This window comes from Heptranchias perlo, chromosome 3, assembly GCF_035084215.1.
Source record: "Heptranchias perlo isolate sHepPer1 chromosome 3, sHepPer1.hap1, whole genome shotgun sequence".
NCBI lineage: Eukaryota > Metazoa > Chordata > Chondrichthyes > Hexanchiformes > Hexanchidae > Heptranchias > Heptranchias perlo.
Genome location: NC_090327.1, coordinates 129,048,852 through 129,120,940, shown reverse-complemented (window position 1 = coordinate 129,120,940; position 72,089 = coordinate 129,048,852). Strand labels below are relative to the sequence as shown.

The 72,089-nt window shown below is 43.3% G+C and overlaps 1 protein-coding gene across 1 annotated transcript; it reads right to left on the bottom strand.

The window, feature by feature from the left end:
- Positions 1–31,227: 31,227 nt before the first annotated feature.
- eef1e1 (eukaryotic translation elongation factor 1 epsilon 1) lies at positions 31,228–56,476 on the bottom strand. The gene is made up of 4 exons (XM_067981963.1): positions 56,338–56,476; positions 46,631–46,831; positions 43,744–43,839; positions 31,228–32,458 (listed from the first exon to the last, which is right to left on the bottom strand). Exons 1-4 carry the CDS (start codon positions 56,428–56,430, stop codon positions 32,318–32,320), a joined length of 531 nt encoding a protein of 176 aa, XP_067838064.1. The 5' UTR covers positions 56,431–56,476; the 3' UTR covers positions 31,228–32,317.
- Between the last annotated feature and the right edge of the window lie 15,613 nt (positions 56,477–72,089).

The window sequence follows — 72,089 nt, the reverse complement described above, 5'->3', positions numbered from 1 at the left end:
GGAGGGAAGCAAGGAAAATCTGTCTAGGAGGAGAACGCTCCTGTGTGGCGGAGAAAGATGGGTCGACCCTAGTGATGTAGACCACCCCGCTGGCAGTGCATCAATAGGGGGATCTCCACCCGAAGCACAACCCCCTCCCCGTCCCCCGGCCGTGTACTGATAGGGGATCTCCACCCGAAGCACAACCCCCTCCCCGTCCCCCGGCCGTGTACTGATAGGGGATCTCCACCCGAAGCACAACCCCCTCCCCCCTCCCCCGGCCGTGTACTGATAGGGGATCTCCACCCGAAGCACAACCCCCTCCCCGTCCCCCGGCCGTGTACTGATAGGGGATCTCCACCCGAAGCACAACCCCCTCCCCCGTCCCCCGGCCGTGTACTGATAGGGGATCTCCACCCGAAGCACAACCCCCTCCCCGTCCCCCGGCCGTGTACTGATAGGGGATCTACACCCGAAGCACAACCCCCTCCCCCGTCCCCCGGCCGTGTACTGATAGGGGATCTCCACCCAAAGCACAACCCCCTCCCCGTCCCCCGGCCGTGTACTGATAGGGGATCTCCACCCGAAGCACAACCCCCTCCCCCGTCCCCCGGCCGTGTACTGATAGGGGATCTCCACCCAAAGCACAACCCCCTCCCGTCCCCCGGCCGTGTACTGATAGGGGATCTCCACCCGAAGCACCAATTCTAATAATTCTAATAGCTGGTGGTTGCACAATCACAATAGTGTCAATTTTCATCACTAGCTTCCCTAAGAAAAACGAGCCCATCGCTTTCTATATATTGTTCTGCTTCCCAGGACCAGATGGTTTCCATCCCAGGGTTTTAAAGGAAGTAGGTGAGCACATTGCAGATGCCCTAACTATAATCTTTCAAAGTTCTCTAGATTCAGGAACTGTCCCTCTAGATTGGAAAATTGCACATGTCACTCAGCTTTTTAAGAAAGGAGAGAGAGGGAAACCGGGGAATTATAGACCAGTTAGCCTAACATCTGTTGTGGGGAAAATGCTGGACTCTATAATTAAGGATAGGGTGACTGAACACCTCGAGAATTTTCAGTTAATCAGAGAGAGCCAGCATGGATTTGTGAAAGGTGGGTCATGCCTGACAAACCTGATTGAATTTTTTGAAGAGGTGACTAAAGTAGTGGACAGGGGAATGTCAATGGATGTTATTTATATGGACTTCCAGAAGGCATTTGATAAGGTCCCACATAAGAGACTGTCAGCAAAGATAGAAGCCCATGGAAGCGAGGGAAAAGTACGGACTTGGTTAGGAAGTTGGCTGAGCGAAAGGCAACAGAGAGTAGGGATAATGGGTAGGTGCTCACATTGGCAGGATGTGGCTAGTGGAGTCCCGCAGGGATCTGTCTTGGGGCCTCAATTATTCGCAATATTTATTAACGACTTAGATGAAGGCATAGAAAGTCTCATATCTAAGTTTGCCGATGACACAAAGATCGGTGGCATTGTAAGCAGTGTAGATGAAAACATAAAATTACAAAGCGATATTGATAGATTAGGTGGATGGGTAAAACTGTGGCAAATGGAATTCAATGTAGACAAATGTGAGGTCATCCACTTTGGATCAAAAAAGGATAGAACAGGGTACTTTCTAAATGGTAAAAAGTTAAAAACAGTGGATGTCCAAAGGGACTTAGGGGTTCAGGTACATAGATCATTGAAGTGTCATGAACAAGTGCAGAAAATAATCAAGAAGGCAAATGGAATGCTGGCCTTTATATCTAGAGGACTAGAGTACAAGGGGGCAGAAGTTATGCTGCAGCTATACAAAACCCTGGTTAGACCGCACCTGGAGTACTGTGAGCAGTTCTGGGCACCGCACCTTCGGAAGGACATATTGGCCTTGGAGGGAGTGCAGCGTAGGTTTACTAGAATGATACCAGGACTTCAAGGGTTAAGTTACGAGGAGAGATTACACAAATTGGGGTTGTATTCTCTCGAGTTTGGAAGGTTAAGGGGTGATCTGATCGAAGTTTATAAGATATTAAGGGGAACAGATAGGGTGGATAGAGAGAAACTATTTCCGCTGGTTGGGGATTCTAGGAGTAGGGGGCACAGTCTAAAAATTAGAGCCAGACCTTTCAGGAGCGAGATTAGAAAACATTTCTACACACAAAGGGTTGTAGAAGTTTGGAACTCTCTTCCGCAAACGGCAATTGATAGTAGCTCAATTGCTAAATTTAAATCTGAGATGGATAGCTTTTTGGCAACCAAAGGTATTAAGGGATATGGACCAAAGGCAGGTCTATGGAGTTAGATCACAGATCAGCCATGATCTTATCAAATGGCGGAGCAGGCATGAGGGGCTGAATGGCCTACTCCTGTTCCTCTGTTCCTATGATATGTATTTAACTGGAAGTGTGTATTTGAAAAAATAAACCCAACAAACACCAATCACAAAGTCAATGGCAGCTGAGGTTTAATTATTACTGAATAAGTGTTAGACCTAAAACCAGCCTGGATATGACACAGAACATTAATGGTTCAGTGGTTTAAAAAATCAGCCAGCTCACACATATTTTATCAGACTCGGTGTTTTTGCAGTCGCTGAAGGTGACACTTCACACCAGTGATAATAATCCTGAAAGGATACAGTCTGTCCCCCATGCAGCAGGCATCACTGGCAACATTGGTAATGAATCTTTACTGATCAGTTGGAACACAGCACATATGCTTCAACTGTGATGCCCATAAACTCATGGGCATTTAAACCACTGCAACATCATTGACATATTGGGCACAACAGACACTAAGGGCTCGATGTTACCAGGACTGCGGGTTCTCGGCGGGGGGGCTATCAGGCACGTGGGTAACGCGCCCGGCGAAATCAGTCTGCCACATCACCGCCCCCACCCCACATCTCCTTCTGCACTGCCAACATTACTCTGTCACATCGCCCCTCATACCCACTCAAACCTCATCCTCATCGTACCTGCACTTACTCACCTCGCCAGTACTCATCCCACCACTACCACTCAACCCAATCCTCATTCAATCTCATGGCTCTATCTCATACTCACCCTCTCATGCATCTCTTTCACGGTCAGCCTCACTCAACCTGCCACTACCTGTGCTGCAGCCACAGGGCATGCATCACATATGTGCAGTAGGAAGCGTAAGGCAAAAGTGTCGTGAGCATGAAGGGGATGCACAAGGGTGTTTGAGGGTTTGTCATGGTTGTTACTTATATTGAATTTCTGACCAACTCACATTACATATTATATTGGCACCACTACTGCCACGTCTTTGCGAATCCTGTCTGGTTAGTGCAATAATGCCCTTTCCTGAGGATCACTATGAAGACCCACAACTGATGCCACCCATTGTGTCACTGCAGAGTGGGTGTCGGTGTATTTGCAGGGCTCTTTTGTGCAGACGACTGAGAGACGTCGGCGATGTCCCCGGTTGCACCCTGGAAGGATGCGGAGGAGAAGTTGTTGAGGGCAGTGGTGACTTTGATAGCGACAGGTAAGAAGATGGTGCTCGGGCCAACCGGGAGCAGCTCGGCATCAAGGAGGCTGCAGATGTCCACGACTACATATCGAGTGACTCTGAGCCTCCGTGTGCACTGCTGCTCAGAGAGGTCCAGGAAGCTGAGCCTCGGTCTATGGACCCTATGGCGAGGGTAGTGCCCTCTGCGACGCGTCTCTCTCTGCGGTAGCCCTCCCTCCTGCTGTACAGGTGGATGTGTCACAGCACTCTGTTGTGGAGCTCCACGTGTCAGAGGTGGACGGCGTGGACGGCGAGGCTGGTGAGGCTGGTGATGCTGTTCGCCCTCCAAGGAGGTCATGACTGCAGCTACGGCGGCCCCCATCCGCAAGATGTACATCTGAGGGGGTCCGCAAGGTAGGTACATGTCTCTGGACCCCGGGGTAAGTGTGCAAGTTGGTGACTTTGATTGTCAGGAGGAGGGTGGTGGAGGCCCAACTTTGTCCAAAGTGACAGAGTGGCCTCCTGCAATGGGTGAGGGTCTCCCCCCACCCCACCTGTCAAATGGACCTTTGCAGCTGCCACAGGCTGACAGCTGCAACAGGTCCATTTGACCTGGGAGTGTTTCCCCCAGTGTGGGAAACGGTCCCAGTTTGCTTTAAAATCCCACCCCTCCGCACATAATCCCTTAATCAGGTCAGTTAATGACCTGAACAAGCCAAATAAATACCTTCAAGTGGCATCCCGCTGGCTTTAATTGCCTGCGGGATTCCCACCAGCGGGGGCTGCGCGCGCACGTCGGCGCGTCAGCGGGGAACCCGGAAGTGCGCGGGTTCAAGGCGGGCTCCGTTCCCGCTCCGGGATTTCCCGCCAGGAACGCACCCGATAGCGGGTGCTAAAATGCTGCCCTAAGGAAAAGTAACAGTAGAGGTACATTTTTAAATGTAATCAAATTAATTCTTGGTAAGTGGCGCACATATTGCTATGGTGAGATTACAGTGGAATGCGGACCAATGTCTGGACGGCAACATTTGTAAGGTAGCAGGTAAGTCAACTCTTGAATAAGTTCACTCACTCATTCTCTGTGGGGGTCATTTTGACTGTGGGCGTTATACATCGCACATTGAAGTCAGTGAAAATCGGGAGAGATGTATAACAGGCGGCAGATCCGCTATCACCCATTTTACACTATCGCCCAAAGTCAAATTGACTCCCCCTTCCCCATCTCTCTCACTTCCAGTCTCTCAGTTACTCATTCTCTCTAACAGCAAGCTGTCCACTACACGACAGCAAAAAAAGAAGTGAGAAAGAAAAAGTTTTCTTGTTAAAAAGAAAGCTCTTACCAAATTGATCAGATTGATTTTTTCACTGTGCACTTTACACATGCTTTTGTTTGTTGATCTACATTGTCTCCCGGTCCGACAATGCGTTGATTTTAAAATTTTCATCCTTGTTTTCAAATCCCTCCATGGCCTCGCCCCTCCCTATCTCTGTAACCTCCTCCAGCCCTCCAGCCCCCCCCCGAGATCTCTGTGCTTCTCCAATTCTGGCCTCTTGCACATCCCCGATTTTAATTGTTCCACCGTTGGCGGCCGTGCCTTCAGCTGCCTAGGCCCTAAGCTCTGGAATTCCCCCACTAAACCTCTCTGCCTCTTTGACTCTCCTTCTTTTACCTACCTCTGACCAAACTTTTGGTCACCTGTCCTAATATCTCCTTATGTGGCTCCCATGAAGCTCCTTGGGATGTTTTACTACATTAAAGGCACTATATGAATTCAAGTTGTTGCTGTTTAGTTCACTGAGTTAAGAGACGTGCAATGTTTCTTGGGGCTATTTCTAAATACACTTGGGAAAGAACTGCCTGCTGATGGGAAGTTTTGTACGCCACCGAGTGCAATCTTCCAATTGTCACTGCATTTGCATTAAGAAATATCTCGATTTCTTTTTTTCGCTTTCATTTGTCTTTTTTGTGCATAGATCCTGAGTGTACAATGGGGTCTGAACTGAAGGTGTCAGCCTAACCCCACAGAAGGGTCAAGAGGAGGAAATTCCTTGAACAACACATACTAGTCGACTCAGGCGGGCGTCTTGTAATCCTGAAAAATCAGGCATTTTAAAATCGCAACAGAGCCAGTTGAAATTCTGCCCGCAACCCTCCCAGTGTGTTTGAACTTTTGTTTTACTGGAGCATCGACACACTCTGTCAACTGAAAATAGAACTGAGTTTTTAAAAAAACATCGTGAGATGCAGTAATCCCCGGTTGACTATGATGGGAGAGGGGAAGAGAAATTCAATATTTTGTCCCAGTATTTAAAGAAAGACTTGCATTTATATAGCGCCTTTCATGAACTCAGGACGACCCAAAGCACTTTATAGCCAATGAGGTACTTTTTGAAGTGTAGCCACTATTGTAATCTCGGAAACACGGCAGCTAATTTGCGCACAGCAAGACCCCACAAACAGCAATGTGATAATGACCTGATAATCTGTTTTCTAGTGATGTTGGTTGAGGGGTAAATATTGGCCAGGACACTGAGGAGAACTCCCCTGATCTTCTTCAAAATAGTGCCATGGGATCTTTTACGTTCACCTGCGAGGGCAGACAGGGCTTTGGTTTAACGTCTCATCCGAAAGATGGCACCTCCAGCAGTGCAGCACTCCCTCAGTACTGCAGTGGGAGTGTCAGCCTAGATCATTTAGGATATTTGAACCCGCAACCATTACCTGTTATTCCCTCTCCTCACTCCTTCCCATAAAGGGGCTTGCTCGAATTCCCTTTACAGTTCTGACGAAGGGTCTCTCGCTGAAACATTAACCTGTCGTTTCTCTTTCCGGATTGATGGCTGTGCTGCTGTAAATACAATGCATTCGGCTCTTATTGCTGCATCAACTAGATCATTGCAGACATCTGTATTGTGTGAAATAAAACACTACTTTTCACCAGAAAGGTAGCGTGAAAGGTTAGTTGTTAGCAAACAATCTTAACTAGTTGCGTCCCTTGGGAAAAATGCCTGAAGCCACTGCCTGTGAACTCTGCAGGAACTCAAAATGCATCATCTCCCTATGCAGCTCTGCGCTGGAAACTACTGTTTTCATAATTAGAACAACGGAATTTGCAAAGATTATCTCCAAAGAAAAGGCCATTAACTAATTGCTTACTGTCTTTCAAAGCAGCGTACAAGAACGCTGTTACAGTGAAGGTGCTATCTTTTATCCAGCTGTCTTGTTACATGACAGGGTGTTTATGTCATGAGCTTTCAGGTTCTCTGACTTCCCTTCATTCGATAAGAATATGAAAGGAGAGTGGGAGCAGTTACAACACTCCGATTTCTCACCCGATGAAGGGACCTCAGTCATCCTGAAAGCTCGTGGAATATGAAAAAAATCCCTTGTCATCTAACTGGCAGCTGAATAAAAGGTGTCACGTACACTGTCACAAAGCTCCCGGACAGAAAACACCCTCACTTCAGAACAGTACGCGGAATATACAGATGTTCTGCGGAGGATTTGAATTAATCTCTTAAAAAGATCAGGCGTGTTCAAAGTTCAAAGATTGTAGTTGTTCTCATTTTATAAAAAAAATCGTTGATATATAAAACTACATATTTTTAACGGCGGATTACACTCAGATCAACTGGTCCCACTGATATCTGTGGCAAGTCTTCCTCTACTGTGCCACAACGCGGCCTCCTAATACAGCAGTGTAACATTTCCATTGCCCACACGACCTTTCTTTACCACTTGTGCTGAGTGACACCACCAATTTAACGCCATTGTACCGTTGTTTAAAAAGCGAGAAAGAGATAGACCGAGTAATTACAGGCCGGTCAGCCTAACCTCGGTGGTGGGCAAATTATTGGAAACAATTCTGAGGGACAGTATTAATTGTCATTTAGAAAGGCATGGAGTAATCAAGGACAGTCAGCATGGATTTGTTAAGGGAAGGTCGTGTCTGTCTAGCTTGATTAAATTTTTTGAGGAGGTAACAAGGAGGGTCAATGAGGGTAGCGTGTTTGATGTAGTCTACATGGATTTAGTCAACAGTTTCTACCTCGCAGGATTCCAGTGGGGTTCCGCAAGGCTCAGTACTCGGTCCCTTGCTTTTTATGGTATATATCAATGATTTAGACTTAAATGTAGGGGGCATGATTAAGAAGTTTGCAGATGATACAAAAATTGGCCATGTGGTTGATAGTGAGGAGGAAAGCTGTAGACCACAGGAAGATATCAATGGACTGGTCAGGTGGGCAGAAAAGTGGCAAATGGAATTCAATCCGGAGAAGTGTGAGGTAATGCATTTGGGGAGGGCAAACAAGGCAAGGGAATACACAATAAATGGGAGGATACTGAGAGGTGTAGAGGAACAAAGGGACCTTGGAGTACATGTCCACGGATCCCTGAAGGTAGTAGGACAGGAAGACAAGATGGTTAAGAAGGCATACGGGATACTTTCCTTTATTAGCTGAGGCATAGAATATAAGAACAGGGAGGTTATGCTAGAACTGTATAAAACACTAGTTAGGCCACAGCTTGAGCACTGCGTACAGTTCTGGTCACCACATTATAGGAAAGATGTAATTGCACCAGAGGGTACAGAGGAGATTTACAAGGATGTTGCCAGGACTGGAGAATTTTAGTTATGAGGAAAGATTGGATAGGCTGGGGTTGTTTTCTTTGGAACAGAGAAGGCTGAGGGGAGATTTAATTGAGGTGTATAAAATTATGAGGGGACTAGATAGAGTGGTTAGGAAGGACCTATTTCCCTTAGCAGAGGGGTCAGTGACCAGGGGGGCATAGATTTAAAGTAATTGGTAGAAGGATTAGAGGGAGGTTGAGGAGAAATTTTTTCACCTAAAGGGGTCTGGAACTCACTGCTTGAAAGAAGAAGGTAGAGGCTCATTGAAAGAGCTATCCAATTAGTCCCACTCCTCTGCTGTTTAGGATGTTGACAGGACTGGAGAATTATAGCTATGAGGAAAGATTGGATAGACTGGGATTGTTTTCTTTGGAACAGAGGAGCTGAAGGGAGATTTAATTGAGGTGTATAAAATTATGAGGGGCCTAGAAAGAGTGGATAGGAAGGACCTATTTCCCTTAGCAGAGAGGTCAATAACTAAGGGGTTTTCCCATGGCCCTGCAAATTTTTCAACTTTAAGTATTTACCAATTCCCTTTTGAAAGTTACTATTGAATCTGCTTCCACCACCCTTTCAGACAGTGCATTCCAGATCATTACAACTCACTGCGTAAATTTTTTTTTCCTCAGGTCGCCTCTGGTTCTTTTGCCAATCACCTTAAATCTGTGTCCTTTGGTTACCAAACCTTCTGCCACTGGAAACAGTTTCTCCTTATTTACTCTATCAAAACCCTTCATGATTTTGAACACCTCTATCAAATCTCCCCTTAACCTTTTCTGCTCCAAGGAAAACAATCCCAGTTTCTCTAGTCTCCCCACATAACTGAAGTCTTTCATCCCTGGTACCATTCTGGTAAATCTCTTCCGTGCCCTCTCTAAGGCCTTGACATCCTTCCTAAAGTGTGGTGCCCAGAATTGGCCACAATACTCCAGCTGGGGCTTAACCAATGTTTTATAAAGGTTTAGCATAACTTCCTTGCTTTTGTACTCTATGCCTCCATTAATAAAGCCATGGATCCTGTATGCCTTCTTAATACCTTCTCAACTTGTCCTACCACCTTCAAAGACTTGTGTACATACACCCCCCAGGTCTCTCTGTTCCTGCATCCCCTTTAAAATTGCACCATTGTCTCTCCTCATTCTTCCTACCAAAATGAATCATTTCACACTTCTCTGCATTAAATTTCATCTGCCATGTGTCTGCCCATTTCAACAGTCTGTCCATGTCCTCCTGAAGTCTGTTACTATCCTCCATGTTGTTTACAACATTTCCGAGTTTTGTGTCATCTGCAAATTTTGAAATTATGCCCTGTATAACCAAGTCCAGGTCATTAATATACATCAAAAAGAGCAGTGGTTCCAATATCGACTCCCGGGGGACACCACTGTATACTTCCCACCAGTCTGAAAAACAACCATTCACCACTACTCTCTGCTTTCTGTCCTTTGGCCACTGACCCTTTTATTTCGTGGGCTTTACTTTTGCTAACAAGTCTATTATGTGCTACTTTATGAAACGCCTTTTGAAAGTCCATATACACATCAACCACACCACCTTCATCAACCTTCTCTCTTACTTCATCACTGCCTGATACGATGGTGGGAGCAGATTCAATAGTAACTTTTAAAAAGGAATTGGATAAATATTTGAAAACAAAAAATTTGCAGGGCTATGGTGAATGAGCAGAGGAATGGGACTAATTGGATAGCTCTTTCAAAGAGCCAGCACAGGCATGATGGGCCGCATGGCCACCTCCTGTGCTGTATAATTCTATACTTCTATGATTCTATGATTTTAATTTAGTTCTCAAATATCTCAGCAACAATCACTTAGCACGGCAGCCCAGGTGAGAAGCAGAAACATCGGACAGGGGAAAGAGGAGGCGCAGCTAAATAAACTATCCAGCTGTTTTTAGATGGGCCGTCGACTGGAGGGGAGTGAGCACAATTAAAATGTGAGTGCCGGATCGCGTGAGGAACCAGAGAAGGGAACACCTAATTTTCTTCGAAGATAGAGAAAATTTGTCTTTCTTTTTCTCCAGGGGCAACAGCATAGATCAAATTTATTATATGATATAATAATAAATTTCGCTTACATGATAAAACATGCCTGTCATTATAAAATAGCATTGCTGCTGACTGTGAGGAAAAGCATGGGATATACTTGTATCTATCTATCTATATATGTGCATGTGTGTTTAAATATATATATATATATATATGTTTAAAACATTACTATAACCATTACTGGAACACTTTAAAACATTTCTTTTTTCATTTTCTGTAATGTAGAGGCCCCATTATTCACAATCTCAATCCTGAATATCCCTCCAGGATTTTTGAAGGGCAATATCTTACATGAGACCTCATTTTGTTGCACAGCCTCTCATTGGTTTTTCATCTCATTTTCTCGATGGTTATAACCACAATTTTTTTCTTTGGTTAATTATACTGTACGTGTCTTCATTCCTGTGCATGGAGTATTGCTGTGTATGATCTAAATTTAGGGATTCTCAACTATCGACCAATTTCCATTATCAGCGGGGGAGTCCCCTCCTTTGTGGTGGATAATGGAGGTTCTACTATCAGCTGTTTAATCTATTTTCTTAGAAGCAATAAGTGGTATTTTCTACTAAACAACAACAACAACAACAACACCACCACCACCACACATTTATATAGCCACAGGAGCATTATCAGAAAAAAGTCCTTTTGAAGTGTAGTCACTGTTGTAATGTAGGAAATGCGACAGCCAGTTTGCACACAGCAAGGTCCCACAACATCCTGGGGGTCACCATTGACCAGAAACTTAACTGGACCAGCCATATAAATACTGTGGCTACGAGAGCAGGTCAGAGGCTGGGTATTCTGCGGCGAGTGACTCGCCTCCTGACTCCCCAAAGCCTTTCCACCATCTACAAGGCACAAGTCAGGAGTGTGATGGAATACTCTCCACTTGCTTGGATGAGTGCAGCTCCAACAACACTCAAGAAGCTCGACACCATCCAAGATAAAGCAGCCCGCTTGATTGGCACCCCATCCACCACCCTAAACATTCACTCCCTTCACCACCGGCGCACAGTGGCTGCAGTGTGTACCATCCACAGGATGCACTGCAGCAACTCGCCAAGGCTTCTTCGACAGCACCTCCCAAACCCTCGACCTGTACCACCTAGAAGGACAAGAGCAGCAGACACATGGGAACAACACCACCTGCACGTTCCCCTCCAAGTCACACACCATCCCGACTTGGAAATATATCACCGTTCCTTCATCGTCGCTGGTTCAAAATCCTGGAACTCCCTTCCTAACATTACTGTGGGAGAACCTTCAGCATACGGACTGCAGTGGTTCAAGAAGGCGGCTCACCACCACCTTCTCGAGGGCAATTAGGGATGGGCAATAAATGCCGGCCTTGCCAGCAACGCCCACATCCCATGAACGAATAAAAAAAAACACATAGCAAATGTGATAATCACCAGATCATCTGTATTTTTAGACGATGTTGGTGAAAGATTAACATTATGAGTAGGACTCTCCATCGGCACTTCTTGTAAGGAAGGTTTAACCTTTCTTTCTCTTTCAGGTGCTGGTTGGGTTGTTGTGAATTTCCAGTGTTTTGTGGTCTAATCTGAGGAGGTTTTGATCACTGCCGTTTGTCGGGAGCAGTGTGGATTTACACCTGTCAAATGCAACATGAATATGTAATAAAGTGCTCGGCGTGTATGAAAATGTAACGTGACAAAGTTACAAAAGGTATGAAACTGAGAATTAAAAGGAACATTGATGCGTCCCTCTGACATCTGGCTGAGGTCATGACTAGTAGCCACAAACCCTACACTGGTGCCCTTTTTACTCATGTAAGAAGGATTGTTATCAAATGGTTTCAAACAGCTGTGAGACATGTGCTCAAGGACACTTGTCTGTTATACATTGAAATAGCAAAAGGCCATTTTGGAAAATCACCCCCCCCCCTTGCCTTGGTTTGTCAATTAATCTGAATTCTCTTCAACTGTGAGAGTGTCAGATGGTGTTGGGTATCAGAATAGAATAACTCGGCATTTTACTTCATAAAGCAAAACAATTCCAAACTTCAGCCTTACTCTTTATAGCAGTCTGTCTATTCTTATCTGTTGAGATTAATTTGCTGCACTTTAATAGAATACAGCCTGTTCTAGTTTACAGGATCAAGATAGCAGATTCTTTGCGACTAAGATTTATAAGAAAGCCTTTTCCCCCTAAAGACTGTTTTTTTTAGAATATAGATACCCCGTAGCACTGTGCATACAGTGATTGGGTCTGAGGACTTGCTGATTTGTCAGATCCACCCGACTTGTGCTGTTGAGTGCTTCAGGTAAAGCTGGATTGTCTCACATTTTAGAGTTTACAATATCAGCTCACCACAATATGGTGAAAATAAAAAGCACAAATCACACCTGTGCTGTTTTGAAGTCGTAGTAGATTCAAGCCATAGTATCTTGCTATTTTTTCCCCCTCTTTATTTTAATTTTTCTTCCTGCTTCTCCTGAAGGCATTGACTCTCCCACTGGGGTACATGTTACAAGTACCTCACCTAAGTGGCCATTCTTCATGTGTGAGTGTGGATTGTGACTATTGGCAGGCTGGTTGTAACTTTCTACTTTTACAGTCCGGTCTTTAATTTTCAAAGACTCGCAGGTAGTTTGTTCAAAGTATAAAGGTTTATTTAAGAGTTACCATACAAGATACAATTGTACAATTATAACACATTAATTAAGGTGTTAATCAACACAACCTGGCAAATGGGTTCACACGAGAAGGCTTCGAGTGATCAAACTCGAATGGCCCTGCACCATCGAGCTGTCCAGCCTCTCGGAGAATATTCTATATGGTACGCGGTTACCTACATACCCATAATCACACAGTAAAATCAGCTGTATCCCAAACAACCTCGGTGTTCATAAGGCAATCAATTACCTTGTAGGTCAAACACCATCTGCTGATGTTTCACATTTCCTAACAAGATAGAAACACTTCCCAATCTACCATTTTTATAAACATCGAAAGTATTTGGAGACATGGCGTCTCATATCATCAACCAAGGTCATTTGAGTCAACAAGTTTGAAACAAGTCTCAAATACATTCAAAACAAGTCCTCACCAAAGACAATTCATAGGAAAAATACTAACCCTGGTCAACCAGAGAAAGTATCACTGCCAAGCCTGGTCCTGTTTTCATCCAACATTCATGTGTGTTTAGTTTTCAGCAGTGATCATTGGATAACAATCAGTAACGGGAATCTTGTCTGATTTTCTTTTCCCTAGCCCAGAGACATTGAGGTCATTTGCAGTGTCCCAACACCTGCCCTTACTGACATCAACTCAGCACAGACTGGGAATCGGACCTGGGGCTTTCATGGTCTGTGCAGCTTCCTGCTACAATACTGGGTCGTGCCTTTAACTAAAGCCCTGTACAGTTGAAGCGAGACTTCCTTGCTCTTATACTCCAACCCCCTTGCAATAAAGGCCAACATACCATTTGCTTTCCTAACTGCTTGCTGTACCTGCATGTTAACTTCCTGTGCTTCTTGTACGAGGACACACAAATGCCTCTGAACACCAACATTTAATAATTTCTCGCCATTTAAAAACTATTCTGTTTTTCTATTCTTCCTACCAAAGTGAATGACCTCACATTATACTTCATCTGCCACCTTCTTGTCCACTCACTTAACCTGTCTACATCTCTTTGCAGACTCTGGGGGTGATTTTAAACTCCAAGAATGGGTGAGTTAGGGGCGGGTGGGAGTTGAAAATAGTTGTTTTTTGGGTCGGGACTGCAACCCGGCTTTATTTCCGGGTTTAACTTGGGTGCGTAAAATACAGGCTTCCCGCTGGGAATGCAAAGTCCGAAAATTTTGCGGTTGCGACCCAAAAAAACAACTATTTTCAACTCCCACCCGTCCCCAACCCACCCGTTCTTGGGGTTTAAAATCACCCCCTTTGTGTCCTCCTCACAGCTTACTTTCCCACCTAGCTTTGTATCATCAGCAAACTTGGATACATTACACTCAGTCCCTTCATCTAAGTCATTAATATAGATTGTAAATAGCTGAATCCCAAGCTCTGATCCTTGCGGCACCCCACTAGTTACAACCTGCCAAGTAGTCTGGAAGGTTGGCTGCCTATCTTACAGCACTTTTACTTTACAGTTTGAGGCTGGGGAGAACAGTGTTCAAGTGGAGACTTGCGATCTGCTTGCCTATTCCGACCTGTTCTTAATCAAGGCTTGTTGGAGACCTAAACTGCAGCTCAGCTGAGATCAGCCAGACACAGATTGGGAATCGAACTTGCCACCGTCTTGGTCTGTACAGTTTACTACTACACCATTTGGTATTACTTGGGAATTGCACATAATGACGCAATGTTGTGGGCCTAGGAATTAAGTTGGAGTCAGTTAACTGCTTACTGATAGTGCATTGAACTAAATACACTGTCTCTAAAGACTTTTGTACATGGTTTACCAAGAGTTGATTGGGATGTTGTGTTCTGGAGCATAACTAGATCTCTTTAACTCTGGTTTAATAAAGGAACTCATGGGGAACTCTGTGGTCATTCAGGGGTGATGTCAGGAAACACTTCTTCACACAAAGGTTAGTGGAAATTTGGAACTCTCTCCCTCAAAAAGCTCTTGAGGCTGGGGGTCAATTGAAAATTTCAAAACTGAGATTGATAGATTTTTGTTGGGCCAGGGTAGTAAGGGTTACAGAACCAAGGTGGGTAGATAGAGTTAAGATACAGATCAGCCATATTCTAATTGAATGGCGGAGCAGGCTCGAGAGGCTGAATGGCCTACTCCTGTTCCTATGTTCCTAACACTGAACACATCTGATGTTCCAAATCCCACTTTGGAATTCTTAATGTATTGAAATTAATGTATTGCTAGGGCAAAACAGGAAGCAGGCAGAATATAATTATGAGGGCCGTAGGCTGTAAGGAAATAAACCCAGAAATCTACATTTAACAAACTTAAACTCTCTTTGATATTCTAATATCTCCTCTAAGGATAATAATGATGCTTTTGCATTCTGAAAATCGGCTGCCCCAATCTGACATTTTGAGACACTGCACAGCAGAACACACTCCCAGAATTTTTTACCCTGCAGTACTTGTACCTATTTTCTACAGTTTGATTTCAACAGTCTGATTGTATCATGGCACTATTTCGGAGAAGAACAGGGGAGTTCTCCCCGGTGTCCTGAGCCAATATTTTTCCCTCAACCAACATCACTAAAGCCGATTATCTGGTCAATATCTCATTGCTGTTTGTGGGACCTTGCTGTGCGCAAATTGGCCGTCGCGTTTCCTACATTACAACAGTGATTACGTTTAAAAAGTACTTCATCGGCAGTAAAGCGCTCTGGGACATCCTGAGGTCGTGAAAGGCGCTATATAAATGCAAGTTCTTTCTTTCCTACTGAAATGATTCAGGACAGAATAACGCAACGCACTGTAGCCAATGGGGCTTGGGAGATTTTTGAAGGATTTTTGTTCACCATTGCCCTCCCTCGACCTGCCATGGAGAAAGGCCGATGGTAAATTAAGAAGGAGGAGTTGGCATCACTGCGAAAGGTGCTAGCGGACACCGTTTGCCAGGTACAAAGGACAAAACTGCTCCCGTGGGAGCCCCCCCCTCATGGAGTGTTAGGTATTGCCGAGGCGTTATTCATTGTCAGATGCAAATCCATTTAATTTTGGGCCAAATCTTGCTGGAGTGGGGCAACTCGCAGCTCACGCCCTTAGTTAGACCTTTTCCTGCACACTTCAGCTCAACATTGTTTTACACCCTAACTTGCTGGAAGTGCGAGCTGATGACAGCACCGGGCACCGGGGCATCTGGGACTTCAGTGAACGACGGGACCAAAAGACTATCTGCTTAACCAATGAGATTTAAAGATTGAGAAAGAAACAGAGAAGGAAGTAGGGTGAATTAAGAGTCAAATCAGGTACAGAAAGGGAAATAAAGAGAGGAAAGAAAGATTGGATTAAGGGAGAGAGGGCTTGAACCCAGAAGAGTATATTTACTTTTTGCCAGGGTGTAGTTGAGGGTATACTAAGTGTACACACTTTACATTTTAGGAAGATGCAGGGTGAATAAGAATTAAACATACAGTAGAAATTATTGTCAGTGATGTTATGTTATGAGCACCTAACATGCTGGCACCAAATTCCTCTCCAATATATTAATGGCGACATTAATCCATTAATTTTAATCCAGTTAACACCTCCATTGAAATAGTGAAGAAAAAAAATTGCATAATTGCCAACAGCCGGTATTGTGCACGAGCTGCCAGCTTTTTGGATGCCCGTCCAGGAGTACGTGCTGCAGGACGCACTGAAGCAAGGTGAGGTCCATGCAAAGGCTCTATGGGGAAAGGCCACCGTGTAAGGCCACTCCACTTTGTATTGTACAGCATGTAATAGAAGCTATATACTATGTTTTGAATTGTAAAAACGAGATCATAGTGTGTACAATCTGCACTGTATTGTTTTGAACTATATTGTTTGAAATTGTGCCTTTTTACATTGAACTTTGTGTATCTTAAAATTTTATGAAATAAAGTATATTTTCATATATAAAGACAGTGGTCTTTGAGGTACTCGTGGTGTTGGTCTACATGGCCAAGATCTGGTCCATTCCCTGCCGATCCGCCGTCACAGTGGCAGAAGGGTCGGTAACCAGAGGACACAGATTTAAGGTAATTGGCAAAAGAACCAGAGGCGACATGAGGAAAATTTTTTTATGCAGCGAGTTGCTATGATCTGGAATACACTGAAAGAGTGGTGGAAGCAGATTCAATAATAATTTTCAAAAGGGAATTGGTTAAATACTTGAAGTGGAAAAATTTGCAGGGCGTTGGGGAAAGGGCGGGGAAGTGGTACTAATTGGATGGCTGTTTCAAACAACCGGCACAGGCAGGATAGGCTGAATGGCCTTCTCCTGTGCTGTATCGTTCTATGATTCTATGAAACTACTTCAAGTGACGTGTGGGCCTCGCTTTTTTGTCACCTGGCAGTGAGTTTGGTGGAAGTGAGTGGCCACAAGAGGAGATGATGGCCCCAAGGAGTGTTCCAGGAGATGCACGAGGTAGAGTTTCACTGACAATGGCAGCGATAAGCCCAAAACAGTGGCTCAAGAGACCACCCGAGCCACGTAAGGACGGGCTCCGACACTGAGCTTGCAGCTTCCAGGAGTGTGGTAGCTGCCCTCTGACGTGGTTTCCCCAGTAACTCCGTCACACTCAGGTCCTACACCAGCCAACTGGTTATTCCCATCTCGGGGCTCCCGCACCACAGTCAGCACTGTAACCATAACTGTATGCACCGTTCATCAAATGCATGTTGCTGAAACCCTCATCCATGCCTTTGTAACCTCCAGACTTGACTATTCCAATGCTCTCCTGGCCGGCCTCCTGTCTTCCACCCTCCTTAAACTTCAGCTCATCTAAAACTCCCCTGCCTATATCCTAACTCGCACCAAGTCCTGTTTACCCATCACTCCTGTGCTCGCTGACCTACATTGGCTCCTGTCCCGGCAAAGCCTCAAATTTAAAATTCACAGCCTTGTTTTCAAATCCCTCCATAGCCCCTCCCTATCTCTGTAACCTCCTCCAGCCCCACAAGCCTCCGAGATCTCTGCGCTCCTCCATTTCTGGCCTCTTGTGCGTCCCCGATTTCCATCGTCCCACCATTGGCGGCCGTGCCTTCAGCTGTCTGGGCCCTAAGCTCTGGAATTCCCTCCCTAAACCTCTCCGCCTCTCTACCTCTCTCTCCTCCTTTAAGATGCTCCTTAAAACCTACCTCTTTGACCAAGCTTTTGGTCACCTGTCCTAATATCTCATGTAGCTTGGTGTCAAATTTTGTTTGATAACACACCTGTGAAGCGCCGTGGGATGTTTACGTTAAAGGGGCTATATAAATGCAAGTTGTTGTTGTGAAGCAACCGGCTATTAACTAATGGAGGTTTCAGCAGCAGTGAATATATATACAGATGGATAGATTGCTGTTCCGGGAGCACTAAAATTATGGATCCTGCCCTGCAGAGAAATGGCAGCAGATTTCCTAATTCCCTAACACAATGCTCACTGTAGGTTTGTGGTTCTGTTCGGGTACTGTGGTGACAATATCCATGATCGTTATCTTTCACTTCCATGCCTGTTATTTACAGTATGGAAAGGTTCCTGTTTTCTTAATGAATGTAAACTGAGTGTGCACAAATACTTCTGGCAGCCTGTGTCCTCACACTTGTGTAAATGAGCTATGTGATTTATCTGCAGATTGTCACAATTATGGCATTCTAGAATGGGATTTTAGTTCCAAATCGAATCGCAGATGTATTTCTGTAAATGGAACGATATCTTAATGGGCAGGTGGTGTTGAGAAAATGGTAAATCTTATAATATTTTAGGTGATGTTTTCAACAAATGCAATAAAAATAGACCAGATAAGTCAGAAGCAGTCCATTCATAGAGCCCTGCTGGTCAGGTGGTATTAACCAGTCATCTAGGCATAAAGAATTATGGTAATATCAGTTGCTTAAAGCATATAAATCAGCATATGTGGTCATCATCTTTTTTTAAAGAACAAAAGATATACCCAGCAAACTCTGTCACTTTTCCCCCCTTAGAACATATACCGTCTTGTCTTCCAGGAACCAATGTGTCATTTGGGATTAGCGTATGCGACATTTTATTTAGTAACCTCTCCATACTTATGTGCTGAGTCTTGTCATGTTCAGCCACGGGCAATAAAACAATGATAATCTGCTACAGGATTTTGTCATCCAAGTGGCTGTGTCCAGGTCAACTGCTTGCAACAGGCAGGGAAACCCAAACCTGTTGAGGCAGACTTCAGCTGAGATGAAAGTAATGGGAGTGACAGCTTTAGAGAGCGGGACATACTTTGCGTGAGCAAAACAAGTCCATCGGCTGTGTTTGTGATGGGAGGCCAAGACCACACTCGTGATGGTTATACATTGGTGGGATACGATGTTGATCCTGGTCAAAGAAGGCCTAAGGCTTCAATGTTTGGAGCTGTGCCCGGTCAGATTAGATACAGGGCTACAATGTTTGATGCCGAAACTGGACAGACAAGGCCTCAGGCAGAAGCTGTTCAAGCAAATGATGTCAGAGGGACAGAAATTATCCGCTGTAAGACCAAGGAGACAGATGACACCCAGCAGGAACGGCAAACTGAATCTGCAGTATCTGCACTACAGCTGGCTTGCCTTGGGGCACCTGCCTGTTTCAACTGGAGTAGACATTGTCAATTAGATGTCAAATTAGCTCACAAGTCTAGTGATGCTCAAAAGATTTAAGTGCTCAAAAGGGGCAGGGTATTATAAAAGTTTAATAGAAGGGAATCTTACTATAGGAACTTTAAAATGAAAGGAGACAGTGAAGCTAAATGAAAAAAAAAACAAATTAAAGGAAGTGCTTTTATGCATTTATTGATGTAGAGCTGAATGTACCGTTCGTGACGAAAACCAAGCTGATGACCCCATACTTATCTTACCCGAATGAAAAGCACAAAAAACAGAACATATTGTTCTTCCTTTTGTTAAGTCTAAAGGTGACAAGTTATTGCAATTTCTGGATTTCATGATACAAAGTAAATTTGATTTGTAGAATAAGCAGAACATGGTGAATCAGAGTCATGGGTTGGTTATGTGTTCAACCACTGATACACACATACATTTAATAAGCAACAGGGGATCCAATCGCGCAGTTTGTCCTCTGAGCATCAGTTCCTTTTTACAATGGTGAGATAGCCTTTTTTATTATTATATTGTCTTGTTGCCAATTTCCCCCCCCTCCCTCAGCACAGCGCACACACACAGAGAGGTACTCTGTATGGTGCAGATGGGCAACCCACCAGTAACCAGAGGGTATGGCAGGAGTAGAAGCCCACCATCTCGGCCGTGAGCGAGCGGCTGCGTACCTCGAGAAACTGGAGGGGTAGGCCAGAAAAAGGCACCTGACCTCAAGAAGAGTGCGAAGGTGAACATTGAGGATGACCTTGAGTAATTGGAGGCTGCCATCTATGGACGCTGCCGCACTCAACCAGTTACGCAAATTTGAAAGGTGCCAGATGTGTTTGCTTGAGTAGCTTTGTGTACTTGATCTAAATTGATCTGGGAAGCTGCAACAATTGGAACACAAAGGGAAGTAATGAAGATTGTGGCGAGCCAGTGGAGCAGGCTAAAAATGGATAACCTAAAAAGATGTAGGGAAGATCGAAGACTATCATTATTCACACAAATAGCTTGACAATTCCAGTGCATTCAATTAACTCCCAAACAATCTGTAGGCAAAGGTCATTTATATTTAGGTAAATTATTCATTATCTCATAAAACTGTGCTGCTGCCCAAAATACACAGTACAAAATATCCACTCACTCAGTGGACATTAGCTCCTGTATATTCGGCAAAGTGAGACTTGCCGAAGAAAGAAAGAACTTGCATTTATAGAGCACCCTTCACGACCTCAGCGCTTTAGCGCCAATTAAGTACTTTTTGAAGTGTAGTCACTGCTATAATGTAGGAAACGCAGCAGCCAATTTGTGCACAGCAAGCTCCCACAAACAGCAATGTGATGAAGCTTTGCTGGTGCGTGAAATGAGTTGAGGACTCGTCACACTGCTTCCGACGCTGTCCTGTACAGAACCTGAGCCTCAACAAGCTGATAAACCATTAACACCAGGCCACGTACTGAATGACATTACTTCCCAAAGGAATTTTAGCAACCTGTCCAAAATTAGTGAGTACTCCATTACTGCTTGGGTTAGCTTCAAATATGGCAGAACGAGATCTGTCCTGTTGCAAAAAAAATTCTCTCTATTTTTTTATAAGAATTGGTAGCTTGACCCAGTATTTTAATAATTTAAAATGCTTTTAGTTACTACTTGCTGACGGGGGACTAGTCTATCTTTGTATTTCTGTGAAGGGTGGGGTTTTATAAGTCCACACCTGCTTGTCTGAAGTGAACTCTGTTATTCAAACATGACTTTGCACCTTGATTGACATTGATTCCTTACCATATTTTATCCTTAATAATACATTCATTCTTCCATTTTTCCTGCAGTTTCCAGGCTTTCCCATTTGAGATTTGCAATTCCAGTTTGGATTTTCATTTACCACCGGCAATTTTCTCTTTAAGCCACTCACTGCCATTAATTTTTCCCATGTGACCTTTTATCACATGTCAGGAAGATGGCAGTTACAAGATTGTTGCTCAGGGTTGAGGTGGGCTGGTATGTCCAGATACAGTCCAGTATGCCATCGTTGACTACACTAGTTCTTCATTGAAGCATAGAATCTTACAGCACAGAAGGAGGCCATTCGGCCCATTGTGCCTGTGCCGACTCTTTGAAAGAGCTATCCAATTAGTCCCACTCCCCTGCGCTCTCCCCACAGCCCTGTAAATTTTTCCTCTTCAAGTATAAATCCAATTCCCTTTTGAAATTTACTATTGAATCTGCTTCAACCACCCTTTCAGGCAGCGCATTCCAGATCATAATAACTCTGCGTAAGAAAAAATTCTCCTCACCTCCCCTCTGGTTCTTTGCCAATTATCTTAAATCTGTGTCCTCTGGTTACTGACCCTCCTGCCAGTGGAAACAGTTTCTCCTTATTTACTCTATCAAAACCCTTCAGAATTTTGAGATTTGAATAATTCTTGATTGTGTAATCATTGACTTCAGACACAGGATATAAATGCGCCCACAGAGAAGTTGAGTTCAAAAATATCTATTTGCAGTGCTTACAAACCAAGTATTGCTACCTTGAGCTGGAGAACGGCAGCGTTGGCAGGAGCTCCTCTAAACCCTGCAATGTTCTAACAGCCAGTGGCTACGTCACTTCAATCAATACCTAACTGGCCTTGCCTTAAGCCATCTGGTTATCTCACAGGGGTACCATTTCCCTATGTCACTTCAGATACCCTAACCCTAACCCTGTTTATACATCCTCTTTCTATACAACTGAAAGAGAGATGAGTCAGGGCATCCGGTCACTACCAGATCCTCACACGGACATTACAGATACCCCTTCACCCACACTTCCAATAACAGATTTACTGGTAAAAATTATTCCGTATTCTAGGAAATGTGCATAGCAGTATAACAATATACCGACCAGCTTAACAGAACCTCACCGGGCTACAGTAGGGTTGCCAACTTTGTTTGGACGTATTCCTGGAGGTTTCATCACGTGACCCCGTGTCCCCACCGCCCCGCCCCCACACTTCCACCATCGATCTCCTAAAACATCGAACCTCACGGTTTAACGCCTTTCCCCCCACCAATTGGAAGGCAAACAGACTCTTTGTTGTCCGATTGGATGATACTTGACTGCGTCAAACCACCTTTGTTCCAATCTCCAATATTTTTATAATTAATAAATGGAAGTGGTCAAAGAAAATGAAAGAAAAACGCTTTTCTTTTTATTGCCCCTGTGATTTTTCTCCTGGGTTTGCTCACAGCAGCGTCTTGGAGATTAATCTTTAATTCCTGGAGACTCCAGGACAATCCTGGAGGGTTGGCGACCCTAGTCTACAGTAGTTTTTCAGTAACAGCGCAGCAAACTGTTACCATGGCAAGACTGGAAGAATTTATAATGTTACACGGCAGGACAGGGCTTGTGACCTATACATTTATTAATGGCCCTACTCTAGTTCTCGCCTCAATCTTTATGTTCCTGTTAGCTTGGATCCCATGGCCTTGCAACGCCAGCTCCCCTTCCTGCTTCCAGTGCAGACGCTGTGGCCTCACTAGTGAAAGCTGAGCAATTTTGGATGAAAGGGGAGAATAGACGATACCTCATATAGTGATCATTTTTATTGTTTCTTATTATTTTCAATAATAAAAAGCTTACATGCTCCATGGTCTATGAGAAAAAAGCTGAGAATTAAATAAATGAAAGCAAATTTATCTGATTGAAAATTTTATACCGTGGCAGAGCTCAAAATGCACATCAGGAAGCACTAAGAGCTGTCCTCAGAGTCTAGTGTCGCATTCACTTTGGCAGAGTTGCAACAGCCCAAGTCCAACCTCCAACTAACAGAGTAAACTTGCTGCTGTCTGCAATCTGAATTGGTCCTGACATAAAGTAAACCTACCTCTAGGTGTGGGGTAGGTTTCATGTTGGAACCAATTTGGAGAGAGTCCAAGATAAACGATTCTCAGGTTTGCTGCTGTATCTGGTCCATCCTGCTTGTCACATCCATTCTGATCTGGTCACTATATTAATAAAAGCATTGTTTTTTTTTTTTGGTTTGCACACTTGCAAATTTCAGGTTTTATAAAAACGATCCATCTCAGCGATAGGCTTTCCTTGTTGACAACCAGCGGTTAATAATCCTGCTCCACTCAATCCACAAATGCAGATTCACATACTGAGCACTGACTGGCAACACGTAACGATTTTATCTAACAGAACGATTTAATCATTTTCAGATGCTTGTACCAAATGCTTATGATGGCATTTGAAAATACTAAGCACTGACTGACTGTTCCTTTGGGTTTGGATCAAAGGTTACACGGGACTTTGGTGGGGGGCGGGAGCGGGGGAATTATTCCTTCTTAATAAGTTCCACTAAAATCACCAGTAATGTTAGCCTAGAATCCCTCTTAAAGTGGAAAGTGAAGAATGTTTTACATGACAGGAAGAACGTGAAAAATAATTCACTGTCCTTTAATCCTTAAAGTCCTCAGCCAGATCCTCCAGTGCCATAGCACTGAAGGCCTTGTATAAATTATAGAATACACCGCTTAAAGGCTGAAGTGCATCTTGAGCTCCAGTTGAGGTTCATTAGAAGTTCACTGTTGCATTGTATAATATCACCTGAACCTCTTGATAATCAGCCTTGTAACACTCTGAGGTACCTGTTATCCTATAGATAATCACCTTCCATTATGTAACAGCAGTAAAAAGAAAAAGACTTGCATTTATATAGTGCCTTTCATGACCTCAGGACATCCCAGAATGCTTCACAGCCAATAAAATACTTTTGAAGTGCAGTCACTGTTGTAATGTAGGAAATGCGGCAGCCAATTTGCGCACAGCAAGCTCCCACAAAGAGCAATGTGATAATGACCAGATAACGTGTTTACGTAATGTTAGTTGAGGAATAAATATTGGCCAGGACACTGGGGAGAACACCCCTGCTCTTCTTCAGTAAACCAGGGTAATGAGCTTATAGCAGCAAAATAAACTAATACCGTTATAAAAAGCTTATTTTGCTTGGCAATGAAAGTGAAATCTTCAGTGAGGATGAAAGGATTAATGTAAATTTACAGCCCCCCTAAATGATAGGATGACACCCTTGATTCAGTTTGTTACTAAGTGAGATAATGTGACTCATGCCTGCTGCGAACTGTCATAACAGTTTCTGCATCACGAGAAGTATTTAAAAGCCTCTCATTTCAATTATACATTGAAAGCTCCAACTTGTTGAGCAATTAACTGTCTAGCATAAAGATAATTTAGCATAAGCTCCAGACTCGACTATTCCAATGCTCTCCTGGCCGGCCTCCCATCTTCCACCATTCGTAAACTTCCGTTCATCCAAAACTCTGGTGCCCATATCCTAACTTGCATCAAGTCCCGTTCACCCCTGTGCTCGCTGACCTACATTTGCTCCTGGTCCGGCAACGCCTCGATTTTAAAATTCTCATCCTTGTGTTCAAATCCCTCCATGGTCTCGCCCCTCCCTATCTCTGTAACCTCCTCCTGCCCTACAACCCTCCCAGAAATCTGTGTTCCTTTACTTCTGGCCTCTTGTGCATCCCCGATTTTCATCGCTCCACCATTGGCGGCAATGCCTTCAGCTGTCTAGGTCCTAAGCTCTGGAATTCCCTCCCTAAACCCCTCTGCCTCTCCTCCTTTAAGATGCTCCTGAAAAGCTACCTCTTTGACCAAGCTTTTGGTCACCTGTCCTAATATCTCATGTGGCTCGGTGTCAAATTTTGTTTGATAATCGCTCCTGTGAAGCGCCTTGGGACGTTTTACTACGTTAAAGGCGCTATATAAATGCAAGTTATTATTGTCAATGATTCAATGTACGAACCCATTATGCAAGATTCGGCATTGTGAGTGACAGTGTCAGTGAAATGTTTAATTCACAGTCTCAATTACACTTTGATAAAACCTGCCACTTTATTTTCGGGTGTTCTGGTTGAAATGTTTTATTTGTTGTTTTTGTAAAAACTCCTTTCCTTGTTGGGAGATGCGGTTGAAGAGTCTGTTTGCATTGTTATCCTTTTGAAAACATTGGGAATGCGAGTCCACACAAGAATGCTGTCCCACCCGCGATTAATTTTCCTGTAACAAGAAAAAAAATGCTGGAAAGACTCCGCAGGTCAGTCAGCATCGGCGGTGAGAGCAGGTGAGTTAATGTTTCAGGTGTGGGCCCTTGGTCAGAACTGGGGAATACAGGTGAACAGCATTTAAAAAGGACAGGGCAAAAGGGAAGGAGGAGGGAAGAGGAAAAGGAAACAAACACACACATGAAAATAAATAGAATGAACAGCAAAGTGCTGAAATGGGTAACAGGAGGAGATGGTTAAATGGCTGAAGTAATAATAACATGAGGCAATAGGAGGCATAATGAAAGATATTAAAGACATTTACAAGACACAGAGAACAAATGAATAGCTGAGGCAGTGTTGTGGGGAAAAGGGGTAAGGTGGTTAGAAGCATGAAGAACTGGCAAAGCAGAGCAGTATCCAGTGGCCCAGGAGAAGGAAAAGCAGGAAGGCACCAAGGTGCTCCAATGCAGAGTCCCCACCCCAAGGACCCACCCGTTACTCCCCTCGAAACACCCATCCCCCACGGCCAGCACTTCCTGCTGAAGAGAAAGTGGGAGCTATAGGTAAGGTCTGAAGTTCTTAAGGTCAGTATTAAGGCCAGAAGGCTGCAAAGTGCCTCATGATGAGATCCTGCTCCTCGAGGGGAGTGGAGATGCACAAGAGGCCAGAGTCTGTGGAATGGAGAATTGGGGGAGATTGTAGAGCTGGAGGAGGTTACAGATTTAGGGACATCAACTAAGAGTCTACAAACATGTCTGTTCTTGGAGAGTTTCTCTGTATATTTCAAACAACTGCCATTGTTTCTTTTTACCATTCTTTAAAAAGTGTGACACTTAAAAGTGTAATAGACAGTAAATGTAAACAAACAGAAAATACATGGCAAAATACAGAAAGCCGGGTTAAAAACACCTAAAGATTGACTGAAAAAACCCACAAATTAATGGGCAAACCTAGATTTGCATAACAGTGCCACCTAGTGCTGGGAGGCCTGCAATTACAGGATGACAGGCAAATATTGACATAAGGTTTCGCCATTATAAGTGTTGACACAAAAAGCATAGCTCAAAAATTGTGACACTGCAACCAACAATTTGTTCCAGTCCAATTGTTGGACAATGCCATTCAGCCTTGTCAGCACATTCAGTGCCTCAGGATATGTTAATATATGCAATCCCAATATAAATTGAGTATCTGATACACAAGTGCATATAAATACTTTTGATAAGCTCTCCAACAATAAATGCCACAATTTAAAAAAATGTAACCTCTCAGAAGCTTTTATTTATTAGAGAACAGTTGCTTACATTTTATATATAGAATAAATGCAGTCCTGCTTCCCAAACTGTTCGTTCTATTGCAACAGTTATCAATGTCGCACTGATTTGACAGATTTAAAGGAGAAAATCAGAAAGCATCTACAATTTTACCACCTTTTCACCTGGTTTGCAGTGCAGGCTTATTCAGCTTTATCGAGACGAGTGCTGTGAAAATAGCACACATGAGTTACATACTGATAGCCAGTCAAATATTTTTCCTTCCAAAAATATCTGTTCGGGTTTCTAAGAGACATACTGGTCATGCAGTGTAAGGCAATCCATGTGCACAAATACAAAGTGACAGGATTCACCATCACATTCTGTAATTTAGTCCCCTGTTAGAAAATAGCTTGTGGCCAAGCCTCCTGACAAAGGGCTTAAGGGTCTTTCTTCATCTCTTCCAACAAACAAAGCAAAATTCACTCTTAATAGGTTATTAAGTCGAAAGTAAAACTTTAGAGATTATTGTGCACACTGATTATCTAACTAACTAACCAACCTAACTTTTAGAAATCGGTAAAATATTTACTCTCCAACAATAAATGCCACAAATTTGGGTTCCTTTGTTGAGCTGGGCAGCATTAAGAGACACCGGCATACTGGTGCTTTTTCTGAATGAAAGACGGGAGTTTTTCATCCTCTAGCACTTTCAAAGATTAGATGATTTTGGCAGCGAAATGTGGAGCTGAGTGTCATCTGAACGTATTTGGTATCTATGGCTCTTGATGTTGACTACGGTATGTCCACTATCTCCCAGCTTTCACCACCCAGCTTTTTTTTTGTATAACAGCCTATCCAGCTTGAGTTTGAATACTATTGGTTTACCCTTACCCTGTTAACTATAGTAAATGTTATAACGTTTCCAATTCAACAAACAGCCTGGTTAGATAGTGTCGCAAACTATTTACCTCGTTCCATTGGCTTCTGTGCACAGGCCAGTACGGGCCACACATGGTGTAGGTGAACCTTTTGGATACCTTCAGTACCATAAAGTGCATGGGTGCCTCAACCACTCTTCGTTGACCACAAATAGCTGGGTGGATGATACAGGCTCTTTAAAAAAAGTCGCTGCTGTCCATTTTGTCTTGCTTGGTAACGAGAGAGCAGCCATTGGTGATCAACGGACGCAAATAACAAGCAGCCCGTTTAGTATCGGAATAATAGAATGCATCAGATCAAGTCTAGCTCGGTATTTGCAGCAAACACTGTTCAATGAAAGTCCTGCTTTGAAGCTGCCTAAAAGAATGGTTTCATTTCAGTCCAATGCCTGCCTCGTGTCCTCAATGTTTATAGTATGAATCCTGAAGAGATAGGGACCTTAACAGACACTTCTGTGACTGCGGGGTTGTAATTTAATCCCTTCAGCCTGCTGGGAGATTTGACTTTATGACATCTCTTAAACGCAGTCAAACCTATGTTGGCAGAGGATGTAGATAGAGAGAGACACATGGGTAATGACAACTTAGTGATGCGATTTTGGTATGAATAAAATAATTAGTGTAATTATCATCATGGCTATAACCTGATCAGAATTGTCCATGCGCATTGCATTGCTTTCTTTGTGATCCAATTAAATGCAAAACAGTCCAAATCCTCACAATCATCCAGCACTTAAGGAGCATTGTCTTTGCAAGCACACAAAGTGTGTCAATGGAATGATGCAAGTTATAGCAAAATGGATCATTATGTTGCTTGTGCATAGTGGACCTCTGGAACTGGCTGCCGTCTCGTGCGGTGGACGCTGATTCGCTGAATTCCTTCAAGCGAGAGCCAGACCTGCTTCTGGCTGGGGCGGAGATTGCCTCTTAGAAAAGGTAGGTAACATGATGCCTGGAATTATCAGGGCCAGAGTGATCTCCTGGACTAGTTTCGATCACCAAAGGGGTCGGAGAGGAATTTCACAGATCTTTTCCCCACCCCCCAAATCAACCGGGGTTTTTGACCTAGTTTTTCGCCTCTCCCAGGAGATCACATGGTGTGGGGTGGAGTGCATAGATTGTGGTACACAAGGTATCACGATTGTGTGGGACAGGCTGGATGGACCAGAGGGTCTTTTCCTGTCTGTCATTGTGCGTGTGCATGTTATTATGTGGAAAATGATGCATCATTGTTCCTTTTCCACAGTAACCAAGTTAGTGCCCCTTCCAATGCTAGACGTTATGGAGTGAGTTCAAAGCTTAGATTGGTTCAGTTGGTGGCCCTCATACCTCTGAGTCAGCTGTGGGATCAAGTCCCATTCCAGGGTTTATGTACAGAATCCAGGCTGACACTTCTGTGCAGTACTGACAGCGTGCTGCATTGTCAGTGATGCTGCCTTTCAGATGAGACAGCAAATCAAGGCTCCGTCTACTGTATAGGGGGATGTTAAGGTTCAAAGGACACTATTCAAAGAAGGGCGGGGGGGGGGGGGGGGGATTTTCTGGCCAACATTCTTCTCTACCAACACCAGCAAAAATAGATCAACTAGTCATTCATAGTTATTATAATTTGTGGATATTGCTGGATGCAAAATTGACATCATTCATCTACATAGCAAGTGACTGGGCGATTCAAAGTGATTCCTAGTATGTGAAGCTGTTTCAGACATCCCAAAAGACCTGATAAGGTGGTAAGGAAATGCAAATCCTTCTTACCAATGCTGAAGGTCTCAAAAGTTTCTCCCTGCTAAATTGCCTAAATAACTTTGCACTAAACCCACTGACGAAATAAAGGTTTGTGTGTTATGTATAAATTCCTACTGATAAACAGGAAACAGTAAGGCAGGTCAATAGTGTCCAAATGGTGGACCATAAGCCTTGGCAATCCAGCTGTCAAAGCTCAGGCAAGCCAGTCCTATTCGTGTTTACATATTTTTTTTTTTATTTGTGGCTTGTCTGGTTTGAATTTTTGGGGCCTGGAAGTTTTGAAAGGGCTATTTTTAGCACTATAGCCTCATTGGGTTCTAATTTAGGATTTATCCACCAAAGACCCGTTAGTATCAGCAATTTGAAACATATGCAAATTAGTGGTAACTTGAATTTAAATTATATTCGTGTACACCTACGTGGCCTTTAGGGCCTGGTTCCCACATTTCCTACCCTAAATTCAAGTGTTCTCGACATAGCCACCACCTTGCCAGTCTCTATTCAGCCAACAAATGCAGGCAGCTGCAATGATACTCCAGGCCTAACCCAAGTTTAAACTGTAAATAGAAACATACACTGTACAAAAAGGTCTGATTGCCAACTCCGTTTAACATACAAATTCTGGATTATCATCTACACACCATCATCTGGGCCCAGGCTACACAGAACACAGAGATTTCAGCTTTGTATGATTGAGCATATGACTTGACAATAAAGAATAACGGATAGCAGTGAGTAATTACAAGGAAGTAATCTAATCGAGGGGCGATGTCACAAAGTGCAAGAGTAAAGCTCAAGCAATTTATAACGGTCATCGGAACAAAGTCAGTCTCTTCCCGGACTTTAAAAATGATCCTTTTTGCACTGATATACCAGTGGGCTCTGATATTAGTGCTTGGCAATGGTACCATTACTGTTAAGTTGAAGAAGAAATAATTTATAATTACCAGGAAATATTACCAGTATGGATTCTATCAAACAGACCATTGCAAATGGAGCTGCTTCTTTAAAATGCAACTGCATGTAACTACTCCTGGTCACTTATGTACAGAAAGTCAGTCCCATACTGCAGCTCTTAAGGAAAAGCTATTGCTATAAATCAGTGTTATTGACTAAACATTTGTCAATGACTACAATCCCAAGGAACTGTCTTGCTTATACTCAGGAATGCGTCAACATGTTGCACCTGAAGTTCCCCACAAAGAGCTCCTGCTTTCAAACCTGGCAAATGCTGATTGAAGGTGACACACATTCCCTGAGGTGAAAAATAACTGCTGGACTGATCCTATAGTTTTAATATAGCCCTTTCACTTCCTTGATGGATGTTGGGATAATTTTGCTTCCTAATATTATTACTGGGCTTTCTTTTACTGATCAGCAAAGGGGAGCGGGGAGAACAGCATTGAATACCAGTTCTGGTAACATTGGACAGCTGTGTGGACCACAAGTGGCCTCCCCTGGGCCACAATGAGTACCAATGCTTTAACTAAACCACAGCAAGGCTCAAAGAGAGCACTTTCTTGTGTGCTCCATCACAGCTGCAAAGTAGCAAGCTTCACAAATGGCTATTTTAACAATTTTTCTGCTCATTTATCTGTCTGAGTGTCGATACTCTGAATGACTGCTTCCAATTGATAACACCATCCATGAAAGAACTATGAGAACGTGTGAAGTGGAAGCTTATCAGAGTTAGATTTTTAAATCCTAAGCTTACTCAGCCTCAGTTCTTTCATAGAACAAAAAACTTCAAAACATGTTGTGTGGTATTAGATATTAAAATAAGGGGTATCAGGTTTGAAGTGTGTAATGTGACCACTTCATACCACACACACACAAATGATGCACCAAATCTGTTCAAATGTATGATTTATTTTAATATACCTTAGAGTACTAATTCCAGACACCCACCAATAAATACTGATCATTTAATGTAAAATGGTCACTACATACATTTACTTTACTAGAGGCATTTGTAAAACTGCATCAGATGATAGTCACAAGTTAGTGATCTTCACAGTCGAGCTAAGGTTGCTGGCTCCCTTTGACAACTTCTTTAGAATTGGCACTTTTTCACCAATCTTAAATTAAAAATATAAACAATATACATTTTAAAATAATGTAAAACTATGCAAAATAGGTTGGTTATGGAACTTATTTTCTGAGTCACAATTAACAAGAAAAAACTGTTAGCTGGTTGAAATATTTAGAAATGAATATTGAACAGCACCCCACCATTTAAATCTCCACAATCAAACGTAATGCTTGGTAACAAGCTCTTTCTGTAATATCACTGTCCAATTCATCACTAGTATTAGGTGGGATAGGTAGAGTAGTTTAAGAATGTTTTAATCTTTCCTCAAATGACTGAATGGCGTGCATAGAGTGTGCAAACACATCATTCACCCATTCTGCATGCTGCATTTATTTTCTTAACAATCTGGGCTCCAAATTTGGTAACTTGCAGCCATTTCCATTTAACAATGTGAACTGGGATAGTTTAGTCACAGATTTTTTTTAAAAAAAGACTCCTTTAGTTATTGGATTACACCAAAAACCTTATTTGTACAATGAACAAGCAGGTTAGCATTTCTAGCTCCCCTGCACCATCCTAAATGCTCAGAAATAAGACTCATGCCAACTTTGCACAACCATTTTTAACATGATTTGGGAAAACAGAAATGGTAGCACAGCAGACAAAACCTGTAATGTTGACACTGTACCTAATTTTGGAGTTAAATAACAAAACAAATAGAATTTTAAAAATAACTTGCTGTGCATTACATTTTCACCTAAAGCAAACACATCAGGCAGACAAAAGAACAAGAGGCTTGTTCTCATGTATGCTAGAATCAGCAAATGTGCCCATGTCAACCCTCACCACTTCAATCCTGACAAGCAGATGTTCAGATTCAGCACGACTCATGAAGACTGCGTGCAGCTTTCCTAGTGGACGGTAGGATAGAGCCTATTCTTCACGAAGATGACAGCAGCAGAGTGTTGTCTGACTCCAGGATAGTGCTGGATATGGTTGAACCACCGGGACACATTCACGTATTTCTCTCGATCTTCATGGCTTAGTCCAGCCTAGAAATAAACATTTTAAAAGTTGTTAACAACAACAGATCAAAGCTTCAATAAAGAGTTGCTTTACTTAGACACTTATAGATCCAAATGGGTTAATAGGCAAATGAACATATGGTGTGTCACTAAGTCACTCAGACTAGAAATGACCCAGACTGGATACCTGGCCAGTGTGCGTCATTCATTGATGGCAGCTGGGGATGTGGCGGAGAGTACTGAATTGTTCTCATTTACACTAGAATCAGCAAATGTTCACAAATCAACTCACTATTTCAATCCTGGGGGGGTCACAAGGGAGATCGCAGCTAGGGTCCCAGCTCCCAATTACTATCTAGTAATCTCTGATAGAAAGTGCTCAAGTGAAGACAGAATTGGGTTCACATGCGATGCCCCCACAGTTCAACCGCTTGCCAATATATACTGTCCAAGCTCTCATGAGTAATAACTACGTGGGTGGGGTACAAGGCTGGCCACATTCAGGAGGGAAGATTAAAAAAACGGCAGGAAAATGAGGTAGAAGGAACAAACAAGTCAACAAAACCTACAGTGTGCGTTCACATGCAAGGGAAGGCTTTTATCAATAAAAAAAATTCTGGGGTGTATAGTGAAGTAGGTATTATACAATAAGCTGAGTTCATGTTCATGATGGTTTATGATTATGCTCGAGCATGACCAAATGTAAAGGCAACTTGCAAAAGTAACCATACTATGCATTAGTGTTCCACATTCCTATTGTTCTCATGCCCAATGCACAAAATTATAGGGCACATTAAAATTAACTGCTAGTTTAAAAAAAGCAAGGGTTACTGGTAGAAGTTTATTGCCTCCAGGCATCACTAAAATGTAGGAAGCACTAATTCTTCACCCTGAACTACATGCAATCATAAACATCTTTAACTGACCGGCGATCTCCTTTGGCATTTCTCATGTCAAGTCGAAGGAAACATGGCTTTAACCCATGTAATGTACAATATATATGTACAATGATCACATGTGAAATTGTATTATTACATGGTTTTGGGGGACGGTGTTTTTTAAAATTTGAATTCCTTGATTAGGTACATATTCACGTGGAAAGTGTAAATCAGTGGCTTTATTATATGCTCTTTTAAGTATGCAGTTCATTTTATTTCTTACCTAATTTAAAGTTCAGGATACAGATGAAGTCAGCATGGAACATGTTCCAGGATGAGGGAAGGTAAGAGATGGGTTATGGGAAGGGGAGATGGCAGTGGCGAGAGAGTAGACCTAAGGTGCAGGAGGACTGGGACGGGAGTGTCAGGCTGTGGGAGCACTGGGAAGGTGGCTTGTTAGAAGTGGTAATGCTGGCGGGGTGATCCGGGGGATGGGCACAGTGGAAAGGGATTGCAGGCTGCCACTGTAAAAGCAAAGCAATAAGGATTTGGTCAGCAGTGACAAGAGTGGGCAAAGGCTTGGGTGCTCGATGTGGAGTGGGGAGGTGGACGCAGCATAGGAGTGAGGGCAAGAAGGCACTGGTACTTGGGGCAAGGGTGCAAAGTAGCAAGAGGGAGTGAGATGGGGAGAAGCTATGGCATTCAGCTGGGTGGGGTGAGACAAAGAAGAAACTAAATGGCTTCTCCAGCATTGAGCAGGAAAAGGCTTATTTAAATGACACACAGATTGGTTTCTGGTCACCGCTAGGAGCACTGCTTTTCTTCATGCAGAGACGAGATTCCCTAAAGGGGACTCTCACATTAGCTGAGGAGCCCCATATTATTCCTTGGTGTGAATGGGGATTGGAGGTCAGTTTGGGCTGCCGCCTTGGAGAACGGTCCAGTGCGGCGACAAGGGATGCGAGGTGTGGTGCAGAATATTGAATCGTTTGGAGTGAATAGTTGGCAGAGGAAAGAATTGAGGATTTTTATGGTGGATGGGTAGTTGAGATAGAGTATTGAGCAGTGAAACGATGAGAGCGATGGTAAATAGTTGAAGAGGTAGGACCGTACTGGGAGGGGGGACTGGGGCAGTAAGTAATGATGACGAGCAGTAGAGGCTAGTAAGAATCGAGTTAGGGAAGTGAGTAATTGTGGAGCGTGGTAATCTGTGGGGGCAGGTAGTGAATATAGTCATAATGAGTAGTTGAGGGGGACGTGTAGTGAGTCATGGGGAAAAAAGTTTGGATGATGGTGTCTGGGTGAAGGGAATAGTTTGGAGATGGGTTGTGGGCAGACAGTGAGAATGTGGGATTTAGAGCAGATTCCATGAATTGAGGCCGTGTTTATATATTTAATTCTTGGCTATCATAACTCCCTTGAAGCCTGATTTCATTTGTTGAGACCACACTTGTTTAATTTGTGGCTAGCTCCAAAAGTTGCATTCATTTTATAAAAAGTTTGAAAGATAAAATATTTTACATTTAATGGCAGGGCAGCTGGCCATGGGCATAGCTTGAAAATTATGTCTGAGAGTGTCAACAGCTCCCTCTATGGTGAGAGGACTTAAAAGTATAACAGATTGGGGAGGAACAGGGAACATGTGTTTAAACTATGGAAGGGTAGGAATAGCCTGGATATTAGACGGTTCTTCCTTTCCCAGAGAATTGAGCGCCTCTGGAGTGCATTACTGGCTGGTGTGGTGGGTGCTGACTTTCTGTACACCTTCAAAGGGGAGCTGGACTGGTTCCTGACTGGGGCAGAGATCGCATCATATAGAAGGTAAGTGGCTTTGTAGACAACACTTGGTCCACGTGATCTCCTGGACGGGATACGATCATCTGAGGGGGTCGGAGAGGAATTTTTCCACAGTACTTTTTCCCTTATTGTCCCTGGGTTTTTCTCTTTTTTTGCTTCTCCCATGAGATCACATGGCTGTGGGGGGGTGGGAGTGGATGTATACAACACTGAATCTTAGTAGCATAGCTGAGAATGGGAATGGAGCCTTTGCAACATTTTGTAAAAGTTTCTAAATAACCTCTCTTCAACTCCTGGTCTTACACAGTGCCACATAGGATTCCACCATATCACATCTGTTGCACTGCCGTCTCTAACTACATACAAACTAGTAAGCCCACAGGAAACAATTTAAAGCAACAGTGGGCTGCATATAGTGACACCACTGTTCCCCCGTCAATCACGCCTGGAGACCGCACTGCTGTAAGTAACTAGGATTAATTTTATGCACATAATTTGTATTATGAAACTATCCTCCTCTCATTGCATTTTGCTGGAGTATCAGTCATGAGTTCTGTTTGCTGTAGTTCGTAGGGACTCTGTTTGCTGCAAGTCCGGCTGTGAACCCAGCCCTGTCCAACTCACTGACTGACACAGTGGTGTCAATATTTACTTCATATAATATTGAAAAATTAAACTAATAACTACAACCTGCTTACTGTATAAATGGAAACATCAAGAAATTGGATATTTATACAATTTGTTTTTGTGACTGGAAGCCTGTGGCCAGTGGGGTACCACAGGGATCGGTGCTGGGTCCCATGCTGTTTGTGGTCTACATTAATGACTTGGATATGAATGTAAAAGGTATGATCAGTAAGTTTGCTGATGATACAAAAATTGGTAGGGTGGTAAATATCGAGGAGGATAGCCTCAGTCTGCAGGACGATATAGATGGGTTGGTCAGATGGGCGGAACAGTGGCAAATGGAATTTAACCCGGAAAAGTGCGAGGTGATGCACTTTGGAGGGACTAACGAGGCAAGGGAATACACAATGAATGGGAGGACCCTAGGCAAGACAGAGGGTCAGAGGGATCTTGGTGTGCAAGTTCACAGATCCCTGAAGGCAGTGGAACAGGTAGATAAGGTGGTAAAGAAGGCATATGGGATACTTGCCTTTATTAGCCGAGGCATAGAATATAAGAGCAAGGAGGTTATGATGGAGCTGTATAAAATACTGGTTAGGCCACAGCTGGAGTACTGTGTGCAGTTCTGGTCGCCACACTACAGGAAGGATGTGATCGCTTTGGAGAGGGTGCAGAGGAGATTCACCAGGATGTTACCAGGGCTGGAGCGCTTCAGCTATGAAGAGAGACTGGGAAGATTGGGTTTGTTTTCCTTGGAGCAGAGGAGGCTGAGGGGGGACATGATTGAGGTGTACAAAATTATGAGGGGCACAGATAGGATGGATACTAAGGAGCTTTTTCCCTTCGTTGAGGGTTCTATAACAAGGGGACATAGATTCAAGGTAAAAGGCGGGAGGTTTAGAGGGGATTTGAGAAAGAACTTTTTCACCCAGAGGGTGGTTGGAGTCTGGAACTCACTGCCTGAAAGGGTTGTGGAGGCAGGAACCTTACAACATTCAAGAAGCATTTGGATGAGCACTTGAAATGCCATAGCATACAAGGCTACGGACCAAATGCTGGAATATGGGATTAGAGTAGACAGGGCTTGATGGCCGGCACGGACACGATGGGCCGAAGGGCCTCTATCCGTGTTGTATAACTCTATGACTCTATGACAAAGGATTAAATTAGTTCCTTTACTAATCTTCACTATATATTCTCATTTTTTTCTGGGTGGTAGATGAGTTTAAAAAATACTATTTCTTCCCAATCTGTCAACTCGCCTTCCCAATACTTACTACCGAAAGTTGGGTCCAGCAATGCGCATGCTTTGCATCCATATCAACATGTACACTGCATGCGGTATGTGTCTTGCTGATGTTTTGCACACAATCCGCATGCGCCTAAGTGCCTGATTTTCTGCACAAAAGAAAAGGAAGCTTTGCAATTGTTTTTTTTTTAATATACAAAAGGGGGAAAGTGGATTTTTTTGTCCAAGTAGCTTATTGAATTGTGGCCCAAGCTGTAGGGTGCATGTGAGAGCTGGGGAAAGAGCATTAGTATGATTATTTTGCGCTGTTTAATGACGACAACAGTCGGAAAATGTGAATCAGTGGCAGATTATGTGTTGAAGTGAGCAAAATACTAAAAGGCAGAGGATTGAGGTGGAGTGTCTATGTTGCAAATTTTGTGAATGCTTGTATAAGGGATAACAAGGGGATGGAAAAATCTGAGATAAGTACAAAACCAGGGGCAAGAATGGTCTGAATGCAGCATTTTTACATGCTCATCAGAAAAATCAGGATGAGCAGAGTGTTGCGTGTGAATTCAGGCCAACTAATGAGTCTTGCTGAAGGCCTGTTTGTGATTTTCTAAGGACATTTTGCCCAGCAGCAAAAATCATGCCCAATCCCTCCAACCTTCAGAAAATACTGATGGGACAATGATGACGGCCTGAGTGACAAAATCATGGTTGGTCAGAAATGTTGGGAGTTCCTTAATTTGCAGTTAATTACTTGATATTCTTGACCGTCCAGCAGTGATGTAGTTTGTCTTTTATGATCGTTATGAAGAAACCTGCACTTGTGTTGGCCGATATGGATTTTGTCACCGCTGCAAATAGTTGTCAGATGTGCAGTTATGCCATTAGAACAGTACTATCTTACGTGGCACGAAGCAGCGACTGTGAATTTAGACTTTATTTCCCCGCAGTGCAAAGCTAAATGGCAACCCACATCTGGTTCCCATTTCACGTCCAGCTCGTCTCCTGCATGCCACTGTGTCTCACGCAACAGATATTCCTGAAATAACGACTGTGGTAGCTCATCATTACCGATTCAAGTATGTGAACAGAGTGAGAACGTGTTTAATGATGTTTGTGAAGAGACCACATAGAAAGAGGCTTGCCAACAGCTGTGGTTTCCACAAGATGGTTCAGATTGTATTTCGCTGCAGTGACTGTTCAAAAGGCATGAAGTGTTTTAATTTACCTTTTAAACAAACTAGAGTTTGACAAAAAAAAGCAGAGTCTTCGAAAATTCTACTAGATAACTCAATAATTGAGGTAACTTTAGGCAGACAAAACTGAAATTCAGAATCAAGACCCTTGGGTTGTTGTACAAGATGCAGAAGGTACTGGAACCCCTCTCCTTCCTCTGTAGGCACAACGCTCATGAATGCATTTATTGCATTCTATCAAAGTCTCGGCTGAACTTAAGACACCAGCGCAGAACCACACAAATTCCAGAATGAACAACTCTTCCAGTGTTGATGTTGTCATTTTCTGTGCAAGACAGAATGACAAGGGAATTCCAGTCTGTTTCTCAGAAGCTATCAAAGGTGGAATTAAACTGTGCTCACATGTCTTAGGGTATTCAACAGTAAAATACTCATTCTGGAAGGTGATTACTGTGCTGTTCCATTCCCATTGGAAACATTTTGCCCTCATCTGCCGAATTCAGTGAGCATTTTTGTGTGATTGTGTCTTTTGTGGTGAAGCCAAAGCAAAACTAGAAAGTAAATTGCACACATGCTTGGCCAGGTCTGCTCCAGACAACATGATGATACCTATTAAGTTTTGGAAAATGGACTCCGCAGAGAGCTTCTCGCATTGCCAGAGTCCCACCTGGCTCAGCTGATGGTGAGAAAACCTTTTCCAGACTTGGCTATATCCAGGATTCTAGACAAACTAATCTTGGTAAATGTAACTTAACACTACTGGTGCGAGCATATGCTTCCACAACTTTTGGAACTGCCTTTGAGGCCCATAAAAGTGGTGTCTGTGAACGTGCCATGAATTTTGGGTTGTCATTTAGCCGTGTTTTTTTTAGTCCCTTGCTCATTTCCTTGAGCTTTAGCAGTGCTCCAAATTAAAAAAACTGATTTACTCTGAATGTACCCTGGGGTATTTTTTTTTTTTTAAAAAAGGAGACAGATTCTCTCTCTTCCCCACCCCCCCCACCGATTTCCTCATGCTTTTTAACACGGAGAAAAACAGCCAATGAAAATTAAATTTAACGATCCTTAAATAAAAACCATTTGTGTCGTAGCTACTATTACTCTCACGTAAACAACACTCATGAGTGATGCTGCTGCTGCCACCTGTATTTTGGATTAACTACTGCTCCCAGCCGCGAAAGAAAACAGTCATCACACTTCTGAAATATGGGCTTGGATACAGCCCAGAATCCTGGGCTGATGTCTCCTGTTTCTGCCAGCTACAAGAGTAACAAATCAAGTCCTCGTGGGTAATGGTGCACAGAAGCAAAACTGCCCCATAATTCAATGCTAATTGGCACTAAATTGTCAATCCCAATCAGGCCTCTAGGATGGCCGATATGGAAAATGTCACATTTCTGCATGACAAAAATCTAAATTTGAACAAGATTAATTTTTTTTGATTTCGAGAATACTTTGAATTAAACGTTTGATGGCTCTGTACAGATTTTCTAATCCTACTTTATAATATTTAGAAAATCGAAGATGTGTGTCAGTAATTACATTAAGTGCTACTAACCTTCCAAGCTTCAAAAGATTTGATAAATTGCAGTATTTCTACAGTGGCATTTTATGCTCTTTATTAAAAATTTTAGAGACACATTTCAGTACTGTAGGCTGCAAGCTGCCTCCCTAATGTTAAATCAATGCTGACTATAAGCATAACCTCCGCTTATGATTTATGTATATTCCTCATTTTAAGCACAGATTCTCTAATAATGTTTTGAGGTAAATCTACCAGGGGGACCTAACATTGACTATGTACACAAATCTTTCTATTTTGTTTTGTTGTTGATATAACAACATATTGAACTGTTTAACTTATTGAACCTGACAGTTTGTTGTACAAGGTTTCCTCAGTATAGTGTTAAAATGTTCAACTGAATTACAATGTCACATTTTACATGAATGTGAAGGTAACCCACACAAGTAGCAAAGGCATTAGATCAACTGTTCCACTTGCTTACACATCTAATGTACAAAATTAACCCGTTAGAGCACATTAAAGTCAGCTGCACCTGCATAGATGGGTCTAAAAATGATTCAAGGGTGCAGTTAGCTAGTAATATATTTGGTTTAACTGGAGGGGGCGCAGGAAGAGAAGAGATATTGCAACATCCGATTTCTGAATTTGTTGACTTGCTGGCGTGCGACTTCTTTTGCTGTATACGGAAACATTTTCTGCAATGACACTGCCTTCTTGTGGGCAGCTAACACTGTCTTTTGTAGTTAGGGCAGTGGGCCCTTGGAAGTGCCAACATTTCCAAGGGGTTCGCTCAGAGATTTTAAAACCATGGCCCTAGAACAATGTTTGAAATCAAATCAAGTGACAGCAGAAAGCATCCAAAATATAATGGATGTAAATGGATGCAAATAATAGTACAGTATTAGGTGGGATCAGACTAAGAGAGAGTACAAGAAAGGTTTGCAGTGCAAGCGTGTAATCGCTCATAGCGTGGTAAACAAGGTTGGCGAGCTGCAGGCACAAACAGCCACGTGGGAATATGATGTTGTGGCGATAACTGAGACCTGGCTCAAAAAAGGGCAGGATTGGAGACTAAATATTCCTGGATACAAGGTGTTCAGGAAAGATAGGGAAGGAAAGAAAGCGGGGGGTGGCAGTATTGATTAAGGAGAATATTGCAGTGCTGGAGAGAGAGGATGTCCTGGAGGGGTCAAGGACAGAATCTATTTGGTTATAGTTAAGAAACAATAGAAGTGCCATTACACTACTGGGTGTATTCTATAGGCCACCAAATAGTGGGAAGGATATAGAGGAACGAATTTGCAGGGAAATTACAGAGAGGTACAAAAGCTATAGAGTAGTGATAACTGGGGACTTCAACTATCCTAATATAGACTGGGATAACAATAATAAGGGACACAGATGGGGAGGAATTTTTGAAATGTGTTCAGGATAACTTTCTTCACCAGTACGTTTTCAGCCCATCGAGGAAGGAGGCATTGCTGAACTTGGTTCTAGGGAATGAGGTGGGCCAAGTGTCAGTGAGGAAGCAGTGATCATAGTATCATAAGGTTTAGAATAGCTATGGTAAAGGACATGGACCACTCTAAAGTAAAAATACTCAATTGGACAAGGGCCAATTTCAATGGGATGAGAACAGATCTGGCCCGGGTAAATTGGAATCAATGATTGGCAGGCAAAACTGTAATTGAACAATGGGTGACCTTTAAAGAGGAGATGGGTTGGGTACAGTCGGGTACATTCCCACGAGGCAAAGGTAGGGCTACTAAAGCCAGAGCTCCCTAGATGACAAAAGAGATAATGAGAAAGAAGAAACTGAAAAAAGGGGCATGTGACAGATCTCAGGTTGATAACACAAGTGAGAATCAGGCAGAATATAGAAAGTTCAGAGGGAGAGTGAAAAAGGAAATAAGAGGGGCAAAGAGAGAGTATGAGAATAGACTGGCAGACAACATAAAAGGGAATCCAAAAGTCTTCTATATGCATGTAAATAGTAAACGGGTAGTAAAAGGAGGGGTGGGGCCGATAAGGGACCAAAAAGGAGATCTACTCATGGAGGCAGAGGAGATGGCTGAGGTACTAAATGAGTACTTTGCATCTGTCTTTACCAAGGAAGAAGATGCTGCCAAAGGCTCAGTAAAAGAAGATACAGTTGAAATACTGGATGGGCTAAAAATTGATAAAGAGATACTTGAAAGGCTAGCTGTACTTAAAGTAGATAAGTCACCTGGTCTGGATGGGATGCACCCCAGGCTGCTATGGGAAGTAAGGGTGGAAATTGCAGAGGTACTGGCTATAATCTTCCAAACATCCTTAGATACAGGGGTGGAGCCAGAGGACTGGAGAATTGCAAATGTTACACCCTTGTTCATAAAAGGGTGGAAGGATAAACCCAGCAACTATAGGCCAGTTTAACTTTAGTGGCGGGGAAACTTTTCGAAACAATAATCCGGGACAGAATTAACAGTCACTTGGACGAGGGTGGATTGATTAGGGAAAGCCAGCACGGATTTATTAAAGGCAAATCGTGTTTAACTAACTTGATAGAGTTTTTTGATGAGGTAACAGAAAGGGTAGATGAGGGCAATGCAGTTGATGTGGTGTATATGGACTTTCAAAAGGCGTTTGATAAAGTACAGCATGGTAGGCTTATCATCAAGATTGCGGCCCATGGAATAAAGGGGGCAGTAGCAACATGGATACAGAATTGGCTAAGGGACAGGAAACAGAGTAGTGGTGAACGGTTGTTTTTCGGACTGGAGGGAGGTGTACAGTGGTGTTCCCCAGGGGTCAGTGCTGGGACCACTGCTTTTCTTGATATATATTAATGACTTGGACTTGGGTTTACAGGGCACAATTTCAAAATTTGCAGATGACCCGAAACTTGGAAGGGTAGTGAACAGTGAGGAGGATAGTGATAGACTTCAAGAGGATACAGACAGGCTGATGGCATGGGTGGATATGTGGCAGATGAAATTTAACACAGAAAAATGCGAAGTGATACATTTTGGTAGGAAGAATGAGGAGAGGCAATATAAACTAGAGGGCACAGCTCTAAAAGGGGTACAGGAAGAGAGAGAGCTGGGGGTATATGGGCACAAATCATTGAAGGTGGCAGGGCAGGTTGAGAAAGTGGTTAAAAAAGCATACGGGATCCTGGGCTTTATAAATAGAGGCATAGAGTACAAAAGTGTGGAAGTCATGATGAACCTTTATAAAACACTGGTTCGGCCACAACTGGAGTATTGTGTCCAGTTCTGGGCACCACACTTCAGGAAAGATGTGAAGGTCTTAGAGAGGATGCGGAAGAGATTTACTGGAATGATTCCTGGGATGAGAGACTTTAGTTACATGGATAGACTGGAACAGAGATGGTTGAGAGGAGATTTGATAGAGATATTCAAAATCATGAAGTGTCTAGGCAGAGTAGACAGGGAGAAACTGTTCCCATTGGCGGATGGGTCAAGGACCAGAGGACATAGATTTAAGGTGATTGGCAATAGAACCAAAGGTGACATCAAGAAAAACTTTTATTTTTAAACACAGCGAATGGTTAGGATCTGGAATGCACTGCCGGGGTGGTGGAGGCAGATACAATCATGGCCTTCAAAAGGGAACTGGATAAGTACTTGAAAGGAAAAAAAAATTGCAGGGCTACAGGGAAAGGGTGGGGGAGTGGGACTAGCTGGATTGCTCTTGCATAGTGCCGGCGCGGACTCGATGGGCTGAATGGCCTCCTTCCATGCTGTAACCTATGATTCTATGATTTTCTATGTAAAATGGAGGCCAATCGAGTCCTGTCACATTCCACCATTTTAAATTGGCAACCCCAAGGATTCTTGGGTATTTTTACTAAATTAAAGCACTTGAAGGTGTGTAAACTTTTACCATCTACCGTTCAAAACAGGAAGGATTTAAAAAAAAAACTTTCACATTTTGTTAGAATAATTCAATATTTGATAGTAATTAAACAGAATCCTTATAATCTTTCCCAGAGGAGGTTAAGTTAGTGCAAGAGTCCAGTTTCTAAGGTTCTACAAAACACTCACCACAATAGGATGAAGACCATTGTACAGCAAGATATCTGCTAAAGTGAAGCTGTTTCCAGCCAGGTATACTTTATCTTCAAGATAACAATTGAGTTCCTAAAAAACAAAAGACATCGGAGGAGTAGAAGGAGTACTGTACGTAATAAACCACCAACAGTTAGAAGACATTGCTTTTAAACTACAGGATATTCTTAATGACCCACGCCAGAGAGGACAAAATGTTTATAGAAGCTCCTCACTGGTTTGACCTGGCCGGGCAACACAGTATGCAGGCGAAATTAAAGACTCTCTTAAGGGGCAGATCAAATATACTGGGGTAAGAACTGCTCTGGCTGCAATGTAAATGCATTAAAAAATATAGAACCACAGTCTACCAAGTTTGTGCTGCTGAGAATAACGACTGCCAATAGCACTGGAGTGTTCCCACCCCCTCCTCCACTGGCAATATAACAGCCTTACAATTCACACCAGTAACAACTGGACTGTGCAAATTCTGCAAAATTTTATAGCTACATAAATTAATAGGCCTTATTTATGTCATCAATTTAAGTACTGGAAATGGTAATGGATACATAGACAATAGTCCACAGTTATAGATCACTTAATTATTTCATTAAAAAAATCATTTGGACCTAATATCCTTTGGAAACTTACTCAGAATAATGCATTGTTGATTTAATTATGAGCAGTTATGAAATGAATCAGATGTCAAAATGGAGACGGATGCAAGACCATACCCAAGATATATAAGGCAGAATTAGCTTTTATTCGGGATTTGGGTCTGTTTCTCTGTTGGCACTGGATGTTCTGGGAAACACCAACAAACAGCAGGTTGCATGTCCTAGACTTGTATGCGTATCAATTGTAAAGTCTAGCATTCAACTGTCAATAGTCAACTCTTGATAATTACAAATCAACACTCAATATGGACAGTAGCATGTTAAGCGCTTTGGGTTGTGAAAGGCACAATATAAATGCAAGTTCTTTCTTTTATAGACTGTCACGAGTCATCCCAAACGGTACGCTTTATTTACGACAAATAAAAGAAAACCTGAACTTCCTCCTTTCCAAAAAGACTCATTGGGTTAAAAATATTTAGGCGGTGCTCAAAACTTAGCACCTGAACATCACATTCTGTACAGGTAAGACATGTCTAAACTTTGCAGTCTTTATTGGAATAGTTCTGCTACATTATTTAATGACAACAGTAATTCTGTTACAGCAGGTAGGCCGACGTCACCGCAGTAACAGTACATAAGGTAGCTCCAGGTCATAATAAGCTGTCTTCTGCACACACAACCCCAGATTTATTATATAGGATAACTGCTGTCAAATTTCGGCACTAAAATTAATTCTCCCCGAAAGGACTGTGTATAGTCCAGAACGATTCAAAGGAGAAAATACCTTAAAACAAATGGAAATCTCAAAACCCAGTAAATATTTTGGCCGGAACAGCAGCTAAGTGCAAGATCGTTATTTAGCTGGTCTCACAGCAAAGGCACAAGTTATCTGTGCTTTCTCAAGGAAACTATGGAGTAAAGAGTGGTTTCGACATGATGTGGAAGTTGTGAGTCACCACTAAAATGTTCGACCCATAACATTATTAGCAAAATAAAACGCGGCTTTCTTTTGCAAAAGGAACTGTTAAATAAATCAGTTGATAATGTGTAGACAACAGGATGTGTCATATACCATTTGGGTATTTATTAAAAGTAACCACAGCGCATTTTCATCAAATGTACGTTGACAGAAAAAGAGGTCATAGCACGTTGTGAAGCTAATCACACACCACTTCAGTGCAAAGACAGCTGGCTCCAAGGAAAAAAGGAAACCAGATTATTCTTAGTTTGGAAACTTACATAAGATAGTAGCACAGTATTTTGTACGATTCAACCATAAGCTCAGGGATCAGGTGCTGTTTACGGGATTAGCGGGCCACAAAACAACACTGAGTAAAGGTTACTTACGGAGTGGTGTGAGGGAGAGGAGAGGAAAAAATGAAAGTCAGAAGAGGAGTCAAACTCAGGCCATTATTCCAAGCCTGCTACTGGCTGGTTCAGATCTTGAGTAGATCATTTGGCCTTTGGGCACAAATGATACATGATATGTATCTCCACAGATCCCTGAAGGTAGCAGGACAGGTAGATAAGGTGATTAAAAAGGCATACGGGATACTTTATTAGCCGAAGCAGGGAGGTTATGCTAGAACTGTATAAAACATTGGTTAGGACACAGCTTGAGTACTGCGTACAGTTCTGGTCACCACATTACAGGAAAGATATGATTGCACTAGAGAGGGTACAGAGGAGATTTACGAGGATGTTGCCAGGGCTGAAGAATTTTAGCTATGAGAAAAGATTGGATAGGCTGGGGTTGTTTTCTTTGGAACAAAGGAGGCTGAGGGGACATTTAATTGAGGTATATGAAATTATGACTGGACTTGATAGAGTGGATAGGGAGAACCTATTTCCCTTAGCAGAGGGGTCAGTGACCAGGGAGCATAGATTTCAACTAATTGATAGAAGGATTAGATGGGAGCAGAGGAGAAATTTTTTCGCCCACAGGGCGGTGGGGGTCTGGAACTCACTGTCTGAAAGGGTGGTAGAGGCAGAAACCCGCAACGCACTTAAAATGCCGTAACCTACAGGGCTACGGACCTAGTGCTGGAAAGCGGGATTAAGCTGGATGGCTCTTTTTCGGCCAGCACAGGCACAATGAGCCGAATGGCCTCCTTCTGTGCCGTAACTTTTTACAATTTTATATTTTGTCCTCCTTTTCATCGGTCTCTGAAACGGAGGACAAAATATCTCTGTCTCGCAAGCAAAAAGGAAACCTAGGAAAATATCTCATTAACAGCCATCTATTCAAAACTGAAGGTAACCCTCACCTTTAAAATCATTCTTATATCCTCTTGACTGTTACAGTTGTCTATCTGTGTCACTCTATATTCGAGCCATTGCTGAACTATAGCACTCTTCTCTGCTGTACTTCCCAAGAGTGCCTCTTTTTTGGCAACTTTTACGAGATGAGATGCTATGGTAGTCAACCCCACTAAACCAGGCCCATTATTTGTCTGTAGCACAGGGACCTGCGAAGTTAGAAAGAATATATAATGAAGCATTTTCCTGCAGTGAAATAATGAAACAGCCATTTATTGGTTTAGAGTCAAATAAATCACCACATAGAATGCCTTAAGACAACGACAGTTGATGTACAGATCACATGGATAATTTATAGTGAAAAAAAAATCAAACAAATCCTTTAGGAATAGCTGCCCAACGAACCAATTGAAGTGAGACCACATAAGACTTTGCGCTTAATATATGCATTGGTGCCACTAGGTCTATTTATGATCTTCGTACCAATACGCGACTTGATTCTCACTGCTTGACCAGTTATTTGAGAGTTTACTCTAGAGATAATAAATCTGTAATTGTTCCAAACAGCATTAAATACTGTGGGATGTATTCCAGATTATCATCTATAATAGAACATGGCATTTCACTAATCAGCAACACAAAATAGGAAGAGTCTACACTGTGCACTCATTGTTTCTCTAAAAATACCAACCATTTTGCTTCAAGTGCACAGCCTGCCTTTCAGATATAATTGGAAAGAATACAGAATTAAAAATTTAAATGACAGTGAAACTGTGTGTGTGTGTGGGGGGGGGGGGTGGTGGGGAGAAAGGAAAGACAATGCACAGGATAGGAGAGAATGCAAGTGTGGGAGACAACAGCCAGTTACAGGAAAATAGACACAAATTTATTTTTCTTCTTGCTCATGAGCAACTCCACACGAGAGGAAATAATTAGCAACACAAAAGGGGGTGTTGTCGCATCTTACTTGGGTGGGGTTCAGGTTTAGTTTCCGGCAAAGGGGGGGGGGGGCAAAAACAATCATGGTAGAAACTTCGCTCCTAAGCCTCCATGTCAGCCACAGAAATCTGCAGTGTTAACAGATGTCTTTTGTATCTGCTATTACTATTGCAATGCATTTCTCTTATTCCTGCTGATTGAATGCATAAAGAAGCCAGTACAATTCAAAGTGCTTTGCTGTTTCCAAACAAAGTAAAATAACATGCAACAAAAATGTTTCAGTAAAAGGCAAAATGCTGTGATTTTGTGCGTGTGATATACTGCAGATTTCTATGACTTTGCATTTATTTAACTTTCCAGCATACACACTTATTTTCAGTTCCTACCAATGAGATTTCATAGCCATAAAAATAAAATTGTTTGGAAAAACATCACTCACAGTCCGTACGACATGCTGCATTCCTCTCATTAACATTGCTAGTATAACATTCAAATCTCTTTGCAGCCTCTAAGAAGCTACACCATGGGTCAGAAATTGCTCTAAAAAGAACGGTGAGCTCTGTTAGCTGCCAAATGAAAGAGCAGGTAGTTGCCGGGTTTATCCTTAGACCTTTTGAACAAGGGTGTAACATTTGCAATTCTCCAGTCCTCTGGCACCACCCCCGTATCCAAGGATGATTAGAAGATTATGACCACCATCTCTGCAATTTCCACCCTTACTTCCCTCAGCACCTAGGATGCATCCCATCCAGACCAGGTGACTTATCTACTTTAAGTACAGCCAGCCTTTCTAGTACCTCCTCTATCAATTTTTAGCCCATCCTGTATCTCAACTACTTCCTCTTTTACTGTGACTTTGGCAGCATCTTCTTCCTTGGTAAAGATAGATGCAAAGTACTCATTTAGTACCTCAGCCATGCACTTTGCTTTCATGCATAGATCTTCTTTTCCTTCAATTTAGTGGAACTAACTGGACAGCTCTTTCAAAGAGCTGGCATAGGCACGATGGCCGAATGACCTCCTTCTGTGCTGTACCGACTGATACTAAATCTTACTGTTGAGCATCTCTGTCTCTCTCATGTTAGTTGTACATATGTACAACTTTCAACGGCTCATCATCTGCTCCTCTACTAATTTATCCATCTTCTCAGTACCCCCAAAACATTGCCCTGGTCACCTCACCTTTATGGGAGAAATACCTACTCACATATCACACCATCAAATCTCCTACTTGCACCACTGGTTCCTCCCTTATTTTCCTAAGCTGCACCATCTCATTGATTTCCCCATCACTGCCCCTCAGCAACATAGTCAATGTTATCTAATATTTGGAACCAATTAGACACTTATTCTGTGTTGTCCTAGTGATTTCTCACTCCTTTGCCTGCCTTCCCTCCTCTAACATTGTCCCAAAAATCACACTGTTATAGTTCGAAACAGACACACTTTGAAGCACTTCATAAACATCAATTGATTGTTGAGACATGGACTTATACCTATAGCCACATTATTTTATAGTCCATTAATTAGGCATGTTATTTTTATTTCAATACTTTTTCAATAACAATTCTTTCAGAAGTTGTGCACTTAAAACTTAAGATGCGTGATTTCTTTACACAAAACCGTATTACACTGGAAAACCTCATCGACAATTACACCGGAAGGGTGAAACATTAGGTGGGTTTAGGGAACTTCCAATTAAGTGTCAATTGATGATGGCAGACGCAGGAATTGTTTCATTATTTTAACAGTTTAGCGACATCACTAAAGGGGAAGTAAAGTCTTGGGGAGTATACATTATTCAAAGTACAAACATACTGGTTCATAAAAATATATTTTTTAAAAAATGTCAAATCTTTACCTCCAAGGGAGACTTGCCACATCAAACCATCTTGCTGCTATGTTGCTCTGGTGATCTCACTGACAAGAGGAACCCTGTACTCCCCGAATGGGACCACTGATTACATTGTGGGCAGTGACATCCTGGGAAGCCAATGCAGAGCTGCCTGACCACAGGAAAACATGCTCTGGCTGGGTACAAAATATTTGGCACTTTTTATAACCAAAAAAAAAATCAAAGAATATTTTAACGAAGATCAATTTTTTCAATATACTGTGTCGGAATACTTTGAATAAGGACAGGTCCCAACCCCTTTTTAATTTGGATAATCTGCACATGGGAATCATTTGCAGATGATTATAGGGTAATCGTATTCTATCCAGACTACATAGAGGGAATAATCAACTCCTTACAGAAATTACAATACAGTCATCTAATTGAAAGGTTTAGATGATGAGCTGCTCAAACTTTGAAGAGCCCCCAAATTAAATACAGCCTTGAAATCATCTAAAAGTCAATTTCTTTATAATTCAAGTTTTACGGCTGTCAGCTCCATCAGTGCACACAATAACAAGTATTCTGCTGTGCACTGGCATACAATATATAGGTGGCCAGGGTTTCTAATGTGTCTCAGAACTGGTTTTCTGTCAGCAAATGATCCCGGGCGTCCTCATTTGGTTAGTGACCCCACTACTCTCTGCCTGCAAGTTATGATGCACAATATATATCTGATGAACTACATTCCTATTTACAATCAACAAGTAGCATTGTGGAGGTGAGTCAATTGCACAAGAAAACATGGAACAAAGTCCAACCGGTCAATTCCTTCACTGACCTTTTATGGATTCTACTTAACCCATTTAATCTCAAAAGAAACATCCTCACTCCTAGCAGGAGGGGAACCATTGTGTCCTGGAGTATCTCACTCTATAAACATCAATCCTGATCTCCAATAATGTTTTTATTCAGCTCCATTTTGAAGTATCAGCTACGCTTGCCGGAAGTCCATTCTACAACATTGCTGCGAGAACTTGACACACAAGGTGCTATGTTAAAACTATAAAGCTGAGGCACAAGACAGGAAGAACTAATCTAAAACTGTTCATAATCTTATCACTCTTACACAGGGGTAGATTAAATAAAACTTTCATGTCATTTTATGTGGTTTTAACAGATCTCTACAGATTTTGTTTATGCATTGCACAAACACTGACAATGCTAAAGTAATAAATCATTGGCCTGATCCTTTGAGAAGCAGCTGAGGATTTAGAGCTCCTCAAGCCAGAGGTTGAAGAATTGCTGCGCTCTCTAGCTTCTCTCTAACTGTATCCAATTTCTGGCCTGAAAATGGCCCAAAATATTTCTAGTATCATTCTTTATAATTTAAAATGATAATATATGAGGGCCAGAGGTAGAAAGCAAAGCCTGTGGTAGGTGGAATGCATTAAAACATAGGAACATTGGGCTATTCAACCACTCGAGCCTGCTCCACCATTCAATTAGATCATGGCTGATCTGTACCTCAACTCCATTTACCTGCCTTTGCTCCATATCCCTTGATACCCTCACCTAACAAAAATCTATCAATCTCAATCTTAAAAGCTCCAGTTGTCCCTGCATCTACAGCCTTTTAGGGAGAGAATCTCTGAAAAAGTGCTTCTGATTTCGCTCTTGAATGGCTTAGCATAATTTTAAGATTATGCCCCCTTGTTCTTGATTCCCCCACCAGAGGAAATCATTTCTTCATATCTACGCTGTCAAATCCTTTTAACATCTCAAACACCTCGATCAGATCACTCCTCAATCTTCTAATTCAAGTGAATACAAGCCAAGTCTATGCAACCCGACCTCATGATTTAACCCTCTAAGCCCAGGTATCATTCTGGTGAATCTGCACTGCACCCCCTCCAAGGCCAACATATTCTTCCTGATGTGCAGTGCTCAAAACCGAACATGGTACTCCAGATGGGGTGTGACCAAGACTCTGTACAAATGAAGCACAACTTCCTCCCCTTTGTATTCCAGCCCCCTTGAGATAAAGCAGATCAAAGGAAATTGAAGGCCATTCTCAATTTTCCCCTTTTCAAAACAGGGGTAGTGATGAGAAAACCAAAGCAGTCCAGTGTTCAGTTCCATTTTCAACCCCTCAAATAATGAAGCAGTCCGAGCCCGCATGCAGCAAGACCTGGACAACATCCAGGCTTGGGCTCATAATTGGTAAGTAACATTTGCGCCAGACAAGTGCCAGGCAATGACCATCTCCAACAAGAGAGAGTCTAACCACCTCCCCTTGACATTCAACGGCATTACCATTGCCGAATCCCCCACCATCAACATCCTGGGGGTCACCGTTGACCAGAAACTTAACTGGACCAGCCATATAAATACTGTGGCTACGAGAGCAGGTCAGAGGCTGGGTATTCTGCGGCGAGTGACTCACCTCCTGACTCCCCAAAGCCTTTCCACCATCTACAAGGCACAAGTCAGGAGTGTGATGGAATACTCTCCACTTGCTTGGATGAGTGCAGCTCCAACAACACTCAAGAAGCTCGACACCATCCAAGATAAAGCAGCCCGCTTGATTGGCACCCCATCCACCACCCTAAACATTCACTCCCTTCACCACCGGCACACTGTGGCTTGCAGTGTGTACCATCCACAGGATACACTGCAGCAACTCGCCAAGGCTTCTTCGACAGCACCTCCCAAACCCGCGACCTCTACCATCTAGAAGGACAAGAGCAGCAGGCACATGGGAACAACACCACCTGCACGTTCCCCTCCAAGTCACACACCATCCTGACTTGGAAATATATCGCCGTTCCTTCATTGTCGCTGGGTCAAAATCCTGGAACTCCCTTACTAACAGCACTGTGGGAGAACCGTCACCACACGGACTGCAGCGGTTCAAGAAGGCGGCTCACCACCACCGTCTCGAGGGCAATTAGGGATGGGCAATAAATGCTGGCCTCGCCAGCGACGCCCACATCCCGTGAACGAATGAAAAAAAACTATATGTGTCCAAAGAAGCAGGATTCCAGACATATGTAACAGTGACAAACCTGGGCTTACAGGAAATGTATTACCGTTTAAAGTCCACCCAACAATTTGTTTCTGGATCAAACCTGGACATGGTCAGTCATATAGCTAATTACATGACTGCTATTGGAAGATGCTGCCTCGAGACTGGGTATTATAATTAATGCTCACACATTCAGCACTCAGTGCCTAAGATAGTTGGATTGCACAGGCAAACAACTGCTGCTGAAAATCCACACTTTCAACTAGTGGAAGCAACTCGGAAGGAGGTGTACCCCTACTAACACTGCACTCACTCATTTACAACAACAACTTGTATTTATAAAACACCTTTAATGTAGTAAAAACGTCCCAAGGTGTTTCACAGGAGAGTTATCAAACAAAATTTGACACCGAGCCACACAGGAGATAATAGGATAGGGGGTGACCAAAAGTTTGGTTAAAGAGGTAGGTTTAAAGGAGCATCTTAAAAGGAGAAGTAGAGAGGCGGAGATATATAGAGGGAATTCCAGAGCTTAAGGCCGAGACAGCTGAAGGCATGGCCACCAATGGTGGGGCGATGGAATTTGGGGATTCACAACAGGTCATAATTGGAGGAGCCCAGAGATCTGAAGGTGGTGGGCTGGAGGAGGTTACAAAGATCGGGAGGGGAGAGGCCATGGAGGGATTTGAACACAAGGATGAGAATATTAAATTCGAGGCGTTGCCAGACCGGGATCCAATGTAGGACTGCGAGCACAGGGATGATGGGTGATTTACAGTGAGCTGTGCTGCTTAATGTGCCACTTGTAAGAAGCTGCTGGTACCAGCAATGGCTGAAAGCTATGCTTGGCAGTGGTCTAAAGTCCAACAAATGATTTTCACCCTTTGGGAGAGTGGAAGGTAAGTAGGGGACTGGTAAAGGTATGGGGATGTTCCAAGATGACACAATAAAGGAATCTGGCGGGATACAACTGCCTCTGGGGGCTGGGCTCCAGGTAACTCTGCAAGCTAATGTCCTAACAGGGTGGTCCTGGCTGGATAAGCAGGAGGAAGCTTACAAATGTTCTGGCTGGTAGGCTTCTCAAATTCAGTTGGTTAACCTCCAGCAGCACTCCTATGCACACTTGGAGGGGAGGGGGTTCCTAAGTTGTGCTCTGTTAATCTGCACGCAAGCACTCTGGACTTAGGTAGGCAGGGTCTGTCCCTACAGGGAGAGAATATCACACTGTAGCAGGCAAACAGAAATTCTATTTCTGTGAACTTGGTTTGGAGACTCAAATGTAGTGATGGGGTTCCACACGCATCAGACATCCTTTACTCTTTTTATTAATGTGTTGGGGGCACGATTTGAAAATTTGCAGATAATACTAAGATTTGTGTGAGTGTTAGGACTGTAGGCAATACTCAACTGCTTCAGGCAGTTCTTGAAGTGTTAGGGGAATGGGCTCGTGACTGGCAAATTATGTTTAACTTGGAAAAGTGCAGTGTCATGCACATGGGCAAGGTAAATGTGGAAATGTTGAATGCACCCTTCAGGGGAAAGTACTAAAGCAGATGAAGAATGAAAGAAATCTGGGTGTTCTCGTGCATTGATCTCCAAAGATTCACGAGCAATGCCGTGAAGTGATAGCTGGAGCGAATAGGGAGTTGGGATGCATTTATGGGACATTTGACTATAAGGCAAAGCATATTATTTTGTCCTTGCACAATACCTTGATCAGGCCTCAGTTAGTATACTTGTCCAGTATTGGTCTCCTCACACAGTGGGTGACATTGAGGCTTTGGAAAGGGTGCAGAGGAGGGCCACGAGACTAGTTCCCAGCTTAAAACATCTTAGTGATCAAGATAGGCTAAAAGAGCTGGGACTCTACAATTTAGAGGTGATCTGATCGAGATTTATATGAAGATGAAGGAAATAGATTGTGTTCCAGTTGACAGTTTGTTCCAATTAAATAGGTTAGGGAGAACCAGACGGTCACAATTTTAAGTTCTATAAGGCCAGATCTAGGTTAGGTGTCAGGAGGTGGTTCTTCTCAGAATAGTGGACCTCTGGAACAGGTTGCCGGCTTCTGCAATGGACGCTGATTCAATGAATTCCTCCAAGCGAGAGCTGGACCTGTTCCTGGCTGGGGTGGAGATCATCTCTTATAAAAGGTAGGTGCATAGAATTATCAGGGCCAGAGTGATCTCCTGGACTTATTTCAATTCCTCTGACTCCCCTAGGCAATTTCCCAGAGACCCCCCCCCTCCCCCACATTGGCCTCAGTTTTTTTTACTTCTTCCAGGAGAACACATGGTTTTGGGTGGAGTGGAGAGTGTATACATTGTGATACACAAGGTATCACACAATGTGGGAGACAGGCTGGATGGACCAGAGGGTCTTGTCCTACCAGTCATTGTTCTTATCCAGCTGACCAAAAAAACTGTAATATTTCAGACTTCAAGCTTTAAATGTTTTAGTAGCTCTAGAACTGCCAGAACAGGAAGAGAGCATGGTGGTGAATAAAACTAGATTCCTTGTGCAGAGGAAAAGTACTCTCTAGAAAGACAAAAATGTAATCTGCAGCTCCACATTTTCCATATCAGATAGTTAGGTTTATCCCTTCTGATTGTTGCACAGACTAGTCATACCTAATCATGGTGTGGCACATTGCATAAGGCATCTATCCTACCTAACAATGCTAACACCTACCAACTTCAGACAATTACTGACTGTAGGATTGTGTCCTCCTAACCCAAAGCATTTGACTCTGCCCACATCTCCACACCCAATCTCTGATCCACTGCTCCATTTTCTTGCCTTCTGTTTAGACTTATTCTTTGGGAGGCAGTGGTGAGGTAGCCTACTTAAATGAATTTATTCTATAACCGGGACATTCAGCAGCAGACAGTTTGGGGGGGCAACAACAGCCAGTGACAAACGCATTTTGCAAATGTTCAAGCAATCTGTCAGGTTAGACCTTCCTTGTAATAGTAATTTCCAAAGAATCCATGGAGTCTCACAAAATTGCTGGTCTAACATTAGGATCAAACATTAGGGGCATCACAGGTTGGATGCCCTTACAACGTGCCTTATTTTCCAACCTAAAAAGAACGTCCCTATATTGCATATCCATGAGGCCATCGACTTAATAGACATTATGAGTGCGAGAAGAGAAGTTTCTTTATCCAGGAGTCGTTGGGAGCACAGAATGCCTTGCCACAAAGAATGACTGAGGCACGGATCATTATCGCATCTAACAAAGAGCCGGCACAGACACGACGGGCCGAACGGCCTCCTTCGGCGCTGTAAACTTCTGTGCTTCTAAACTAGTGGGAATTGTACAATAGGATAACAACGGGGAGAACGGCAGATTAAAAAAAAAATACATTCACCAAAAGATGCAGCTGAAATCATAAAATGATAAGATGTTAGAAAAGATCCAAGTGCGTGTGGTTTATAACCATGACTGAGCCTCAAGGTGTTTTGCCCACAGTGGGGGGGGGGGGGGGGGAGAATGAATGATCATTGCCGCAATACCGGTTTGCGCCAAGCCAAAAAGTGGAGATTCACAAATAATTAACGTTCCAGACAATAATGACCCTGAAAATAATTCGCAGATGTTTTTTTTGACAGGAAATAATACAGACAGTCTGGGCTGTGACAGTCTGCATCCATCAGACCCCCCCCCCCCTCACCCTCACCCTCACCGTGAACACGGGTATTTAAACCCAACACCGATTCCTGCTCCTCGACCGTCAACGGGCGAACCTCAGCATGACTTTCCGCCCACACCAGGCGCCCTGGAGACCGCCCCTGATTCACTCGAGCCCCGCCGGATCGGGTCGGGTCGGGTCTCTCTCTCTCCTCACACGGTGCTTCCCCACCCACCCCCCGGGGTGGTGGTGGTGGTGGTGGGGGGAGTCTTTACTCACCCGCCTGTCGCCCTGGCTATGCCCCAACTTGCTCCCTTCCCTCAGCCCCAGCGTCTTCTCCAGCGACGCCAACTCCACCAGCGGCGCCGCCATCTTATCGCTCCTCACACCACCCGGAGCCGGCAATAAAACGGCGAGTGTGATTGGTCCGATTGAGGCCCCCCCACCCCCACCCGCGGGGGTAGCAACAGGCTCCTCCCCCCGCCCCGCCCCGCCCCCTCAGCGCGCGAGGGAAATTGCACCCCCCCCCCCCCCCCCCCCGCCACTCGCCAGTTTTATCAAATCTTCATGGGAGCCCAATGATAATTATCCTGCAACCTGATCACTTTCTTCCTCTTGTAAACAATTTTACAACACCAAGTTATAGTCCAGCAATTTTATTTTAAATTCACAAGCTTTCGGAGGTTACCTCCTTCCTCAGGTGAACGATGTGGAAAATGAGGAAGGAGGTAACCTCCGAAAGCTTGTGAATTTAAAATAAAATTGCTGGACTATAACTTGGTGTTGTAAAATTGTTTACAATTGTCAACCCCAGTCCATCACCGGCATCTCCACATCATGACTTTCTTCCTCGGTCTGATCGTATCCTTCCTCATTGTGATCATCCTGCCTCAGCTTCATGAGCTCCTCCTTTGCAACAGACTCATCTCAGCCTATTGAGCTATTCCAGTGCGATACAGTCACAGAATCATAGATTGGTTACAACGCAGGAGGCCATTCAGCCCATCGAGCTCGTGCCTGCTCTTTGTAAGAGCAATCCAGTTAGTCCTGCAAGTTTTTTCCTTTTAAGTATTTATCCAATTCCTTTTTGAAAGCCACGATTGAATCTGCTTCCACTGCCCTTTCAGGCAGCGCATTCCAGATCATAACTACTCGCTGCGTAAAAAAGTTTTTCCTCATGTCGCCTTTGGTTCTTTTGCCAATCACCTTAAATCTGTGTCCTCTGGTTCTCGACCCATCTGCCAAACTGGAAACAGTTTCTCTTTATTTACTTTATCTAAACCCTTAATGATTTTGAACACTTCCATCAAATCTCCTCTTAGCCTTCTCCGCTCTAAGGAGAACAATCCCAGCTTCTCCAGTCTGATCACATCCTCTGTTATTCTAAATAGCTCCCCCTAACGAGATCTTCTCTCAGAAGGCCAATACATCTTCCCCCAGTAGAATGTGTTTCCCCAGTCTCCACAGGTCTTCTCACAGACCAATGATATTCAACAGTATATGAGATCCTCCTTAGCCTGATCAGATTGTGTCATCTAAGTAAATATAACTATCAAGGCATTCCTGTGCCTGATGTGATACTCTTCTATCTAATCTTACACTTCTTCAGCCTAATGGAATCCTCTAGTCTGATCAATCCTCCCTCAGCCCAGTGAGTATCTGTTGTCAAGCCACATCCTCCTCGAGCCAATGTGATCTTCCAGTTTGATCACATCTTCCGTCAGCCCAATGAGATTGTTCAGTACAATTACATCCATCCTCAACCCAGCATAGAGCTTCCTCACTCCGGTTTCCCTCCTTCTCTGGAGAAAAGTAACTGGCCTTTGCTCAGTGTTCTCTCTTCATTGCATGGCTGAGAATGGCAACTCAGGTGTAGAATGCATCCTACCATTCTCTGGTGCATTCTCAACTGTGAGAGCAGACAGGCCTCTGCTGGTTTTAATTAGGATTCTAGGCAATGTGCATGGGTTAACATCCCTTTTGATTTACTCGCATTTCCTGTGGTTAAGCATCCAGCTTTCCTTTGTTTGTTTTATTGTGAGCTCACCTCATGTGAACTGTTGGGCCATAATTTGCTGTAACATCTGACGGCGTCTGCTGTTGGTTAGACTTGCCCTTGCACATTTAGGTTTTAAAATTTTTTGCGTAGCAAGTTGCTGAAAGTGCGAGCTGATAACGTCACAGCGAGGGAAACAGGGCATCTGGGACCTGAGTGAACAGGGCAAGTAACTGGGTATCTCCTTAACTAATCAGACTGAAGGATTGTGAAATAAAGAGTGTAAGGACTGAGAAGGAAGTGTAAATTAGAGTGGGTGAATTCAATGTCAAATCAGGTACAGAAAGAGAAATAAAGAGAGGGAAAGAAAGATTGGATTAAGAGAGAGAGAAAAAGAGACAAAAAGGAAAAGCAAAAAAAAACAGTTTAAAATTTAAAATTTTACATTTTAAAAATCTCCGACAACAATTAAAACCTGAAGGAATGAGACTCCACACTTGTAATAGTTAATTTTCAGTGCAAGAGAGGTTTACTGATATTAATTAACACTTATCACATCATAAAGAGGGTACTTAGACTGAAATGGACGAGACTGTGGTGAGTTTAGTTCGTATCTACTGTGCAAATACAGCAACTTCACGCCGTTCAATGCGTTTCAATGGTGAGGCAGACAGCGAGATGCCGTTTTCACGAAGATAATGGCGGAGCGGCACATCACGGACAGCAACGTTTGGATATTCACGTTTAACCGTGCATCTGTCCCTCCCCGGAAGTTTCTTTACCATTTGCCCATAAATAAAGTGGGCGGAAAAGTGGCAAATGGAGTTCAGCCTGGAGAAGTGTGAGGTAATGCACTTAGGGAGGGCAAACAGTAAAAAGGAATACGCAGTAAACGGGAATATATTGAGAGGGGTAGAGGAAGTGAGAGACCTTGGAGTGCTTGTGCACAGGTCCCTGAAGGTGGCAGTACAGGTAGATAAGGTTGTGAAGAAGGCATACGGAATGCTCTCCGTTATTAGCCGAGGTATAGAATACAAAAGTAGGGATGTAATGATGGAACTGTTTAAAACGCTGGTAAGGCTACAGCTGGAGTATTGTGCGCAGTTCTGGTCACCACATTACAGGAAGGACGTAATTGCTCTGGAGAGAATGCAGAGAAGATTTACAAGAATGTTGCCAGGGCTTGAAAATTGCAGCTACGAGGAGAGATTGGATAGGCTGGGGTTTTCCTTGGAGCAGAGGAGGCTGAGGGGAGACTTGATTTAGGTGTACAAAATTATGAGGGAGCCAGATAGAGTAGACAGGAAGTACCTATTTCCCCTAGCGGAGAGTTCAAGAACTAGAGGACATAGATTTAAGCTGATTGGCAGAAGGATTAGAGGGGACATGAGGAAAAACGTTTTTACCCAGAGGGTGGTGGGTGTATGGAATTCGCTGCCCGAATTGGTGGTAGAGGCAGGGACCCTCAACTATTTTAAAAAGTACCTGGACCTGCACCTAAAGTGCTGTAAGCTGCAGGGCTACGGACCGGGTGCTGGAAGGTGGGATTAGAATGGGCACCTGGTTGTTCTTCGAGCCGGCGCGGACACGATGGGCCGAATGGCCCCCTTCTGTGCTGTATCTTTTCTATGGTTATATGGTTCTATAAGCGGGCGCCATTAGCCTCACCGTTATTTTGACAGCAAATTCTGGCCCAATGTCCTTGCACCCTGTAGGACACCAATCCTTTGTCTTAGCAGGTTCCATTTTCATTGAATTATAAAGAAAGAACTTGTATTTATAAAACATCCTTCACATCCTCGGGATGTTCCAAAGCACTCCAAAACCTATTAATTACCTTTGAAAGTATAATCACTGTGTTCCGTAGCCAAACACAACAGCGAATTTGCACCCAGCATGGTCCCATAAATAGCAATGGGATGAATGGCCGGTTCATTTGTTTCGGTGGCATTGGTTGCGGGATGAATATTAGCCAGGACACCTGGTGAACTTCCTGCTCTTCTTTCAAAAAGTGCCACGGGATATTTTGCATCCACCAGAACAGGCAGCACCTCAGTTTAACATCTCATCTGAAAGATGGTAATTCCAACCATGTAGCATTCCCTCAGTACTGTATTGAAGTATCAGCCGAGAGTAGGGTTTAGACCCATAACCTTCTAACTCAGTGGCGTGAGTGCTACCACTTAACAAAGCTTCTAGAGTCAAATTTTGACCGCGAGGAGCGGGATCCACAGGCTAGTATGTAGCCAGTTGCAGATCTGTACCATCTGCTGCAAGGAGACCGCCTATCAACCCGCACCATGAGGATAACACTGCCAGTGACAGACAAGGTCATCTCCACCCTCAACATTTTTGCCACCACCTCCTGCCAAGCATTCATGTCATTTGGGCACGATGCCCTGGAGTGCCAAGCAGGGCAATATTCGCTGTACTCACCTCATGCAGCAGCACGCCCTCCTTTCCTGGGAGGCGGGAGGTGGGGGGAGTGGACAGAGTTTGGGTACTGCAATATTCTATCACTTACCACAGACTCCAGTTCCTACATCCACATTTATTTTACCAGCCTTTAGGTTTTTGCCAGAAACCTTTTGCACCCTAAGCAACCTTTGCAAAGGCTGAAACGTATTCAGGAAACATTTACAGTCTTCTAAAAGCTAAACACCCCCCACTCATTCTCACCTTTTGCAGCCACTCATTTTTAAGTGACCATAACGTTTTAATTTTTGTGCCATCTCCCTTTTGGTGCCCATAAAGGACGTGAAGCTAACTGTGACTCAGTAATGAAGTAACTCAGTAACACCTCTGCCATCTAGAAGGACAAGGGCAGCAGGCACATGGGAACAACACCACCTGCACGTTCCCGTCCAAGTCACACATCATCCCGACTTGGAAATATATCACCGTTCCTTCATCGTCGCTGGGTCAAAATCCTGGAACTCTCTACCTAACAGCACTGTGGGAGAACCTTCACCACACGGACTACAGCGGTTCAAGGCGGCGGCTCACCACCACCTTCTCAAGGGCAATTAGGGATGGGCAATAAAGGCTGGCCTTGCCAGCGACGCCCACATCCCATGAACAAATAAAAAAAAATCTACCCTGCTGGAAAGTGACCAATGATGTGCTTACTGTGCAGGTGCTTTGTCGTTTTCTGTGGGCCCCATGCAGAATCGACTCGAGTAAGAACGAGAGACATTGTTACAGTGCTCGTTAAGCCCTGTGAGAGCTCTCTAAACAATAGTTTTAATACATAAACCATTGGAATAAGGTGCAGCTCCGAAAGAACAGTAAGGGTTTCATTAGTGTCCTTTTATAACAAATAGGCTTAGTTGACAATTTAGATGAATATATATTGTAAGATTAAATGTGATAACCCTCAAAAACTGATGAAATGGCTTAACAGGACAAAGCTTAAATAGTTACAGTGGATCCCTGGCAAGATCAGCTCAATCACACCTCATATGAAACATGTTTCTTTACCAAGACAGTCTTTAAATCAGTAGATCGTAGCATTTAAAACACTGACCTTAACAGAGATTTGATTTTAATTGGCACAACTTTAAAAGAATCTAGTTGTATAATCATAATTTGTAGTGGCGCTATAAGGAGAAAAATATGTTATATCTTTGTTCTTTTTTCACGTTGTAATTAAGATATCTAAATGAACAGATTGTCTTGCATTTATGTCCCTGATCTAGTGATTCAAAATCTAAATGTGTCTTTGCATGAAAATATTTGATGTCTAAGGACAATAAAATCCTACAGTGGCCAGACGTTTTGCAGTGCACGCAATGTATTAATTCTTGCTTGTCTTTTCAATTACAGGTATGTTGAACAGTATCTATGGCGTTTTCAGAAAATCAATTCTACCAAAAATTACTTTAAAAATGAAAACATGGTTTTGGGTAATTGGTTTCTATGCTCTGTAGTAACACGAATCAGCTCTCCTGTTAGTTTACAGTATAAATACAGAGATCAAAATGTACATTAGATGAAACTCAATATGATTATTTGGCGATTAAATGGCTGAAGGCTGCAAAAACAGCTCCATTTGCACTGTCAGCAAGTAAAATCTAATCTATTAAACTATTAGGCATTTAAACCTGTAGCTTTTAAACAACATAATCAGGCAAAGGAAAGTAAACAACTTATTCAAGGTGGTCTAATTGGATTAAAAGAAGACATGCAGAAAATATTCAGCTAAATCATAAGCAACTAGTACAACAACCGTTGAAGTAATACATAAGCCTTAGAAGTGGCCACAATATTATAGTACAAACGTTTAGTGTATTCATGTGACAACCCTCACCATTAAAATAGGGCACAAAGGAAGGTCACATATTCATGTTAAGTGTTCATACATTAATATTGCAAACAGTCATTCCTAGATGACATGAAAAGGGGACAAATCAGAGCTAGGGAACTACAGGCCTATAAGCCTGACATCCATCACTGGGAAGATGCTTGAAGGGACCCTAAGATATGCCCTTTATGATCACTGGGAAAGATAATGGGCCATTAGAGATACCCAACATGGATTCCGGAAAGGAAGGTTGCGTTTTACAAACTTGATTGAGTTTTTTGAAGAAGTTACTAGGTTAGTGGATGAGGGGAATCTGGTTGACATTGTCTACCTTGATTTTCAGAAAGTCTTTGATAAGGTACCTCACACTAGATCACTTCATAAGATAGATTCTTGTAGTATCAGTGGCAATTTGATATGCTGGATTAGGAATTGGCTCCAACCTTGCAGCCAAAAAGTTGTAGTTATCGTATGTGGATCCGCCCGGAGGCAGGTTACTAGTGGTGATCCCCAGGGATCGGTGTTAAGCCCACTATTGTACACTGTTTTTATCAATGACCTGGACACTGGTGTTGGGTGTATAGTCAGTAAGTTTGCAGTAATACTAAAATCTGTGTAAGGGTTGAGACAGTACAGGAGCATAATCTTCTGCAAAAAAGATTTAGATGTGCTAGGGAAATGGGTCAAACAATGGAAAATGGTATTTATCCTAGTGTCATGCATGTAGGTAGGGCCAATACAGAATACATGTATCATTTACAAGGAACGATACTGAAAGAGGTTTAGAAAAAAAGGATCTAGGTGTTATTGTGATTCACGACCAATAGAGAGAAGCCATTGTCAAAGCAAACAGGGTATTGGGTTGTATTAATAGAGCCATTCAGTACAAATCAAAGGACACCATTCTATTATACAGATTGTTGGTTAGACTGCATCGAGAGTACTGTGCCCAATTGTGGTCCCCCCACATGGTGTGTGGCCTTGGAAAGGTTCAGAGGAGAGCTACAAGAATGATTCCTAGTTTTAAGAATCTTAGTTACTCAGACAGGCTTAAAGAGCTGAGTCTATTTATTTTAGTAGCCATGATGTGGAGATGCCGGTGATGGACTGGGGTTGACAAATGTAAGGAATCTTACAACACCAGGTTATAGTCCAACTGTTTTATTTGAAAATCACAAGCTTTCGGAGGCTTTCTCCTTCGTCAGGTGAGTGTGGGATTCGGATTCCATGGAAGGTTGCCGCATTTATAGTCAGAGAACAATACCTGGTGATTAGAGATAATCTTTCCAACTGCCCGTTGTCAAGGCAATCAAAGTGTTCAGACAGAGAGATGTTACCTACAGGACCACCGAATACACAAACGGCCAGAACAAAAGACAGAGAGAGAGAGAGAGAGAAACATCCGAAAGGAAGAGAAAGACAGAGAATGACCCGTTGTATTAAAAACAGATAACTTTTTTTCGCTGGTGGGGTTACGTGTAGCGTGACATGAACCCAAGATCCCGGTTGAGGCAGAGAGGTTTAGGGAGGGTATTCCAGAGCTTAGGGCCTAGGCAGCTGAAGGCAACATGTATTCTACATGTGAGGAAGGCCTCAGTACCATTAAGTAACTAAGTCACGGCTCGATGGCTCAGTGAATAAATGCGCCCATTGGCACAATAGAGCCAGAAAGACCAGGAAGGCCTCAGATTCGATCAAAGGTCTGTGCTAGAATAACTGATCTAAGCTAGAGTGGCAGAAGAGGTGCTGTAATAGGCTTTAGGGCCCACAGATCAGAGAGAGAAAATATAGGCCAGGGCCCCTTGCTTATGAATGCTATCCAATGACCTCAGCTGCAAAGTGTGCCTGCATTGATATGAGATAAGGGCAGAGTCGGGCTTTGCTGTGCTATCTCCATAGGTCAAGAAGCCCATCGATGACCACTGTCTAGGTTCACACATGAAGAATAGCCAGTTGAGCAGAATACTGCAGGGTTACGGGTGGAGTTGCCACATTCCTGGAGGTTTCATCACATGACCTCCTGCTTTCAACTGCCCCGTCCCCATGCTCCCAACATTGGACGCCCAACATGTCCATCCTCAAAGAGCAGCACCTTTCCATGCCAAATGGAGAGTGAACAGACTCTTCATTACTTGATTGGATGATTCCCTGACTGTCAGTTACACAGAATTTTTTTCCATCTTCAATATTTTTACAAGTAATAAACAAAAATGTGAAAAAAAACACAATTTTTTTTAATGCCCTTATGATTTTTCTCCTGGATTCCCTCGCAGTAGGTGTCCTGGAGATTAATCTTTAATTCCTGGAGACTCCAGGACAATCCTGGAGGGTTGGCAACCCTAGTTACTGGTGACCCATGAATTGTACTCCTGTGTGAGTCAGTGCCATCAGGAGAGGAGGAGAGAAAAATTGTTTTTTTACGACAAAAACTCACCTCCTGAAATTTTGGAAGTGACTCCACTGCTTTTTGCTGAATTGTCTGTTAATGCTGCACATTGAAAAAAGATACTGAGTTGAATTTTCATTTATTTGTTTGTCTAATTAATTTTACCCACCTGAACCATTGAAGAACAGTGCACTTCCCTGGCTCCACTTTTATGTGATTTTAAACGTGTTTGAATGTCCTTTTCAGTCCTCCTGGCATCAGGCGCCATTTCTCAAGCATTTGCTAAGTTCACAGTTGAACCTGCGCCTCGAGGTGAGTTGTCTGAAGTACTTCCTCCATTCCTGAGGGAGTGGGACGTCGATAATTATTCTTTGATGCCTCTTCCAGCTGGGATAGGAAGGGAATTGTGTGGAACGATGGGGATGAACCTACAAACTCAAATATCCGCGGTGCAGGGTATGGAAGGTTAGGATTCCAACATTCCCAGATTGTCCGATCGATCAATCGATCTCCCGGGCACCGCTGCTGGTGACCCGGGAGAAAAGTACTCCATGAGTGAAAGCCTCCCGGTAAATAGTGGTTAAAAGGGTGAGATATCCAGGCTGCAAAACTCAAATATTTTCCTCACAGGTAGGTCACTTTGAACTTAACTTTCAGATTTGAAATTTAAGATCTTTTGTTTTTGATCTTAACTTTCACCCCATGCAGCTGCTCCATCACTCGGCTGTGCCCCCGGCTCTGAATTGCCCCTGTCAACTTCTCTCTCTTCCCACCCCTCCTCCCATGTAGCTGTGCCCCTGGCTCTGAATTGCCCCTGTCACCTTCTCTCTCACAACCCTCTCCCGTGTAGCTGTGCCCCCGGCTCTGAATTGCCCCAGTCACCTTCTCTCTCACAACAACCCCCCCCCGCCATGTAGCTCTGCCCCCGGCTCTGAATTGCCCCTGTCACCTTCTCTCTTCTTCCCCCCTCCCCCAAACCTGCTCCTTGCTTCGGTCATGATCGCGACCCCTGCTCCCAGTAGGGCTTCTCCACCGATACCACACCCCACCCTCCTGTCCCGCTAGCCCCAGCTCCTGGTGTGGTGACCCCTCTGTTATAAATTGGATAGCCAGGTAGTGAAGGATAGAATACCAGAGCCTGGTCTTCAGTTGCTTCCAAGCCTTTATTCACAGAGCTCCATATCACCCACCCCACACCCTGGATCAGCTCTCATATAAATGGATACAAGAGAGTCCCCAATTGATACGCACCACCTGAATACAATTAACACTAATTTATATAAATCACATGGATACAATTAACACCCTCCCCCAGCTAATTCAGCTCAAGCAATGCTTCTGCTGCCTAGACTGTTTGGGAGAAGCTTCGCATTTCGGCCCTGAGTGGGTATCCAGATTTGTGGTCGTCTGCACTTCACTACAAATATAAACACCAACACCAAATCCAGAACAAAAAACAAATTTATCAAACAACTCAATTGCTTCTGTATCTAACAGTTAACAGGAATAATTATGAATCACCCTCGTGCAACCGGTTATCTTCTGTGCTCCTTTCCCTGTCATAGTGCTCCCATGAAGTGTTTCCCCAATGGCTACAGCTTGGGAAGTGGGAGGCTGCTGAGCTTCCAGTGAGGACATTTCAGATGGCCGTGGAGGGCGACCTCGAGCAGATCTGGGCCTTGAGGGCCCTGCTACAGACTGTAGCATCTCGGCGCGGGCCGGGGCAGTCTGGCCCAGCTGGCTGTGTGGCACTAAGAAGGGCACTGGCGGAGTGGGTGGCAGGGGAGCAGGCATGCTGCCGTCCTGAGAGAGGAGTCAAGGCCACTCTCCTGGGACTGCGTCTCAGCACCCCTCTGACTCTGCGCAAGAACACAGTGCTGTCAGCAGAGACTCCGTCATGGTGGGCACCAAAGTTGTGTTGATGGAGCTGACCGCTCAGTCTATGTTGACAGAATGATCTCCTTGCTCTGCGCGAAGCCTTGACACAGGTTGGAGCTGGAGTCCTGCACGCTTTGCGACATTATGCGTCAGCTCTCTAGCAGGCCGCCCAATGCAGTTAGCATTTCCTGGTGTAAGCCCAACAGCCTTCTCTGGTAACCTGGGCCCTCGACGTCAGCATCTGAATCCCCTGCAGCAGAGCAAATATGTGATCCTACCCTCTGGCGAGCTGGCACCTGTGGCATCCTATCCCCCTGCCTTGGCTCCTGCGCACTCGTGCTCGGTGGCTCACCACGTGAAGAACCCCTCCTCGAGCCTACCCTCCAAAGTACATGTGGTGCCAGTCTCTGAGCTGGTCAGATCGAGTGACGGTGCATCTTCAGGAAGGCTGGCCTCCTCCTCCTGAAGTGGCAGAGGCTCAAAAAAAAGGCCCCAAAATGTACAGAACTTTCGTTTTTTGGTGGAGTCGGTAGGAGCAGGGCGCTTCTGCTGTCTCCGCTAAACAACCGTGGGGCCCCTCTCACCACGCCTCCTCCCACCCCTGATTGTCTCCCCACCTCCTAGAATACCTGTGGGCCTCAGCACCGGCTGAAATTGATTAGGCCCCGACAGGCAAGCTGGTGCCCGCACCTCACCTGAATTATGATGATAAGGCCTGAGGATAAATTTAGGACCGTGCTCGGGCCTCTCCATTCTGGCATGCCCTCGCTGCACCCGAATTAGCCGGAATCGCTAATTAATTTAGGCCCCTTTGTATCAACTGACACAATTTGCAGGCCCGCAGTTACAAAATCACTAGATTAATGTGTCTTGGAAAGGGAGAGAAAGCTCTTTTCACTATTACATTTATCTTGTGATTAAGTTATTTAAGATTTATAATTATTGCTGTTCTAGTAATTACAATTTTAAAGCAAATTTATGAGGAAAGTACATGTTAATGGAATAATGTGCAGCGGGATTAGTATGAACCAATAAGATGAGTACTAACTATGCAATTTATTTTATTTCCACAGTACAATAATTACAGCACACAGATTCAAATTGATGGCACAACATTAATCACCATCGGCAACAGTTTTGGTTGAAGGTACATTTTAACAATGTTTTCAGAATCTGTACAAGGTATTAGCTGCCTTATGATACCTTCCAACTGGGACGTCCTGCTTGTGCCATCTTCATTCCCCTTTGGCTAACCCTCTGCAACCCCTTTGAATCAAGAATCCATCTGCCTCTCTTTAGTGCTTCAATAACAACAACTTGCATTTATATAGCGCCTTTAATGTAGTAAAATGTCCCATGGTGCTTCACAGGAGTGTTATCAAACATAATTTGACACCAAGCCAGATAAGGATATATTAGGACCTGTGACCAAAAGCTTGGTCAAAGAGGTAGATTTTAAGGAGCGTCTTAAAGGAGGAGAGAGAGAGGTAGAGAGGCGGAGAGGTTTAGGGAGGGAATTCCTGAGCTTGGGGCCTAGGCAGCTGAAGGCATGGCCGCCAATGGTGGAGCGATTGAAATCGGGGCTGTGTAAGAGGCCAGAATTGGAGGAGCGCAGAGATCTCGGAGGGTTAGAATCATAGAATCATAGAAGTTTACAACATGGAAACAGGCCCTTCGGCCCAACATGTCCATGTCGCCCAGTTTATACCACTAAGCTAGTCCCAATTGCCTGCACTTGGCCCATATCCCTCTATACCCATCTTACCCATGGCTGGAGGAGGTTACAGAGAGAAGGAGGGGCGAGGCCATGGAGGGATTTGTAAACAAGGATGAGAATTTTAAAATCTAGGCGTTGCCGGACCGGGAGCCAATGTAGGTCAGCGAGCACAGGGGCTCAGTTCGGTGCAGTTGATTCTGGGAGCCCAAGTCCAAAGTAGTTACTCTTCAATTGTTTCGGTTGCAGATTAGGATTTCAATAGAAATGCTGACCAGAGGAAATCTTCCTGCATTTATTTATGATATCGCCGACAACTAGAGATCACCCCCACAGCTTTCGCAAGGCCGTTGCAGCAATTGCTTCATCATTGTAAAAACTTGAATCATGTCCCATCTCAGTGGTATTTTTTTTCTCCTAGTTAGAACAGATTTACTTCTCTTTGCTTCTGTTTGTAGTTCATAGATTTAATATTTGCAGGCAAATTTTGCCAGGTTTCACCCAGTCCTGATGGTGCGCAGATTGGATAATCGGGTGTAGTAATCGGTGTACCCAATGACCGGCACTCCTGAATTTCTGGTCATTAAAAGTCAGTCGCAGGAAAATCGGGAATATCGCAAAATTTGGGGCGGTGACCTCTGCGTTTGATTCTCCAGTCGGCAGTCCCTTTGAGCGGGACTCTGCGCTGGGAATCTTGCATTGCACTATTTACCTTCTACTAGCATCCTTTCTTCCTTCTCTTGAAGCTCTGTGCTCCTACATAATTTCTTTTTAAACTTTTCTCTGGAGAGAAGACAGAGGTACTGAGTTGGAGAGAGGGACTTAAAGAGTGACTTAGAGAGCTTGGCCGTATGTGAGAGAGAGAGCTGAATTAACACATTCAGCTGAAATGATATGATCACTGAAGCAATCAGGGCTAATGGCTTTGTCTCTGCAGATGTTAATTCAGCTTCCTCACACCGTTGGGCTCAGTAATTCTTTCAAGCTAATTTTCTAGTGATAACACCTGCATGTACTGCTCAAATAAAAATATTTTAAAACATTCAGCAGAACAGCAGAGATATATTTTGAGAACAAAAGCCACCTATATAGCCATATATATATATAATTTGCCTATTTTCAGCTTAGCAAAGTCAGCTAAGTCAGTTCCAGTGAAGTGACTGGAAATTGGATAACTGGCATTATTTCTGCAGTATGCAGTGCCTCAACTGTAGCTTCAGATCATGCTTGATGATGACATTTAGACTATATTCCCTACTTATTATTCCACAAGAGATGAAATTCCTCTCAATAAAATGGGGAGAATTACTGTTTTTCTCCACAATTAACTACTGTTTGTCATTCAAAATCACGATGGGTTTAGATAAAGTAAATGAAGAGAAACTGTTTCCCATTGGCGGAAGGGTCGATAACCAGAGGACACAGATTTAAGGTGATTGGCAAAAGAACCAAAGGCGACATGATGAAAAACTTTTTTACGCCGCGAGTAGTTATGATCTGCAATGTGCTGTCTGAAAGGGTGGTGGAAGCAGATTCAATGGTGGCTTTCAAAAAGGAATTCGATAAATACCTGAAGGGAAAAAATTTGCAGGGTTATGGGGAAAAAGTGGGGGAATGGGACTAATTGGATAGCTCTTACAAAGAGCCGGCATGGGCTCGATGGGCCGAATGGCCTCCTTCTGTGCTCTGTATCCATTCTATGATTCTATGATTCATTAACAAAATTGCATTTTCTAGAAGTCATACATTGCAACAATGCACCGTCCTGTGATTTTGTTAGTGGGCCATTAATTATGAAAAGAAAAAACAGACCTCATCCTTCTGTTCACTTGAAGAGGAATTTTGGGCCCAAGATGTTTTTTATTTCCGTGGAAATCACTGGGTTAAAATCGCACGGTGTGATATTAGTAGTAAAAGCATTGATACATCTGTATGAGCTTCCTTTATCTGTTATTTTAACTAAGGCATTGACCTGTTTATTTTAAAGGCATTGACCCTTTCATTTAAATAGGAGACAGGTATACGAATTACATATGGGCACAGTAATCTGTTTATTACTAATATCACACAGTGTCATTTCAACCCACATGGGCCATTAGAACTCCTCAGTCAATATTTTAAATGCTTTTTTGACCCTAAGCGAAGGTTCTAAACTCATTTGTAAGCCTTGTATTGAGTGATAATATATCCTGCCATTCAGTCCAGTCGTCCCTGCAAACAAATTTGCTAGATACAATGTTTTGACGCAGAAAATAAACTGGGAGATACCTATTCTTCATTCAAATCTGAATACAATCCGAACAGTCAGCATACTTGTTGGTAGGGGAGACTCTGCTCTATAGACCAGAACATGGCTCAACTTAAATTGAGTTGGCTCGAAACGTTTTGTTACACAAAGTGATATTATTTATTCTGTGTCACATGACGATGGCGTCACTAAATTAACATTGCATGTTTTCCTAGTATTCTCTCCCTAAGCTTTTTAACACTACAGTTATATTGCAGTCAGTGTAAAAGTATAAAAGTGGCCTCACCCCACCCTCCAGATAAATGTAATTCAGCTGACCTCAGGCTTTAATAAAACTACAGAATTTCTGTCGATGGAAAGTCGAAAAATCTTCTTATTGACTCAAGCTGTGCAATATACCTGGCCTAAAAATCTAGCAACTTTCTAATGACACTCCAGGATTGTCCTGGAGCCTCCAGGAACTGAAGATTAATCTTCCCAGTCACTGCTGCAAGCAATCCAGGTGAAAAATCATAGGGACATTAAATAAAAGTTGTGCTTTCTTTTTTTTTGTCATTTTCTTTGAACATTTTCATTTACAAAAATATTGGCGATGGGATAAAAGGCCGTGTGACTGAAAGTCAAGAATCATCCAATCGAGTCGGTTCGCTCTCCTGGTCTGGGAAAGCGGTGCGCAATGAGGATGGACATACCACGTGACCAATGGCGGGAACGTAGGGGCAGGGCGGGGCTGTTGGAGGCAGGAAGTCATGTGATGAAACCTCCAGGAATACATACAACCAGAGTTGGCAACCCGAAACGAGAGTCGTCTCTCTTGTGGACAAAATGCAACCTTTTTCTGCGTGTTTCAGGATAAAAGAAATGTTTCCTAAAGACTTTGACTTTGGCAACACTGACTCTCTCCTCCACTTCTCAAAAAACGGCCAGCACTTGGAATTGGTAAGTTTACTGTCCCTGACTCAGATTCTCGATATTTAATAGGAGCTGTGATACACTACACAGCCAGTGGGTGCCACTGTGGTATTGGACAAATACATACACAGAAGGAAACAAAGCAGGGAAGGTGGGGGAAGGGGAGCAGCAACTAAGATAATTGTGAAAACCAACAATTACAAGTTTGTAGAAGGACACATTTTAATTTTTGTACATGAGATTACATCTTAAATTAATTAAGCAATCGAATGATGGAGGCTGACTAATTAATCATCTTATTCACCGTATCTCTCTTTATTGCAGCCTTTTATTTATAGATGAGGCTTTACTAAACTGGATAATACACGCAATTAAAACAATTCGAGAGAAAATTATAAGTGTTCGGTAGGAGCAACATTTCCGAAATTAAATTAATTAAAATGTCAGATGTGCGTTATGACAGAAAAGGCATTTACAAAGTGTTAAACGGCAGTGTTTATTATTGATTCACTGAATCCAGATTCCACCCTAAACTAGGAGAAAATGTTTGTTACACCTAGCGCCAGTGTGGGATACTGAAATCTGTAGCAGGGC

Excerpts from the sequence above, each read along its gene's own strand:
- eef1e1 (XM_067981963.1), bottom strand. The coding sequence starts at position 56,430 with ATGGCGGCGCCGCTGGTGGAGTTGGCGTCGCTGGAGAAGACGCTGGGG. Across the intron at positions 46,832-56,337 it reads ATAGCCAGGGCGACAGGCGG|GTCCCTGTGCTACAGACAAA; the intron begins GTGAGTAAAGAC and ends CTAACTTCGCAG. Across the intron at positions 43,840-46,630 it reads ATATAAGAATGATTTTAAAG|GAACTCAATTGTTATCTTGA; the intron begins GTGAGGGTTACC and ends TTTGTTTTTTAG.